Source organism: Rhinoraja longicauda, chromosome 4 (genome assembly GCF_053455715.1).
Source record: "Rhinoraja longicauda isolate Sanriku21f chromosome 4, sRhiLon1.1, whole genome shotgun sequence".
In the NCBI taxonomy this organism is placed as follows: domain Eukaryota; kingdom Metazoa; phylum Chordata; class Chondrichthyes; order Rajiformes; family Arhynchobatidae; genus Rhinoraja; species Rhinoraja longicauda.
Genome location: NC_135956.1, coordinates 57,066,882 through 57,127,829, shown reverse-complemented (window position 1 = coordinate 57,127,829; position 60,948 = coordinate 57,066,882). Strand labels below are relative to the sequence as shown.

The 60,948-nt window shown below is 42.9% G+C and overlaps 1 protein-coding gene across 1 annotated transcript; it reads right to left on the bottom strand.

Moving 5' to 3' along the window:
* Positions 1–7,070: 7,070 nt before the first annotated feature.
* On the bottom strand, positions 7,071–37,888 carry pabpc1b (poly A binding protein, cytoplasmic 1 b). The gene is made up of 15 exons (XM_078397784.1): positions 37,089–37,888; positions 30,616–30,809; positions 26,043–26,158; positions 24,407–24,546; positions 22,953–23,047; positions 22,474–22,611; positions 20,022–20,117; positions 15,722–15,994; positions 15,505–15,595; positions 15,299–15,412; positions 13,435–13,577; positions 11,204–11,288; positions 10,546–10,676; positions 8,506–8,604; positions 7,071–7,489 (listed from the first exon to the last, which is right to left on the bottom strand). Exons 1-14 carry the CDS (start codon positions 37,279–37,281, stop codon positions 8,518–8,520), a joined length of 1,896 nt encoding a protein of 631 aa, XP_078253910.1. The 5' UTR covers positions 37,282–37,888; the 3' UTR covers positions 7,071–7,489; positions 8,506–8,517.
* Positions 37,889–60,948: the final 23,060 nt, after the last annotated feature.

Below are 60,948 nucleotides of genomic sequence, written 5' to 3'. Positions count from 1 at the left end.
GGAGACCAGAGATCCCGGAGGAAACCCGCAGTCACAGGGAAAACATATAAACTCCACTCAGACAGCACCGGAGAACATGATTAAGTTTGCATCGCTGCAGGTATGAGGCAACAGCTCTGGCAACCCAGAGATATATAAGGAAGAGTTCATATGAAACTTGAATAAGCTTTCTCGTCAGAATACATTGAATAAATACAGGAGCGAAGTTAGATGGCAGGTGAGCTGTGAGGAGGATGCCGAGATGCTTCAGAGTATACAGTCAGATCAGGTGAATGGGCAAGGATGTGGCAGATAGAATACAACCTGGAAACATGTGATGTAAGTAAAAACATAATGGGAAAGTATTCATTAAATAGATATCAAAAATCCTTTGAGTTTACCTGGTTGCTCTTGTACAAGAATCACAGAAGGTTAATACACAGTGTAGATCAGTCACTGAATTCACGGTCCATGTCGGGTTTACATATGCTGTTCCTGCAAAAAAGTTATCTTGCACATGCGCGGCCCCCGCGGGAGTCATCTTGTTCGGGAGCTGCAGCTTGGACTGTAACCGTGCATCCTCGTGCTCAATAAACTTAGCTTGAAGTTAATAACTTGTTATTTTTGCAACATCATACATGGTGTCAGCAGTGGGATAGGAACCCACGCCTCCAGTTGGAGACCAGAACGAGTCTGGGAGAGTAGTACTTGTCTGCCTTGACATTAGTCTTTGTGCTGGAGATCCAAGCGTTGTGTCACGTGGCACGTTTCTGAGATTGAGGATGTTTAGAAAGACATCAGCTCGGTCTCTGTAAGACTTCCCCATGAGATTTTTAACGCTGCGGACAGCAGACCCCACTCAAAGGTTCCGCAAACAGTATCTTGCTCCAACTATATAGAATGTCAGTAAGACCGCATCAGTAATATGTGTACTACTGATCTCCCTACCAAAGGATGAAAATGTTTGCAATTGAGGGGGTCTAATGCGGAAGCCAGTCCTGAGACTGCTTCAGCAGAAAATGAACTGACTCACAACCAGAAGTTGGTTTTTTTTCCTTTCTTTCCTTCTTAATTCAAATATTCTCTTGGCCTTTCTCTTTCTGCACCCATTCTCCACTTAATATAAAGCAAAGCAATTGGGCACGGTCTTCATTTACTGTACCAAGCATATCATTACAATATGTCAACAGGTCATGAATATTTCATCCCCAGGCAATCTACCAGTGAAACACCTGAGAGGTGGTTATCTGGGCCCAGTGCTTTAATATTCTGTGGCTAGCAAGGCTATATGCTTTAGCCATTACCCCACAAAGACATGCCAGTGACTGCACCAAACTGAGTGTAAACCTCATCATGCAGTCCTGTACTTTGGTTTGTGCCCATTGGCAGCATTTGGTACCCCAACATTTTGCATCCTAAATAGGAATATCTAAATTATTGTAGAATCCATCAAATTTTGTGCTATTGCAATATTTGGCTTATCCAAAACACAAAGCACTGGAGAAACCGAATGAGTCAGGCAGCTTCTGTGAAAGGAATGGACAGGTGACTTTCTGGGTCCCGATCCCAAAGTCGCCTGACCACTAGTTCCACAGATGCCATCCGACTTGCTGAGTTCCTCCAGCACTTTTATGTTTTGCTCAAGATAAGGGCATCAGCAGTTCCTTGTTTTCAGCATATCCACTTTGTTTAACAGCTATTAAGGTTGGGTAGGCCACTAGAGGGCAGCAAATACACTTGAATTGCAAATGTCCGACTTCCAGTACATGAAATGCAAACAGAAACTAGATGGCAGAAACCTGAACTAAAGATAGAAAATTTTGGGAAAACTCGGCAGGTCAGGCAGCACCTGTGAATGAAATATAGAGAAACAAAAGGTCTTCGACTGAAAAGTTAAATGTATTTTCCTTTTCACAGATGTTGCCTGACCTGCTACTGATTTACACAATTTTCTGTTTTTAACTCAAGCTTTTCTGCCTCTCCATTAGTCAGTCCATGGGTCTCAGTGTTCATTTTCTTCACTGAAGTCTGCTTCAAACCAATTGACTCGCAGTGCTGGCTTGATGTTTATATCTTACAATCACGCCACCCAGTCATTGAGTTGTACACACAATCAAAAGTATAGAAAGGCAAAGTATAGAGTGCAGATTATGAATAGCTCAGTTGAACTGAACAATTAGGGGGCATAACAAAGTGAGTGCAGATAGGATATTTCCCCCATTGGAGATATCTAAAATGACAAATTAATCCTGATTTTCAGAATAAGGGGCTGCACATTTCAGATGTAAATCAGGATTAATTTCTTACAGTAGTTTGCAAAACTTTGGGATTCTCTCCACCAGACTGCTGTGAAGGCAGTCATTGGGTATATTGAAGGTTGTGACACACAGGCATTTAAACTGCAAGGGACATAAAGGGACAGGCAGAGAGTGTAGAAGTGGAGTTGAGGCCAAGATCAGATCAGGCATGATCTTACTGAATGGCTCAAAAGGCTTGAGAAGCTAACTGGTCTTGCTCCTGTTTGTTTTGTTTCTTGTTGATTTCTTCAGGCCTGGAGAACTGCTCTCATTGTTTCCACATCCCTTTCCTGCCCAGTGTGTTACTCTAAACACAAGAACAGATTATCTGGTTAATGGGATTTCGCGATTGCAAGTTTACTTTCACCGTGTTTCCTGCACTACAACAGTGATTCCTGCACTACAACAATGATTACGCTTCAGGGAATACTTCATTGGCTGAAAAGCATTTTGCAATGTCGAGGCTGCAAGAGATGCTATAACAAAATGTAACTTGTTTTCCTGTGCTCCTTCTGCAACCACACGGACCTCCTCTTGATCAGTCTTGCGTTCTAAATATTTCACATCCTAGCTTTTGCCTTCCACTATTGACAGAGGTTTGCTGGGATTTAAAATTAAAGCCAGATCCAAACTCAAATCAACCACAAGGTTTAAAATAATCAAATCATGGAAAAAATATTTTTTCCTAATCTACTTTCTTCTCTCAAGATGTTCTGTAAAAAAACAGGCTATTCTCTCCTATCCTACATGAAAATATGCCAATGTCTGAATGCAATTTTAAAATTCTATTAAATATCTCAATCATGGAGTAATTTATTTTGTAAAACATGACCTTTGTATCAAGATTGATATTTTGGTTTTCAAATCACCTTTTTCCTCGAGGGATTGAAGGCAGAATAGGAGTACTGGAAAAGCCATAGATTTCACCAACAATGTCTAGATTGAAGTTGTACTTGAGATATGAGGAGTGATCATTAGAGTCAGTCATACAGCATGACTACAGGCCTTTTGGCCCAACTTGCCAATGCTGATCAAAAGCTGTCCTTACTAGATCCATCTGCCATCTTTGACCAGGATCTCGTCATCAAGGGTGGAGTTGAAAAGCATGTGGTTTTGGTTGTGCAGCAAGGTAAGTTATTAGAGGATGTGTCTTTCGGGTGCCGAATATAATGCTCATCTTATCTACTTTGATGAAGAAATCGCCAAGGAAGAGAAAAACAATTAGCTCAAGATTTATTCTGCCTTTCAATATTACAAGATTACAACTATTCTGATCTTGACCTCAAAACCACTTCCCCATTCTGTCTGTCCTTTTCAAGCATAGCACTTTATATTTTGTTCAAGATTCCAGCATCTGCAGTTCCACAAGTCATTTATTTTGCTTTTCATCAAGCAATGAGTCAACATTGGAACAGATTCTTCTAATTCTGTCCCTCTATGCTTTAAGATACATTTGGTTGTGCTACTACTCCATGAAACCATTACAAAAATGAGCATAAAAATGTCAGCTGGGTAAGCACTCATGTTGGGTGTCATTCCTAAACCTGACTCTTTGTTTTTGTGCAACAAACTATAGTCCAGTTGCTCCCACGAGATAATGGACAAAATAGAGGACTCGGATTGTTTTTTTCTTTTAATCTGAGGCAATGTGTGATGTTTCCTAGTTGACAGAGACCAAGGACTGAATTTGTAATGTTCTAGATTCCAGAGTTCAGTCACACACAGCAAGTGTTTAGACACTTGTAATAGATTAATTCCATCCCGTCTCATACCCCACAAAATCAGTGGAACTCCAGCAGAGCTATCTCAATATTTGAAATCCTGTCTCAACCAGAAAGTAATATTCACTGGTTAATTTGGGTGTCAGCTTGAACATATTAGACCATGAATGGAGGAATACTGCAGTTTCAGACAATATAACTAATTGCCCAACTCCCTAGCAAATCTAGGATCATTTATACAAGTTTCCTTTGTTATTTATAGTACTGTCAAGAAATCATTATGCACCCAGTGTGCATCATAGTTTCAGTTGTATTTCTGAGAATACTGATCAAGTTATCATAACCTCATGAAAAAGTTGCTGCCCATAACTAGTGCTGAGATACAAGGATGGGGAAAAACTGGTTGTCATAGATTAGAACATACATTAGGTTATGTAGACTCCCTGGTCCACTTGTCCCTTCCCACCCAAACCACCCCCTCCACAGGCACTTTCCCCTGCAACCACACCTGTCACTTTACCTCCCCCTTCGGCTCCATCCAAGGACACAAATAGTCTTTCCAGGTGAGGCAGAGGTTCACCTGCACCTCCTCCAACCTCATCTACTGTTCAAAGTGTCAACTTCTCTACATCGGCGAGACCAAACGCAGGCTCGGTGATTGTTTCGCTGAACACCTCTGCTCGGTCCGTCTTAACCAACCTGATTTCCCGGTGGCTCTGCACTTCAACTCCCCATCCCATTCCCTTTCTGTCCTGGGCCTCCTCCATTGCCAGAGTGAGGCCCAGCACCTCATATTTCGCTTGGGTAGTTTACACCCCAGCAGTATCAACATTGACTTCTCTTAACTTCAGAAGGGTCGTGACCTGAAACGTCACCCATTCCTTCTCTCCAGAGATGCTGCCTGACCCGCTGAGTTACTCCAGCATCTTGTCTACCTTCGATTTAAACCAGCATCTGCAGTTTTCTTTCCTATACATTAGTACAGAACAGGAACAAGCCCTATGGACCACAATGTCTGTGCCGAGCATGATGCCAAGTTGTCTCTCTGCCCGCATGCAATGCATATCCCCCCATTCCCAGCATATCCATGTGCCTATCTAAAAGCCACTTAAACACCAGTCACATCTGCTTCCATCACTCCCCTGGCACCGTGTTCCAGACACGCACTACTCTCAATATACTTGCCCCTGCACGTCTCCTTTATACTTTTCCTCCGACCGTAAAACTATACCCTTGTCTTTGACATTTCCACCCTGGGGAAAAAGGTTCTGACTGTTTACCCTATTTATGGCTCTCAATTTTATTACTTTCATCAGGTCCTTTCTCAACCTACAATACGCCAAAGAAAACAATTCAAGTGTGCCCAGCCTCTCATTATAGCTAATGCAGTCAGCATTCTCCTGTACCTCTACAAAGCCGCCACATCTTTTCTGTAATGGGGTGACAAGAATCACACGTAATAAACCTAATATGGCTATTAAGTCTTATAATCTCCCAATTAGTGAAAGCAAATGTTCCATATACATTCTGTACCACTAATGTTGCCATTTTAAGGGAACTATAGACTTGGACCCTCTGTATAAAGCTTAGGGTCTTGTCAGTAACTATTCTTTCTCCTTGCACTAAGCCCCCAAAGTGCAACACCCCACACTTGGTCAGATTAAACCACATCTGACATTTTCCTGCTCACACCAGTAACTCATCTGTGTCCCACTGTATCTTTGCCAGCCTTCCTCGCTGTCCACACGTCCACCAATTTGTGTAATTTGCAAACTTTTACCAACCAACCCATCTACAATTACATTCAAGTTATGTATAGTGTCCTAACAGCACTGGATCAATTAAGTTGGGGTCAGCCTGTTCAGTGCAATGCTGACAGCTCCTTCAAAATCCACTGGGAGCAGCAGTCGCAGGCTGTGCTCGATCCACTGGCTGCTGCAGGGCGTCCTACAGTCACCTCCGACAGACAGACCTCTGCTTTTGTGCATACCTAGGGAGCATGAGAAATTCCTGCCAGCTCATGCTCTATTGTGAAATGGCAACAGACTTAAGGCGTCAATGGTTCAAAGTTAAAAAGTTGGAGACTTGACCCTGTTTAATAAATTTCAACCACCCTAATTTCACAACACATTGGCAATGTGTCACACAAAGTATATTTGCAATTATTTGTCCTATTTTGTTTCTCTTTCATATCTTACTTTTATTAAAGTAGAACTGGAATGCAAGGGAGTCCACAAGTTAGACCAGGTAGCAATTAGTGACTTTATATTGGTGAAACCTTTAACTATTCGAAACATTCATATGACTTTTAAGGACATGAGACACCGTCTGTAAAATTATTTAAAGACCATCTCCAGGAATGTACATAATTCAGTAAAATCCATTTACAGAACGTACCCATGTATTAATTTTCCTCAAGACCTATTCACTAACCATTGACCATTATGTTAGATAGCTGACATCAGGACCCTTCTTCAGACGATTTAATCGGCTGAGTTACTTCAGCATTTTGTCGTATCCTCTTAAAACTAAGTGCACCAGCAAGCCCTTCTTCACCAGTTGACACGACTGTTGTTGTAGCTCACGTTGTACCCCCTGTCAGCCGTCGCACTGTCCGCTTCCAAGGTGGAGTAGATCGGTGACTCCGGGGAGGAGACGAGAGGCTGAGCGGACAAACCAACGGGCTAACCGCTCAGAAGCGGCAACCAAAGAGAGCCTCAGTGACCAAGCAAGTCCTGTCGGTGGCGGTAACCTGAAGAAAGTACTGTCCCGTAGGGGCTACAATAAATCCACAACCACACCATGCACTTGTGCACAGTGCAAGCGGGGGGTCGATTCTGAAGCCAGAGCTGGGGAGGTGGTACAAACTAGTGGTGGATCGGCAAGTACATCCGCTATGACCAAAATCTGTTATAATGGGGTCTGTTTAAATGAGGGTTTACTGTACTTCCATTCCCTCTCCATCAAACAGACCAGGCATCAAATCTTTTACATACTGTTTCAAGTTTTCATAATAAACACCACTGCAGCTACAAAGTTCAAGCCTGAATATTAAAGAATTTAGAACACCAAATCATTATTCAGCATTTTTATTAAAGCAAGCATTCTATAATCCAAATGTTCAGTTTCAGTTTCTAATGCTCAACCATCAAACACACTGCCAACTAAACACAGTGTGGATCTGCTGAGCATTTCCACAGTAATGGATTACAAAACTTTAAAGAAAGGAATGCATCAAACATTTCTGTGCATAAAACACCTACCCCGGCCTAGAAAACTTTTCATTTTACAATTTTTTTGGGTATTTTCCGATTAAGTCAAGGACTAGCATCACTTATGCCAGACCTGGCAGTGACTTCATTTCATAAGCTTAGAGGTTTCCTTTCTTTTTTTGTATACATTTTTTATTTTACGATGTTTTAAAATTTTTTAACTTTTTCCAATGTTTAGATTTTTTTTCTTCAGTAATGCAAGCTTCATTGTCCTCCTCTCCTAAAAGAGAATAAAAACAAATCTTACTTAATTCCATCCAAATTCCACCCAGAAAGCTTCTAAAACATACATTTATGACAGATTTGACTCAGCAAACCATGGAATTGTAACAAGCACATTTGGGTCAAGCCAGAATCATGGGATAACTACACTATCGAATTAGGAGATAACTACACCAAATGCAGTTATAGTAAATGTTATAGAACCCATGAGGTAACTACATATCTAATATTTCCACCTGGAATCAAACCTCAGCAGCTATGCAACAAATGTTGAACCCTGGCCATAAATGTTCAATTTAATAGCCCTTTGGCCTGCTCTCTCCTTGCTGAGCAAAAGCTAGCTGTCTAGTCCAATTCCATTCCACAGCTAATTTCCCACAGGAGTTACCTACAATAATGTGAACATGCAATGTGCAAGCCCCACAGGGAGACATTGCCAGAGACTACAGGATGTCCAAAAAGCATCAATAGGAGACAATTTACAAAGATTTACAATAATTCAAATAAAATGTGTAAAAATACTCATCATTCTAGTTGCCCAAGTCTTTTGCCTGCTTACAGCACTTTATTTAAAATATCCTCAGCTGACTATTTAAGAAAATAGCCAGGCTAATCAATCTTTATTCATAGCTAAAACTCTAGTCACGTAGGATCCTCTAATCCCCACTCTACACTTTCTAATGCTATTAGTTCCTGTTAATTTACTGAATGCAATATTGCTGCTGCAGCTTAAGTGTTTTATAAAATTCAAGTACAGCCTTGCATTCAGCACAGACCGGAGCAGTTGTGGCACATTAGTAAAAAACAGCTTCATAAACACCACATCGAACCATCTTACTCTCTTCAAGAATCTGGATATTTGTTAATTGATATGCTTCTAGGCTACAGCTTACTTCCTCACAGCCAATCCTGGAACCGTTACTGCAAAAATTCAATATGACAAACTACACTCATAGTAACCAAGCTCTGATCTCAGCAAGTCTTTGAGAAAGGGCACTTTGTTTTATTACTCACCTCTTGAAAAATTTAAACTCCAGCAGCATTTGGCACAACTACTTTCTGAGCAGCTTCTTTTGCTTGATGGGCTTGCAGTACAGCAACAGCTTCATCAACCTGAATTACAATAAAAATGTTAATTCTTCACCAAAACTATTACATAGTACCAAATTAAATATTGAACATCAATCAGAGGAAACTACAGGCTGTCTTCGGCTCGCCTTCGGAGGCTTCGGCCGTGGGCCCTGTGGACGTCCGAAGCTCGCAGGTCCCTGAGCGGGGGCCGACTTTGGGAGCTCCGGCAGCGGCAGCGTCTTCGTTCGCCCTGAATCGCGGGGCTTGGGTCGGCCCGCTGCAGACCATTCACCATCCGGTGCGGCCTGAAATAGGCCGCGGGATTTTCCACCGCCCGGCGGGGGGTTCAATGTCGGGATCCCCGACGTGTCAATTTCGACTGCCTGACCGCAGGAGAAGACAGCAGGGAAGAGAAATACATTCTGACCTTCCATCACAGTGAGGAGGGACTGGAGGAGACTCACTGTGATGGATGTTTTTTTGTTTTATGTTGGTTTTTGTGATTGTGTTTTTATTGCTTTCTTTTTTATTGCCTCATTGTTGACTGTGGGTAATGTAATTTCATCCAAAAACATGTTTTTGGATGACAATAAAGGCTATTCTATTTTAATCCATACAGAAAAACTCTTGATTATAGAACATAGAACAGTACAGCACAAGACCTGTGGCCCTTCAGCCCATGAAGTTTGTGCCGAACATGATGCACAGTTAAACATTCTACTACCATGTGCTTATCTAAAAGCCTCATATGCCACAATTGTATCTGCTCCCACCACCACCACCCCTGGCTGTGCATTCTAGGCGCCCACTCTATATTAAAAAAATTTTTTTTAACCTTGACGTGCACATCTCCATTTCCACCTCTCACTCATACCTATGTCCTCCAGTGAACATTTCCACCTTGGAGAAAAAGATTCTCACCGTCTCCCCGATGTATGCCTCTCATCATTTTATATACTTCTTTCTTCTCTTCAACCTCCGACATTCCAGAGAAAACAAACCAAGTCTATCCAACCTCTCCCTGTAACCGAAACCCTCTAATCCAGGCAGCATTGTGGGAAACCTCCTCTGCACCCTCTCCAAAACCTTCACATATTTCCTATTATGGGCGACCAGAACTGCATGCAATACTCCAAACGATGTCTAACCAAAGTCCTATAGAGCTGTCATGACTTCCTGACTCTTGTATTCAATGCTCTAGCCATGAAGGCAAGCACACCATATGCCTTCTTTGCCATGGTATCTTATGCTGCCATATTCAGTGAGCTATGAACTTGGATTCTCTGCACATCAAACCTGTTAAGGGTCTTGCCATTAACTCCCTGCTTACATACAATCTCCCAAACTGCAACACCTCATACTTGTTTGGGTTAAACTATTTGCCATCTCTCCACATTTATGCAGCCAATCTAAACCCCGCTGTATCAGTGACAGCATTCCTCACTGTAACACTTCCAGTTTTGGTGTTGTCATCAAACTTACTTACCAACCTATCTACCTCCAGCCAGAATATCTACTTTCCACCGAAACACCGTCTTCTATGAATAAGCCAGCTCTGAATCTACACGACCAAGACATTGTGAACCCCGTACATTTTAATCTTCCAGATCGGCCTATCATGAGTGACTTTATCAAAAGCCTTACTAAAATCTATGTGTACAACATCCACCACCCTACATTCATTATTCTCCATCATCTCCTCAAAAACAAATCAATCACGTTAGTGAGACACGAACTGCCGTGTACAAACGTGCTGGTTATCCCTAAATAACCCATTCCCTTCCAAATAAGAGTAAATTCGACCTCGAAGGATTCTCTCGAATAGCTTGAGCCTCACTGGCCTATAGTTCTATGATTCCATAATTGTTATTAGACTGTATGTTTATATTGGACAGCATGTTGAATCCACTTTCTCTATAAACTTGTAGAGATCTGCAAAAATATAAAAGTATCTCAAATTTGAAATGAAGACCAAAGATTTACCTTGGAGCGTAAAGACTCTGGGGATTCCAGCATATGAAGCAGTTCAGAGTTGTCTATCTCAAGAAGCATCCCAGTAATTTTACCCGCCAAACTTGGGTGCATGCTCTGAATCAGTGGGAAAAGGCGTTCACCTGCAAGGGAAGTATTCAATTGTAAGATACAGCAAAGACAACTTTCTTATTACAAGTTAAAACTCAGCAGTAATTACATTGACATTCTCAATGCAGCTGTGAAAGCTGTGCTTTCACTTCTCAAAACTTTTCATCCAACGTAACATGTTTGAAGCATCAATTATTTTGAATACACTACAAAACTAGAGCAGGCACTACTAAAACACCACTAACCAAGTCAAGAATGTTCACTACACCCAGACCAACCACTTTGAAATTACCATTATAGTAAACGTTGCATTTGGTGCCAATACCATTTTGATGAAGGGTCATTGACTTGAAATTAACTATTTTCCTCACCATGGATGCAGCCAGATTTGGTATTTAATTTTTCATTATTTGCAGTTTTGAGTGCGAGAGGTCAACCATCGAAATGATTGATTTTAACAAAAATCATCCAGCACAAATTCCAACATTAAAGCATTATCTCAATAGTTAAATAACTGTATTTCCTGTTCCCAGATCCAGCATTAACCGTAGATTCTTACCCAGCATCTGCTTCTGTTCTTGGGGAGGGGCAGCGGCCAGCATGGAGGCAGTCAGGGGTTCCTGGCCTTGGACGTGAACGGCAGGCTATAATGGAAGAGTACACATTAAATATTGTTTTTTTCCTGCATTTTATCTGGGCCCTGACTATATTTTAGAATCCTATTTATGACCCATGGATTTAATGCCCATTCCACAGCAGAAATGCATTATTTTATGCACCCATGGAATTCGGTCACACTATTCTGCTGGTAACTATTGCTATTCTCTGGTAATGAGATTATGTAAAGAGAATACCACATACTAGAATAGAAAAAATGGCCGAAAAGCAGTTTTATTTAACCAATGGCTACATTGCCAATGTACAGCCTATTGTACACCAATGTTCTCTTATTGAATGGACTCAACTCAAGAGTGCTCATAGCAATTAAAATGTTAGTCCAATGGAAAAGAATGAACTTCAAAATATTAAAAAGTCAGTGAACAAACCAGCTGCTAAATTTGTCAGTAAAGACATTGACTGCACAAGTTCTAGTGTTGCTGTTAAACCATTGAATGTCAGGAAACAATATACCACTGAACATTACCATAATAGGCACTTGATACAGCAAGCCACCAAACCTTGCATTTGCATGGTAAGTTACATCTTGCAGGATCAAAGCTTCTCCTTGACATATATACAGTTTATGGGAAATGCTGGCAAGGTTACCACTTACTGCTCATCAGTCCTTCAGTGGTGAGATGAGTAGTTGATCCACTTAATTTGTGATGGTACTCCCTCAAACATTGTATGAAATGTTAGTGTTTAGATCTAGTGACAATCAAGCAATGGCGATGTACTTCCATGTAACTTTATTGGAATTTGCAGACAATGTCCTTATGCACATCCTGCCCTTATACTTGGTGGTTGAGATCAGAGGTGCTCTGACAGTACTAACCACAACAAGTACAGCAGTGCATTTTGTAGACTATAACAATGCAGCCATCATACAATAGCAGTAGAGAGATTGAATGCTCAGGACAAGGATGCCAATGAATCAAGCTACAGCGTTCTGAATGGCATCACGCTTGTTGAACCTGCATTCATGAATATGAAGAGTATACAATTTGGCACCTGATGTGCAATAAAATAAGATAGTGAAAGGCTTTGGGCTGCAAGGAGTTGAATAATTCACCATAGGATTCCAAACAGCTGCTACTTGTATAATTACAGAATGTGTGCCTGAACCATCTGAGATTCTTGTTAATTGTAATCCCTAGATGTTGGTGTAGGGCTCAATGGTCATCGCTAGCACTAATGCAGCACAAATATTACATATCAAATAGCTAAACATTATCTAGATATTCATCTCTTGAAATAGAAATGGAATGGAAAGTTACACAATCAGCAGCAAATATTCCCACTTCCATTAAGGTATAACATCGGAAAAGTAGCTAAAAAGCAATCTGGCCTGGGGCACTAAATAACGTTGGGAGGCTGGGATATTGAAGCTCCAATAACCACACAACCTTCCTTTGTGCATGGTAAAATGCAGGCCACTTGTTATAATTAATACTAAGCTTCAGGTCTTTGTGTCTTATGGTACTGATTACTATCCCCATTAAGTCATTTAACTCCTCATTATATCACACTTTGCTGGCATGTCTCTCCCCACCTTTTCTCCTACTTGCATTTCTCCCTTTCCCAGTTCTAATAAAGTTGCAGACTTGAAATTAATGTTTTTCTTTCCACAGTTGCCGCCTGACCTGCTGAGTTTTCCCCCAGCATTTTGTTTCCCTCCTCCAACTCAAGCAATTACAGCTGTTTTGATTTTCAATATAAATTAAATTATCTTGTTTTAGTGTAATATTTAAAGATAAACTGTTTTACTATCTAATCCAGAAGACAATTCCTTAGTTCCACAATGCGCCAATCTAGATCGCAATATTCCAAAACTGGATGGTCTGTAGTAGGTGTAAGAAGGAATGGCAGATGCCGGTTTAAATCGAAGATAGACTCAAAAATCTTTAACCTATGGTCTGTTGTGATATTTTTATTGATGCCTCAATCATCTCAGGTCTAACCCTCTAACATCCTGCAAAAATAAGCCCAACATATCCACATAACTAAAGTCCTCCAATCCAAGCAATATCATAGTGAATCGTTTCTCCACCACAATGACATCCTTCCTGCACTGACTAATACCACATACTATTCAACATGTGCAGCCTAAATCAGAAGAGAAAAATGTACCTGTTGCATAGCAACTGGAGGCTGAGTATTTAGATGTTGTTGAGGATTGCGGACTCCTGCAGCATATTTGTATTGTGTAAACGAACGAACACCAGGAGCAGTAGCACCAGGACGAGGTCCCATTGTCTGTGTTGCTGTGTTAGCTTTAAAAAGAAATTCCCAAAGTTCAAAAACCTTCAACGGCCAGAAAAAGCCATCTCACTCTGATATTTTGTTCCTTTAAAATTGATTACTTTACAATCAAGGCAGTAACTTAAAGCTTACTTCATAATTTGAATTCCAAGATGTTCGGCAGATTTACAACTTTTGACTCAAATGTTACAGCTCACCAAAGAAAAGTTGACTGCAAAACCATTATCCCACCCAAATATTCAAGGTGCAACCTGCCTTAGCCACAGCAATCATTAACAGAACATTTTGGCTCTTCAAAAACCTTCACACAACTCAATGCCCCCCAAAAAATCACAGTAATGAAAAATATTGTTGAAGCCTAATAATCAACAAGTAGTAATGAAATAACAGCTAATAATATATTTTTATTAAATATGCCACACTCGGATAGGCCCTGATTTAGCTAGTCTCATTATAACGACAGACAATTCAGCATTCCTAAAGCATTGCACCAAGTTGGCAGAAAGCCAGTGTCCACCACAACCCAGAATGGCATAACACAATCAAATGAAGCTCCTTTTCAATAAAGTTTGGCAGCTAAACCTTGTATACAAAGCCTTTTCTCAAAAATGGAAGAGCTTTAAATATTTAAACAGCAATTCAAGGATTACAATTTTACATTAACAGTCCCAACTAAAATAGGATGAAAATCAAAACACCGTGTCAATCTTTCATTGGTAAGCTTCCAACAAACATGTATTGTTAATGTGCATATCAGTACACACATTTATCCCCCAGATCCAATTGCATCAACTTACTACCCCAAGACAATCAAATCTAAGAAAAGAGGTTACTTGGGTGGGCCACACAAACACCGCCCACAAATCTGCTATAAAATCTGTATATCCCCCAATTTGCCACCTATCAAATTGTCAAGTACATCTGATACTTCCAAATGTCTCTGACCACAGTATTGTATGCATGCTAGTCACGAGTCACAAGGGAAGCTGCCACAATTAACACAGCAGGGCTGCACAAACAGCAACATCAATGACAAGATAATCTAAAGAAAAACTAATGTCTCATCCAGAAAACACAATTGAGACATTGAAAACAATTGAAAAGATAAAATCAAATGTAAATTTTATCCTTCTTGTCCTCATTGAGAAGTGCAATAAGTAAACTGGGCAATTGCAGCACCTCATGAATCCACTTCCCATGTCAGGTAAGGTTTGATTAACAAAGCTCAGGGTTCCCATACATGCAGAAAGCTTGAATTTCACAGCACTCATACCAAGAATTGCCAATAGATTTGAATGGAACTATCAGGGTTTCTCAGCAATGAAAGTGCCAGCCCAATGAAATTGCTCACTATAAACATGAGTGTGGATTTTAAGATGAATGCAGCTTTATTACACTTCTAATGTAACAAAGACCAGTTTTAAGAATTAGTTGGTTGTGAAGTGCGTGGGACCTCTTCTGAAAGGCATGAAATCTTAACAGCAATAGCAAAATTTTAATACCGCAAAAATAATTTCTACTTCATTTAAAGAGCCAATGCTCTACCACTTTTTTTAAACCACCAGTCACCTTGCCCATATGGCCAAACTACCAGAAGTAGTTTACAAAGATAAAAGAAACAGTCGAAGAAAGATCATACAAGACTAAATGTAGTCAAATAGTGGAACATGCCTCGACTAATAACTCTACGAATTTCACCAAGTTTAAAACACATTCTTAACAGTCAACTCACCAACACGTTGAGTGCTCATGACACGTGGCACCTGAGCTGAAGTTGGTCTCATGGAGCTGATGGTTGGTGGTCGGGGACCAGTTGGACGCATGCTTCCGGGCATACCTTGGAATGCTAACAAGAAAAATCCAAGTTAAGGTATGATAAACTATCCAAACAACAACCTACACAATTGCTTACCTTCATTTAAAACCACTTGTACTTACGTTGGGGTCTGACACTTTGGGCAGCCCATCGAGGGCTTGGTCGAAGCTGTGCAAGCTGACTTGCTGGGTAATATGCAGCACGGTTCTGAGCCTGTGAATAATTTAATCATTTATCAAAAACTAAAAAAATCTGCTGAGATTACATTAAAAGCTCATTTACATGCTCTGTAAATACAAAATTCACCCCCACTACCACGTTTTCTTTTAGTATATTTACCTGAGGGATAGCTGCCATGAAATACCCAGAGGGTGGAGCAGGTTGATAAGGATTGATAACAGGATTGGGAACAGCTCTGACACTCGCCATTCTCTGCATGTATTGGTTTGTTAAATGAGCTTGCCGTTCTTCTTTGCGCTGAGCCAGAGCAACGTACAAAGGCTTGGTGCTAACAATCCGGCCATTCATCTCTGTTACAGCCTTGGTAGCCTCCTCTGGTGAAGAGAAACAGACAAATCCAAAGCCTTTACTGCGCCCATGCTCCATCATCACCTGTACAGTAAAAGAGAGATTGTCTGATAAATAACCAATAATTACCTGTAGATTATAAAAGTGTAAAAAGTCGATAATTTTTCCTTTAAAATTTCACTTCTGCAATGTCTGCCATCAGGATTAATTTAAACAATTAGCCAAAAAATACTCGAGGTTCCACAGCTTAAGCAAAATACCAATAGGTGTTCATTGTTTTAAGATGTTTATTTATTACTAATTCAATTGAGTCTTTTCACTGGATAGCAGACAACAAACCTTAAGTACACGTGACAATAAACTAAACTGAAACAAAAGCTTTTCACCGTACCTCGATACATATGACAATAATAAACTACTAAATTAAAGCTCCAGTCTTTGGGCGTCTCCATCTTTCACCATCAGGCAGCTAGGTCACAGGCAATGGAATTTTCCTTCTTGCCCACTTTACTTGTCCTTTGTGGCGGCTCCTTAAGACATGCACACATGTGAGTGAAGAGTTGGCCTCTCATTCCTGGAGTTCTGTCATTTATTCAGACTACAACTAATCTGTTTGTAAACTCTGCATTCCCACCTACCCACTGTAACTCTTCACCATTAACATTGACAATCTATTTTAGGAATATTCCCGAACTCTACATCAACTGCCTGAGATTTTGCCTCATCTCTGTTCCAAGTGGGCTACACATTTTTATACAGTGGTCCCTAGTTCTAGATCCTCCCACAATAGGATACTTCCCCTTCATATTCCCCATGTGAAGATTTTTCAGGATGCTATATATTTAAAGCCCACCTCCAGCTAGGCTTTTTTGATTTTGATTACCCACCCAATAGTTTAGAGATACAGCGTGGAAACAGGCCCTCCGGACCAGCAAGTCCATGCCAACCATCGATCACCCAATCACATTAGTTCCATGCTATCCCACTTTCTTGTCTACCTTTGCTGGACGAATTACAGATGGGGATGAATCAGTATAGAAATGAGATAGACCGATTGACCAAATGGTACTAGCACAACAGCCTGGCTCTCAATATCAGTAAAACCTATGAACTGATAGTTGGCTTTGGAAGAGGAAGGATGAGGACCCACAATCCTATTTATATCAACGGGATGATGGTGGAGGGAGTCAAAAACTTCAAAGTCCTGGGCGCGCATATTTCCAAAGATCTTTCCTGGACCCGGCACACTGATGCAATTATCAAGAAAGCACATCAACGCCTCTACTTTTTTTTTTTACAGAGATTTGGTATGTCAGAGAGGATTCTCTTGAACTTCTACAGGTGTACAGTGGAGAGCATATTGACTGGAGTTTAGAAGAATGAGGGGGGACATTAAAATGTACAGAATAGTGAAAGGCTTGTATAGAGTGGATGTTTTCACTAGTGGGAGAGACTGAGAATAGACATCATGGCCTCAGAATTAAAGGGTGTTCCATTTGGAAGGAGATGAGGAGGAATTTCCTTACAGGGGGCAGTGAGTATGTGGAATTCTTTGCCACAGAAGGCTGCGGAGGTGATATTTTTAAGGCAGAGATAGATAGATTTGTGATGAGTACTGGTGTCAGAGGTAATGGGCAGAAGGAGAATGGGGTTAGGAGGGAGATAGATCAGCCATGATTGAATGGCAGAGTAGACTTGATGGGCCAAATGGCCTAATTCTACTCCTATTCCTTATGACATAAAGTTGGTTTATTAATATCTATTTCCTTCACCCTACTTAATTTAAGTATTCCTATTTACAATTTCAGAAATGCATTGCATTATTGTGAACACATGTTAATGGATGGAACAGAACATTCTCTATTATGTTGTTGTTTGTGGAACAAGATACTGCTTGTGTACGCTCTGAAAAAGGTGGGATGAGCAGAGGTGGTAGATACTTGCCACTGCTCCCAAACACAAAATGAATCAAACATTGGGTTTAGTTCTGGCAAATGGAATTATTTCCTTGACTCTTTGATAGCAGTAACAGGATCATTCCGAGTCAGCATGGATTTACGAAGGGGAAATCATGCTTGACAAATCTACTGGAATTTTTTGAGGATGTAACTAGGAAAATTGACAGGGGAGAGTCAGTGGATGTGGTGTACCTCGACTTTCAGAAAGCCTTCGACAAGGTCCCACATAGGAGATTAGTGGGCAAAATTAGGGCACATGGTATTGGGGGTAGGGTACTGACATGGATAGAAAATTGGTTGAGACAGAAAGCAAAGAGTGGGGATAAATGGGTCCCTTTCGGAATGGGAGGCAGTGACCAGTGGGGTACCGCAAGGTTCGGTGCTGGGACCCCAGCTATTTACGATATACATTAATGACTTAGACGAAGGGATTAAAAGTACCATTAGCAAATTTGCAGATGATACTAAGCTGGGGGGTAGTGTGAATTGTGAGGAAGATGCAATAAGGCTGCAGGGTGACTTGGACAGGTTGTGTGAGTGGGCGGATACATGGCAGATGCATTTTAATGTAGATAAGTGTGAGGTTATTCACTTTGGAAGAAAGAATAGAAAGGCAGATTATTATCTGAATGGTGTCAAGTTAGGAGGAGTTCAACGAGATCTGGGTGTCCTAGTGCATCAGTCAATGAAAGGAAGCATGCAGGTACAGCAGGCAGTGAAGAAAGCCAATGGAATGTTGGCCTTCATAACAAGAGGAGTTGAGTATAGGAGCAAAAAGAGGTCCTTCTACAGTTGTACCGGGCCCTGGTGAGACCGCACCTGGAGTACTGTGTGCAGTTTTGGTCTCCAAATTTGAGGAAGGATATTCTTGCTATGGAGGGCGTGCAGCGTAGGTTCACTAGGTTAATTCCCGGAATGGCGGGACTGTCGTATGTTGAAAGGCTGGAGCGATTGGACTTGTATACACTGGAATTTAGAAGGATGAGGGGGGATCTTATTGAAACATATAAGATAATTAGGGGATTGGACACATTAGAGGCAGGAAACATGTTCCCAATGTTGGGGGAGTCCAGAACAAGGGGCCACAGTTTAAGAATAAGGGGTAGGCCATTTAGAACGGAGATGAGGAAGAACTTTTTCAGTCAGAGAGTGGTGAAGGTGTGGAATTCTCTGCCTCAGAAGGCAGTGGAGGCCAGTTCGTTGGATGCTTTCAAGAGAGAGCTGGATAGAGCTCTTAAGGATAGCGGAGTGAGGGGGTATGGGGAGAAGGCAGGAACGGGGTACTGATTGAGAGTGATCAGCCATGATCACATTGAATGGCGGTGCTGGCTCGAAGGGCTGAATGGCCTACTCCTGCACCTATTGTCTATTGATATACATACAAACATAGAAATTCACTGGAATTTAGAAGGATGAGAAGGGATCTTATAGAGACATAAAATTCTTAAAAGGATTGGACAGGCTTATTCCTTTCACAGAATAAAGCAAGAATAATTATGTTCTTGTTGAAAATAATATATCTTCAAAAACACTGCCCAGAAAATAAGGTCATAATAGGAGTAGAATTTGGCCATTCAGCCCATCAAGTCTACTCCACCATTCAATCATGGCTGATCTCCCTCCTAGCTCAATTCTCCTGCCTTCCCCCCATAATCCCCGACACCTGTACTAATCAAGAATCTATCTATCTCTGCCTTAGAAAATATTCATTGGCTTGGCCTCCACAGCCTTCTGTGGCAAAATGAAGGGTGCCTGTTTATCTACAGGAAGAAGTACCTGAAAACTGTAACGTCCAGGTTCAGGAACAGCTTCTTCCCTACAGCCATCAGACTATTAAACACTACAACCTCAAATAACCTCTGAACGACAATAGACATGTTATTATTGCACTACTGTTGTTTGTTTTGTGTGTACGTATGTGTGCATAGAATTTCATTGTTCTATCTGGGACAGATGACAAAAAAACACTCTTGACTTCCTACAGAGAAAAGTTACAGAGTCCAATTAAGCTATAAATCCACACGTCTTTGGAATGTAGGAGGAAACCAGAGCAGTCGCAGGGAGAACGTACCACTTTTACAATTCTGGCACAAAATCATTCTTCCTATAACAGGCTACATGGTAGCATGATTAGTATAAAAAAGCAGCTGTACCTTAGCACTTGTAATTGTACCAAATGGTGAAAATTCTTTGCGCAGTCGCTCATCATCAATACCATCATCCAGATTTTTGACGTAAAGGTTGACCCCCTACAATTGAAAAAACACCCAGTTTAAATTAAATTTAAACATTAATGTACTTTAAAATGCACTGGCTATAGGTTACAATGACATTGTCTTGCCTTTTGAACAAACAGGCAAGCGACAAATGTCACAGTAGCGGCAAACAAAATGATGCAGTATCTTAAGATTTCCACTTCATTGGAAAAACAGATTCGTTAACACTTCCATCAATGACAGAGGCCAACCCCCCCGATTACAAAAACGAGGAAGGAAAAACTTGTGTTTACCCATCATCATTGATAAGCACAAGATGTTCCATGGCATATTGATTGTAAACTCCTTGGAATGCAGTCACTACTCTAATCTAGGAAACAGCCATTTCAAGACAGCAAATCCCTGTCAACGACATTGTAATAACCAAATCACTTTCAAATATTTTGATTGAAGGACAATTGTTACACCAAGATTACGGTTCTTTTTATTAAAATGATTCTTGATTAGTACAGGTGTCAGAGGTTATGGGGAGAAGGCAGGAGAATGGGGTTAGGAGGGAGAGATAGATCAGCCATGAGTGAATGGCAGAATAGACTTGATGGGCCTAATGGCCGATTTCAACTCCTATTCCTTATGACCTTAATGCAAAACAGAATATTTTACATCCACCTGAAAGTGAACACGGAGTTTCTGAAATATGGTATTTCTTTGTTAAAATTATTCAGTGCTTAACAAAGGCAGCTATTTTTGGCAGTGTGAACTGCGAAGAGGATGTTAGGAGGTTGTAGGGTGACTTAGACAGGTTGAGTGAGTGGGCAGATGCAGTATAATGTAGATAAATGTGAGGTTATCCACTTTGGCAGCAAAAATAAGGAGGCAGATTATTATCTCAATGGTATCAGATTAGGTAAAGGGGAAGTGCAACGAGACCTTGGTATCCTTGTACACCAGTCACTGAAAGTAAGTGTGCAGGTACAGCAGGCAGTGAAAAAAGTTAATGGCATGTTGGCCTTCACAACGAGAGGATTTGAGTACAGGAGCAAAGAAGTCCTTCTGCAGTTGTGTATGGCCCTGGTGAGACCACATCTGAAGTATTGTGTACAGTTTTGGTCTCCTAATTTGAGGAAGGACATCCTTGTTATTGAGGCAGTACAGTGAAGGTTCACGAGGTTAATCCCTGCGATGGAGGGACTGTCATATAAGGAAAGATTGGAAGGACTAGGTTTATATTCACTGGAGTTTAGGAGGATGAGAGGGGATCTTATAGAGATGTATAAAATTATAAAAGGACTAGACAAGCTGGATGTAGGAAAAATGTTCTCAATGTTGGTGCAGTCCAGAACCAGTGGTGTTGAGCTGTGCTTACAGTTCATTATAAATAAATAAACCGTGGCTACATACAGCAAATCTGGTTCATAAGTGGCAAATCTTTGTTTCACACAGCCCAAATCCTCTCCAAATGTAGAATGGAGCTACAAAGCTGCAACTAGGCATCATGTAAGGAACAGCCTACTTGATTAATGGTTCACCAAAACCATCAGTGAACAACCACTGCAGAAGTTCACCTTGGCTCACAACACAGCAAAACCACCTATCTTGAAGGACACAGGTAAATCTTGCACTGGAAACACCACAAAATAGCGAATCCTGACTGGATGTTCATCATATCTTCAAAATCAAAGTCCTTACTGTCAAGCCTGTTGCTGAGTTCCATCTGCATACATATCTATATCATGCAAGGTGTCTTGCTATTTATGAGATGTGGATGATATTGCTAAAATCCATAGGTTATTATTCAACACCACTGACCTTCAAAAGATTGCGAGCTGCCTTGAAACATTGTGAAAGCACTCTCAATGTCTCATGGTAGGTAAGGTCAATTGGGGATACACAATAACACATTCTTAGCCACATCCCATGAACAAAAACCATATAGATATCCATGCACAACATTTAACTAGCGTAGGCCCTAGTGCATCACCAAGTTTGGTAATGAAAAACAGTAACATTTAACACAAAGATGACAACCAATATCTTAAAAGGCTTAATTTAACAAAATGGTTTTCACTGTATCTGGTACACCTAATAAATTAAACTACATTTACCAACCATTTGGCAGCCAAGCATTTGTAATCCATTAATTACATTCTCGCTCATTTTTTTGATTTTGGGTTAATAAAAAAACACAAAATTGGGAGTAGGTGGGCCAAACTTCAAGATCAATAAAGCAGCGGTTTTTTTTAAAAAGGAAATGTTAAACATGTTTATCTCCATAAATGTTGTCTAGCCCACCGAATAATTTTTTTGGTGATACATTCAAAACTAATTTTGATTAAATTCCTCTTTCTTTAGTTCAATAACCTTAAACACCAGCAAATTTGCTATTCACCTGGTATCTTGTGATCCTGTCTTGTTTCATCTGTTCAAATTTGCGCTTCAGCTCTGTCTGTCGTTCAACTTTTTTCTGTGCCCGGCCAACGTAAACTTGTCTCCCATTAATTTCCTTTCCATTCATCTCATCAACAGCCTGCAAAAACCATTTAACAACTTTAAAATCAGGATGAAATGTCTTGATGCAATAAGAGCATATACAGAAGGCAAAACTAATCTGTGGCAGCCATAGGCTTACATTTTAGTAGAACAGAATAAATAATGCAGGTTAAATTTCTGTTTAATATCTCTGTTCAGAGTGGTCCTGTGCAAATATTTTGTTCAAACAAAACTCTCCAAACAAAACATGGTCTCCACTGCAGGGGGTTGAAACATGTTAAGAACTTAGACTGAATTTAAATCGTAGCTAAGCAAGTTATGTAGAAATTCCAGACTTGCCACCATCTCAAACATCAGAACATTACTTCAACTGCTTACCTTTTGTGCATCTTCATGCTTTTCAAAGCTGACAAAGCCAAACCCCTTTGACCTTCCACTATCATCTGTCATAACTTTTACACTAAGGAATGCTCCTAAAAGGAAATTGAACAAAATTCAAGAACTTGAGGCAATTACATTTGACAGGCATTCACTGGTCAAGAAATCTAATGAACTAAAAAAGCAAACAGAAACAGTTACATCATTATGCGCCACGTGGAAGGTATGGGGCGAGTCTAGTTACTAAAGTAAATAATTAACTGGTGTTATCAGGTAATAAAACAACTTATTTGGATTTTTAAAACTGACTTTTCACGTTGAACAGTTGCAGGGCAAAATTATTTTCTTGCAAGCTACTTGCAAGCGCAGCGTGCCAATTATCAAAGACATATTTCTGGACCATCATGCAGACATTGCAGCCCTATGTCCCCTCTTTCATAGAACATAAACAGTACAGTGCAGGAACAGGCTCTTTCACATACAAAGTCCCCACCAAACATGTCAAGGTAAACTATTCTGTTTGCACGTGGTCCATATGCCTCGATTAACTGCATATTCATGTGCCTATCCAAAAGACTCAAATGCCACTATTGTGTCTGCCCCACACCCATCCGACAGTAGTCCACTGAATAAAAAAACTGCCCTGCACATTTCCTTTAAACTTTGCCTCTTATCTTAAAACCACGTCCTCTAGCCTTTGAAGTTTCACCTGAGGAAAAAGGTTCCGATTGCCTGCCGTATCGATACCTCAATGTTATCTACTATCAGAATCATCGCCCCTCAGCCTCTGCATTCAGAGAAAACAATCCAAGTTTGTCCAGTGTCTCCTTATGGTAATATTGTTTAATCCAGGCAGCATTCTGGTAAACCTCTTTTGCATCCTCTCCAGTCTCCACATCTCCAGAAATGCACACAATTCTCCAAATGTCACCTGACCAAAGACCTACAAAGCTGTAACATGACATCCAAACTTGTTCTCAATGATTCAACCTATGAAGGATATATACCATGCCTTCATTACCAATTACAGGGAATTACTTGGACTCAGAGATCCCCGTGTATATCTTACCATTAACGAGATAGTTTCAGTTTAATTGAAGTTTAACACTGTTGACTCACAGGTAGATACATTTTATTCAGGATATGTTTGATTCTGCACCTGATAAGCATGCAGATCAATTGAGTATATAGACATAAATGTTCATATACAGCTGTCACAGCCCATGGCATACACATTGTACGTAGCTAACTACTGATATTTGCAGGTAGATTTTTGGAAATATAATTCATTTCTGATCAATCAATAGGACTGGGTAGGGCTGAGAAGTCTATCAATAGTGTAGCTACATTGCAAGTATTTTGTAATGAAGTCAAGCTAATTTTACTTTTGCATAAAAACTGTTTTGTGATTTCTCTAAATGTTGTTGACAAATTAAAAATAAATGAAAACTCACCAAATTTGTTAAAGATTTCTTTCAGCCTCTCATCATCCATGTCTTCCCCAAAGTTCTTAATGTATACATTGGTGAATTCTTTTGCTTTAGCTCCAAGTTCAGCTTCACGCTCCTTGCGGGATTTAAAGCGACCTACAAAACTAAAGGAAGCAGCAAAGAGTACAGATTTGCACATAGAATATTTGGGCATAAACACTTCGGTAGTCTTCAGTCTTGAAACTGAACAGCAAAATACCTTTTTGCATACAAAGCCCTAAACGGGCTTGCCCCCCCCCCCCCCCCCCCCCCCCCCCCCCAATATCAAAAATCTTCTAACCCACGACTCTATCTCCAGGTCCCTCAGATCGGCCGACTTGGGGCTACTCACTATCCCACGGTCTAGGCTTAAGCTTAGGGGTGACCGCGTTTTTGCAGTTGCAGTTCCTAGACTGTGGAACAGCATCCCTCTACCCATCAGAACTGCCACCTCCATCGACTCCTTTAAGTCCAGGCTCAAAACCTATTTCTACTCCCTAGCGTTTGAGGCCCTCTGAGGGGGCGCTGTGAACTGTTTATGTATGTGCTGTTATGTTTGTGTGCCATTGTACGTTCGTTTCTTAGTACCTGAACTGATATACAGCACTTTGGTCAACGTGGGTTGTTTTAAAATGAGCTATACAAATAAAATTGACTTGGCTTGACTTTTGCTCAGAAATGGTATTTGCTATGTTCAAGCTTCATTTCCTAACCGTGACAAATTTATCCTGTATTAAAAGCCACTAAAAAAAATTTGCAGAATAAACCAAGATTGAAGTTTCCTTCAGAACCCCACTAAACCTAATCATCTGACCCCATTACCATACGAGCGTATTCAACCAACCAAACAAATATAATCCTAGGATACACAACTTCCAAATCTATTTTGCCTAATTCACCAGCTCAATCATGGCACTTTTGAACATCAGAATTATTTTGATAATTAAGATTTAAATATTTTAAAAGAACGCCATGTGGATAAAAAATAAATAAACTAGGTGCTACACAAATATTATTCAAGATAGAGAACACATGACATATTTAAGTTTCCTCACTTTAAATTGATTGTCATCCAAAGTGTTAAAAAAAAGTTAAGCACATTCACCACAAACTTTTTGGAAATAACAAATTTACAATTAAATAACAATTAAGAACCCATTAAGAACAACCCTCCTTGTTTAGCAGGTTAGTTATTTCTAATTATGGTAACATCATCAGAAGCTACTGTCTTCAGTGGCTCTTTCAAAGGATTGCCAGAAATTCTCCCCTCTGGCACTATATGAAGCAAATATGTAATCTCAATTGTCTAAAACAATACCTCCTTGTATTTGACAATGCTCCTATGAAGTACAATGAAATCACTATACAAGATTTTGTTGTATATTTGCAAAATATTAGAGAATGGATTCAATTACCCTGCACCATCATTGCCAAATACCCAAATAAAGCCATAGGCTCTCTGACAAATTCAAACCTACTTTAAGTACATCTTCACCAATATTTTTTATTTATTGTCATTGTTTACATGAATTTTTTTTCTTGGCAATTAATACCACAACAGACCACCAAAAAACTTATTTTTGACCATTACATTTTACGTGTTTAAAATCCTGATACCTACACTTTACGATCGTTAAGAAGCATGCCGTTCATTTTTTCAATGGCTCGTTCTGCCGCTTCATGGGTCTCAAAATGGACAAATCCATAGCCTTTAGAACCATTTTCATCACAGACTACCTAAGTGTGGAAAACAAAATCCTTGGTCAAGAATGCATACTCAGAAGGCAAAGCACAATTTGAATTGTTTACCAGCATATCAAAAAAATCTTTTTTTCATTTTATTTTCTGATACAGTACAGCAACATATACAACACCTTTAAAGTAAAGCTACCAAGGCGCATCAAGAGGCATAATTGATCCGAAACAGACGTAGATTTAGATAGAACTTAAGAGGGTGATCAAACATTTCAGAGGCAGCTTTTTAAAAAGTTCTATAGACAATAGGTGCAGGAGTAGGCCATTCGGCCCTTCGAGCCAGCACCACCATTCAATGTGATCATGGCTGATCATTCTCAATCAGTACCTCGTTCCTGCCTTCTCCCCATACCTCCTGACTCCGCTATCCTCAAGAGCTGTATCTAGCTCTCTCTTGAATGCATTCAGAGAATTGGCCTCCACTGCCTTCTGAGGCAGAGAATTCCACAGATTTACAACTCTCTGACTGAAAAAGTTTTTCTTCATCTCCGTTCTAAATGGCCCACCCCTTATTCTTAAACTGTGGCCCCTGGTTCTGGACTCCCCCATCATTGGGAACATGTTTCCTGCCTCTAACGTGTCCAACCCCTTAATAATCTTATATGTTTCGATAAGATCCCCTCTCATCCTTCTAAATTCCAGTGTATACAAACCTAGTCGCTCCAGTCTTTCAACATATGACAGTCCCGCCATTCCAGGAATTAACCTAGTAAACCTACGCTGCACGCCCTCAATAGCAAGAATATCCTTCCTCAAATCTGGAGACCAAAACTGCACAGTACTCCTGGTGTGGTCTCACTGGGGTCCTGTACAACTGCAGAAGGAACTCTTTGCTCCTATACTCAACTCCTCTTGTTATGAAGGCCAACATTCCATTGGCTTTCTTCACTGCATGCTGTACCTGCATGCTTCCTTTCATTGACTGATGCACTCGGACACCCAGATCTCGTTGTACGTCCCATTTTCCTAACTTGACAACATTCAGATAATAATCTGCCTTCCTATTCTTACCACCAAAGTGGATAACCTCACACTTATCCACATTAAACTGCATCTGCCATGCAACCACCCACTCACACAACCTGTCTAAGTCACCCTGCAACCTCATAGCATCTTCCTCACAGTTCACACTGCCACCCAGCTTTGTATCATCTGCAAATTTGCTAATGGTACTTTTAATCCCTTCATCCAAGTCATTAATGTATATTGTAAATAGCTGCGGTCCCAGCACCGAGCCTTGCGGTACCCCAAAAGTCACTGCCTGCCATTCTGAAAGGGACCCTTTATCCCCACTCTTTGCTTTTTGTCTGCCAACCAATTTTCTATCCATGTCTGTACCCTACCCGCAATACCATGTGCCCTAATTTTGCCCACTAATCTCCTATGTGGGACCTTGTCGAAGGCTTTCTGAAAGTCAAGGTACACCACATCCACCGGCAATTTTCCTAGTTACATCCTCAAAAAATTCCAGAAGATTAGTCAAGCATGACTTCCCCTTCGTAAATCCATGCTGACTCGGAACGATCCTGTTACTGCTATCCAAATGCTCCGCAATTTCGTCTTTTATAATTGACTCCAGCATCTTCCCCACCACTGATGTCAGACTAACTGGTCTATAATTTCCAGTTTTCTCCATTCCTCCTTTCTTAAAAGGTGGGATAACATCAGCTACCCTAGCAGTGAGTTTGATATGCTATTTTAATTTTCACAATTCTTCATCAAAGAGTACAGATTTGCACATAGAATATTTGGGCATAAACATTTCGGTACAGTCTTCAGTCTAACTGAACAGCAAAATACCTTTTGCTCAGAAATGGTATTTGCTGTGTTCAAGCTTCATTTCCTGACTTTGACAAATTTATCCTGTATTAAAAGCCACTAAAACAATTTGCAGAATAAACCAAGATTGAATAGTTTCCTTCAGAACCCCACTAAGCCTAATCATCTGACTCCATTACCATACGAGCGTATTCAACTAACCAAACAAATATAATCCTAGGATACACCACAACTTCCAAATCTATGTTGCCCAGCAATTCACCAGCTCAATCATGGCACTTTTGAACATAAGAATTATTTTGATAATTAAGATTTAAATATTTTAAAAGAATGCCATGTGAATAAAAAATAAATAAACTAGGTGCTACACAAATATTATTCAAGATAGAGAACACATTACATATTTAAGTTTCCTCACTTTAAATTGATTGTCATCCAGTGTTTAAAAAAACAGTTAAGCACATTCACCACAAGCTTTTTGGAAATAACAAATTTACAATTTCAACTAAATAACAATTAAGAACGCATTAAGAACCATCCTCCTTGTTTAACAGGTTAGTTATTTCTAATTTATGGTAACATCATCAGAAGCTACTGACTTCAGTGGTTCTTTCAAAGGATTGCCAGAATTTCTCCCCTCTGGCACTATATAAAACAAATACGTAGGGTATACAGTAAACAGAAGGATGCAGAAGGTAATAAAGCAATCCAGGATATTATCAAAGCAAAGGTAGTCAAACAAAGAAATGCTAAGCAATAGAGTCACACAGTATGGACGCAGGCCATTTGGCCCAACTCACCGATGCCAACCAAGATGCTCCATCTAAGCTAGTGTCATTTGCCAGTGTTTGGCCCATAAGCCATTAAACCACTCATAGCCATAAACAGGGTGACCAAAAACTGAACACTCCTACAAGTTCATTCTCACCAATGTTTTGTACAACTGTAACATTACATGCCAACTTCTACACTGAGGCAGAGAATTCCATAGATTTACAACTCTCTGACTGAAAAAGGTTTTCCTCATCTCCGTTCTAAATGGCCTACCCCATATTCTTAAACTGTGGCCCCTGGTTCTGGACTCCCCAAACATTGGGAACATGGTTCCTGCCTCTAACGTGTCCAATCCCTTAATAATTTTATATGTTTCAATAAGATGCCATTAGACTTCCCAGGCTTCTGTCATCAGCCAGGGCTCCTTATTCCTTTCGGCCTTGCCCATCACGAACAGGAATATGCATACCATGAGCTTTCCCTATCGCTCTTTTGGAAGCATCCTATTTCCGGACATCCCTTTGCCCACAACAACCCAGTCATAGTCTTACAAGTTTTTGGCAACTGCATTGTAGTTGGCCTGGCTCCAATTTAGAAAGTCAACTTATGAACCAGCCCTAACCTTATCCATAACCATTTGGAAGCTGATAAAACAGTGATCACTAGTCCCAAAAGGCACACCCACTGACATTTCAGTGACTTGCCCTACCCAATTCCCCAAGAATATGTCAAGCTTTGCCCTCGCCCCTGTAGGGCCCTCTACAGATTGCCCGAGGAAACTTTCCTGAATACACTTGATAAATTCCACCACATTTTAAATGGCAGTTTCAATCTATAGTGGGAAAGTTTGAACATCTACCATGTCAACGCTCATAAATGAGCAGCTGTTGACAACCTCTCAGCATATTGGTCCTCCAATTCCTGTTAACTAGTGCAATCCCAACAAGGTGATCATCCCCTTTTTATTTCTCAGCTACACCATATTGCCTCACTGGACAATCCTTCAGTAATGTCATCTCAGCCTATCGTTGTGATATTCTCCTTAAGCAACTCGTCTTCCTTTTACTCATTGCTCCATCTCACCTATGGTACCTGTACCATGGAACATTAAGCTTCAAGCCCTCTCCCTCCCATAGTCAGGATCCATGATGGCTATAACATCCCAGTCGCAAGTACCTATCCACGTCCTGACTTTTGTACGATTTGAAGACGAGGATAAAAATATACTTGTAGCTTCCAGAAAAATTATGCTACAATTTTTCAAAAGATGCAAGATAGTATACATAGTTAGCTTTGGATAAGCCAAATTCTGCAAAATGAAGTGTTTTGTAAAACCTGTGGAAGTTGTAGTCCTTGACCTGGAATAAGATGATACTGGTACAGAAAGGAGAACGTATGACGCAGATGTGATATAAAACAAATATTCATATGTGCATGTGTAGGAAGGAAATGGAGATTCCGGTTTAAACCAAAGATAGACACAAAATGCTGGAGTATCTCAGCGGGACAGACAGCATCGCTGGAGTGAAGGAATGGGTGACGTTTCGGGTCGAGACCCTTCTTCAGACTCCTTTGAGAAAAATGGGATTAAAAGTATCTGGGTTGAAAAGAGGGCAAAGAGCCTACATTTGTATATTCTAAACAGGGGATGTAATGCAAAATCTGTAAGGATGCAGATATAGTGGACCATAGGCACCATTGCCTCCAGTTCCGAAGGTTGGCACACTATTTCGACTGAAGCAGAGAACACTTTTCAATCAATTTTAACACATTATGGGTAGCAAACTCATGTGTCGTTATATGAGCACAATTTTTAAATTGAATTCAAAATTGAGAAAGGTACATGCAATTTCAGATATAATCAACATAAGGCTATTAATTCTCACCTTGCAAGAAAGTATGTTCCCAAAAGCTGAAAATGTGTCATACAGTGCTTTGTTATCAATCGATTTATCCAAGTTCTTAATGAAGATGTTGCCAACACCAGATTTCCGCAAAGACGGGTCACGTTGAGACCACATGATACGAACAGGCTTGCCTTTGATCACATCAAAATTCATGGTATCCAAAGCACGCTCAGCTAAAGAAAAAAATGAATGCTTGCTTAGTATTTTGTGGACAACTGTTAGGTATGAAATGCAGTCACTGTCAAACATGGAAAACGTTGCCAATCTGGAACTAGCAAACCTCCAACAAAAACAAAATACTGATAAAATATCAAGGAATTCTACATTTATTTGACAATATAGATGGGATTTCAGTTTTAACCACAGCTAACAAATCACTTCTGAGAATGCAGTTTTCCACTATTGCAATTAAAAATTGGTTCATTGAGAATTTTGTGCTTGTTCCTGGATTAGGTTTTGTAGCCCAAATGTTTTGATTTGAGGGAACAGAGCTTCCCATTGACAATTCCATGCATTCAAAATAAACTTGGAACAGCAATATTGTAGGGTCTTTATTTTTTGTTCAACTAATTAGAGTAAAATGTATTATTTCAAGTGTGTAGCTTTCTCAATTTCCACACACAATAATCTGCACATACCCATCCTTGGAAAGACACAAGATAATCAGATTTAACATGGCTATATTTCCTTCTGTGAAAGACAATGCTTCCCTGGCACAAAGCAATATTAATGCTGCTATTTCATATATGGCCATAATAATTTGTAATGTCAGCAACCAAATCTTCCATGCACAGTATTGAAGATTGTCATTAAATATCAAACTAGGTATATTTATTTTTATTTACAAGAAATAAAACAACTTTTGATCACCAAAATACACTTCACCCATCTCAAACTATCCCCTTAAAATAAATTACCTCCTATATTGAGCTGTATTAATGCCATGAAACTGCTTTCAAATATTTATTGTTTTGGAATTTTAATTCTGCAAATGCCCTGATCAGAATTTGCATACCTTGCCTATATTTTGAAAAGGTACTTTAAGGACATTCAAATATTTGGCAAAGAGATATTTATCAATACCTACCAATATTTTGAAACATTATTCCCATTGACTATTTGGGGCACCTATAATACACTCCATTCAAGGAGACCATCCACTTTTTTTATTTCTTAGGTCCACCCATATAGACTAACTGGACAAACCATCAGTAATGTGATCGTGGATTACTGCCATGACATTCTCCCTTAATAAGGCAACGGCCCCTCCTCTTTTACCCCCACCTCCATCTTCATGCAGCGCCTGTACAATGGAATATTAAACTGCTAGTCCTATCTCCCCCCCCCCCCCAGCCAGATTTCTGTACAGGCTACAAATGCCCAGATATACGTTCATCTATCTTACCCGTCAGCCCCCTCGTATTAAAATGAATGCAACTCAATCTAACAGTCCTTCCTCCCTCTCTGTCATGGCTCCAGCCTATCCTGTCCACTGAACTTTCACCACTTTCAATACAGATTTCCAGCCTCTCACCTTCCTCAATCCTGAATTAGATACCACCCCCCGCCGATCTATTTTAAACCCACCATGTAGCGGGAGCAAACCTGCCTGCTAGGATAATGGTTCCCCTCCAACATATACTGCAGATTGGTGCAGGTCTTCAATATATCAATATCTTGTTTCCAAGGATTTCGACCACGATCTCCAGTTTCCAAACTATCCACTTTAATTCCTCCTCCCCAAAAAAGGTTTATCCTTAACTTCAAAACTGGTTTAAACCAGAGCCACAATTACTTGACCAGCAAATCAAGGTGCCTATCAAAACTAGTAGTGTCACAGATAGGGTAGTGAAGGTGGCTTTTGGCACTGTCCTTCACCAGTCAAGGCATAGAGTACAAAAACAGGAATATTGCACTGCAGTTGTACAAGTCTTTGAGCTTGGGAGTATTGGGTGCAGTTTTGGATACCCTTCCATACAAGATATTATTCAGATGGAAAGAATGAAAGAATTACTAGAATGTCACCAGTACTTGAAGGTTTTAGTTAAAAGGAGGTTAGACTAACTACTCCTTGGATTGTAGGAATTAGAATAGATAAAGTGAATGCTTTTTCCCCAGGGAGGGGGGATCAAGATAGGAAGAAGAGTTCGTGGTGAGAGGGGAAAAAAATTAAAAGGGACCTGAATATATCAGACTCTGGCACAAAAGTAGAATAAGCTGCTCGAGAAATATTAGGCAAGATGGCTTGTCACAACCTTTGGGGAACTATGTATTTGTACTCCTAGAGCGCTTTATTCCACAGCAAACCTCTAGACCCTATTGTTCACCGCAAAAGTCACTTTTAGGCTTGACGTCCCAAGATTCATTTGACATTCCTTGGATTACTTACCCACCTCATTTTTTTTTTAAATGATGCACGAGGCATGATTTTCTATGCAAAAAAAAAGCAATGCTGACTATTCCTAAACAATCCTTGTCTATTCAAATGCCATTAGATTCTGTCCCTCCAAATCCCCTCAGCCTTAGAATATGGAAGCACTCTTCAGTCCAACTAGCCCATACTGACCAAGATGCCCATTTCCACTACTTCCACCTGCCAAGGTTTGGTGTCCGTATCGCTCTAAATTGTTCCTATCTATTTACGTACCCAATTAATGTTTCTGTACTTGCCTCAACCAATTAACCTGGCAACTCACTCAATGTACATACCAACATCTGTTCTTCATTCCACAATCTTAGGAATGCCCCTCGTGACTTTGTTCACCTCTGTAAAATCGCTCTTTAGTCTCCTCTATTCCAAAGAATAATGTACAATATCTCACAATATCCTCAATCGTTTCTGTATTTGTCCCCATGTAGTGGCATCTACCCTTTAGCAGGGCAACCAAAATTTAACACAGTACTCCAAGTACGCCCTCACCATTGTCTTGGACGATAATGCAGCTAACCTGCAGATGACATCAAAACTGGTGGCGCAGAAGACAGTGACGAAGGATATGTAAGTTTACAAGATCGAGATCAGTTCGGAAAGTATGCCAAGGAATGACAAATGGAATTTAACTCTAAGACGTGCAGTTTTGTACTTTGGTATACCAAACCGGGCTGGGTTTGCACGATAAATGGTAGAACCTTGGGGAGAGTAGCAGAACAGAGGGATGTTTCCACTGGTGGGAGAGTCCAGGAATAGAGGTCATACCCTTAGAATTAAAGGAGGTTTCTTTAGTCAGAGGGTGGTGCATCTGTAGAATTCTTTGTCGCAGATGGCCGTGGAGGCCAAGTCAATTGATGTTTTTAAGGCAGAGATAGATATATTCTTGATTCGTGCGAGTGTCTGGGGTTATGAGAAGGCAGGAGAATGGGGTTAGGAGGGAGAGATAGATCAGCCATGATTGAATGGCAGAATTGAATGGGCTGAATGGCCTAATTCTGCTCCTATCACTTATGATCTGGGAGTGGATGTGCATGGTTCCCTAAAATTGGTGACACAGTTAAACGATATGGTGAAGGTGATATCTGGCACATTTCCTTCAAGGACAATGATTTCAAGTACAATAGTTGTGACACAATCCATTTGTGAGACAATGTATTGTATGCAGTTCTGGTCTCAATGTCACTAAGTGGAAAGGATGCAGAAGAGATTCACCAGGATGTTATCTGGGCATGCCCTACATGCAGAGGTTGGATATGCTGGGACTTTTTTCTTTGGAGTGTGTAAGGCTGAGGTTCAAAGGATCATGAGGCATGGACATGAATGCTCAGTCTTTCCCTGGATTCTAAAACTAATAGACAGTCTTAAAGCGAGATGAGAGAGATTAAAAGATTAGTGGGGCTACTTTTTCACCTTGGTAGTTGGTATGACTTCCCATAGTTTAGAAAGCTGTAAGCAAAATGCAGGTGACTTGTGGTTCCAAGGGCCCATTCCTGTGCTGTATAGATCCATGACTCTAGTCATGGGCTCCCAGTCAATGAAACAAACTTCCACCATCACCATCTGCTTCCAGCCAAGATGCCAATTAGCTAGCTCGTCCTGCCTGTCCTCACAGCAGGCTACCCACCAGGCTCACCAGCATGCAGTTCTCTGTTGTGCAGGCATTTCCGAAAGGACATCGCTCACCCCACCCAACAGTATCCAAAGTATATCTGTCATCTCTAATCTCTCAAAATCTGTAATTTCTCCTGCATTGTCTGCCTACTTCTCTTACTTTCATAGTGAACAACCAACAGCCTGCACCTTAGATGTGGCCATCTTGCTAAAACTCAAATCTATGATGCTCTTGGCTTCCCAGATAATCCTGAATATTCCCACCGCCAGTTCATTGATGCAGTCAGTCAGGAGCTGCAGCCAGGCACACTTTGCACACACATCTCACCATGGACAACAGAAGTTTTCCTAAATTCCCACGTCCTGCGGTAAGAGCACACCGCTGACCTAATTGTGATCCCAACTACAAGTCCGAAGAGTAAAGTTACAAGATCTCATCTGTTCTTAACTATAACATTGCTCATCCTCTCAATGAGTCTCACAAGTCAGTCATTGCCAAAAGCTTGAATCAAATTTTAACTTTGGCTTATTTGTTAGGTCACTATCTGCAGACAAATGGTTGAGCTCTTGGAGCATGTTCCCTTGATGGATAGCACTAAAACGTGCAAATATTTATGTATGGAGATACCAATGAAGACTTGTAGGGTCTGAGACAATGATAATCCTGAAATTGTGACAAAGACAGCATTTTTATTCTGGTTATTGAATCTAGAAATAGGAAATTGGTAATAACTGCACTCTGATGTAATAAAATAATATTCAGTAGCATTTTTAAACTATGACAACAATAACAGTGGAGAAATCGTCATTCATATTCACAAATTGGACAACACCAATTTCCTTTTTTGCCCCAGAGGTGCACTCCGGCCAATGTATAAATGTGTATTGAGTTTCAGTATATGGCTCAAGAACGAGGTCATAATCAATTAAACTTGCATTTATAGATCACATCATGAGCACTGCACATGATCAGCCTATACAGATGGATGGCACAGCAAAAACAATGCTGAGGGTTTATGTTGCATAAGCGCGGTCTTTCCTCATTTAATACAACACCATAAGCTAGTATTTGGATCTTTCTCGTGTACTTTTACAGCCTCTATAACGTGTAAATATACTATTTGCTTCATCCATTGCCTCAGACAAGATGTTCCTCATTTTAACTTCTGGAGAATTCAAATCCATTTACCCATCAGATTTTTTGACTACTTCGACATCTCTTTCTCAAGCAAAAGTATTAATTGGAGCTCCTACTACTAACATTTACAAATTCAAAGAGTTCTATTAGGCCACCCCGTAGCTTTCTTTTCTGAGACATTTTTACCAGCTTTGTAAATCGTGTGGACAACCTCTCAACTGCTTTGTCCTTTCTAATATGGCAAACATAACTGGATCTAGTTGTTAAAAAATGCTGCCTAACACCAACTTATCCACTTTTTAACTTAATCCTCCAGAAATATTCCAGTAGTTTTTTTAAATGATTTTGCTGACATGGGCTCAGAGATCATTTCAATCCTTCACGCACCTTCCAAGAAATGTTAACTGCCATTTGTCCATTCTGCAAGTTTCTGATTGTTGACAACCCCCGCAATCCTAGCCCAATTTAGAAATGGTTTGCGTCAATTATCCAATTGTTCATGTCAATTTTGAACAGCAGTTCAATCAGCGCAAATCATTAATAGCCCGACAATCGGTCTTTAGTGTTACTTGATCAACAAATGTTTGCTAATTTAGCGCTTGTTCTTTCAAATACATGATTCCATGCTGGATTTTCCTAAATGTGATTACTCTGAGAATGACACGGAATACGTGTCGTGAAACGGCAGCACATAAACGACCTTTACTTCCAAGCAGCGCATCTTCGCTGACCAGATGTAACAAGCTGGACGCCTGATCCCTGGTCAGATAAGATTATAACTTGGGGTGAGAGACGAGGGCATTGCACAGAAACAGGTCTGTTTCTCTGCGATAATCTGCAACCATGCTGATAGGTACGCACCAAGTTGTCGAAATGCAAGGCCACTCCCACATGACCACCAGGGCGAGTTTTTTCCGCCACACAAAATGGTTCAATCAGACATTAACTGGAGCTGCCCCCCCCCCCCCCCCCCCGTGTCACGAATTGATATTTTACAAAATCCAACACCCATTAAACTTCCCCAACCCAGGAACACCTTTCAAATCACACGTCGCATGTGTAGGTCGCGCCTATCGAGAATCGCCAGCCGCGTGGCGGCCTCAGGGATCCCACTCTGGGCCCACATGGCCTGCCGCAACTCAGTACCCCGAGTGCTGGGAACGGCCGAAAGGGGCTCAGTCCGTGGGCCAGGCTCAGGAGGAGGGAAGCCGGCGACCCACACACACACACCCTCCCCGCCAATCGCCCCACTGACCCCGGGGTTGGTCTCACCGTCGGCCGGCTGTTGGAAGTTGACGTAGGCGTAGCCCAGCGAGCGGCGGGTGATCATGTCGCGGCAGACGCGGATGGAGAGGATGGGCCCGGCCGGCGAGAACTTCTCGTACAGCATCGCCTCGGTCACATCGGGGTGCAGGTCGCCCACGTAGAGCGAGGCCATGGGGTAGCTGGGCGCGCTGGGGTTCATGGCGGCGGACAGCGTGTGTGGTGGTGGCGGGCGAAGACGGACTCACTCGGTGCGGGGCTCCTTTTTTCCAATTTATTGGTTTGCCGTTGAAGGTGGAGAGGGAACGGTTTACCAGATTTAACCAAGAAGAGGTCGGAGAGGGAGATGTCAGCTGTGGGCGGCGCGGTGGCAGGAGCCTGGCACGGCGTCGATGTGCGGCGGGCTGACTGCGAGGGGGTCCCGGGAGGAGATGGCGGCGCCAGCGGTGGTTGGTGACGATTCAGAGCCGTTCCTCGCGGGTTCGTTTGCTTGTCGAGTCGTCGGTTTCTTTTTTTTAAATTTTTTTCCTCTCGAGTTCCGAGACGTTGAGAATCTTCTCGTTGACTTCGGTGCTTTTTTTTTGCCTTTTTTTTTTCCTTAAAACCCCCGACCGCCTTTTTTTTTATGGGATTTTCTTTTTTAATTTTTTTTGGGTTAAGATTTTTCCGCTTTTTTAAATTTTTTTCTATTTTTTTAAACCATTTATATATAGAGAGAACAGAAAAGTGTGCTGACGAGAGAGCTCGGATCGAGCCTGGTGCACACGGACACACACACACAGCCGGGGATCGGAGGGTCAAACGAGTAGACTCGCCGTTATTTATAGGTGCGCTCGCGTCACTTCCGGCGGCGCACGCCCGCCCGCCCGCCTTCCTCCCCCGCGCTCGCCCAGCCAACCGATCGGCGAAGCCTCGTGCCAGCGCGCGCGCAGGCGCGGACGTCACAATCGGGCGTCAGAGCGTTTCCTCCGCGCTGTGAAAATAGTTCCGACCTGACTTGAAAGTAATCCCCCCCTCCCCCCGCTCTCGTTTTTTTAAAAACGATCACGAGACTTTCGAAGTGGTTGGTGTGTGTAATGTTGAGTAGGTGTTTCTGATAACTAAGTGGAAGAATGTCACATTATTATTTGTGTAAGTGCTGTTTTAAAACGAAGAAAGACACAAAAAGCTGGAGTAACGTCTCAGTGGGACAGGCAGCATCTCAGAGAAGGAATGGGTGACGTTTCGGGTCGAGACCCTTCTTACATTATTATTTGGTATTTCCCGGAGCCAAGACTTTATGATGTAACATATGTTAAATGGCCAGATTCTTTTTTATATGTAAAATTTCCAGTTTCCTCGAACAATATGTGGTCAGGTACACATCTGTAAAACAGAAAAAGTGGAAGGAGGAATTACAGAGCAATTACTTGTTCCAACAATTGTTTCAACATAAATATAAGGTTTATGTGTTGTACTAAGTTTTTTGATAAATCCATCAGATACAGCATCAGAGGATCAATGATCTCAGGCAGCAAATCAGAGCCTTCTTGTACTTTGCCACCTTTGGCTCAGACCATTTGATCGGTATCAGCGACCAGGTTGAACTGGACTCGGGGACCAGATTCAATTGCAGCAAAAGCGATTTGTGTTCTTTGGCAACTGCTCCAAATGAACCTCTGTTCGCTTCACCATTCGGGAATCAAGCTTGGAGGAGTTTTAGTTTAGTTTATTATTGTCAGGTGTACTGAGGTACAGTAAAAAAAACCTTTTGTTGCGTACTATCCAGTTGGTGAAAAGACTGTGCATGATTATAATCAAGCTGTCCACAGTGTACAGATACAGTAAAAGAGAATAATGTTTAATGCAAGATAAGGTCCAGTAAGGTCCAATTAAAGATAGTCTGAGGGTCACCAATGAGGTAGATGATAGATCAGGACCACTCTCTAGTTGGTGATAGGATGGTTCTGTAGCCCGATAACAGTTGAGAAGAACTATCCCTGAATGTGGAGGTACACGTTTTCACATTTCTATACCTCTTGCCTGATGGGAAAAGGGAGTAGAAGGAGTAACCAGGATGAAACTGGTCCTTGAATGTGCTGGTGGCCTTGTCGAGGTAGCATGAAGTGCAGATGGAGTCAATGGAAGGGAAGTTGGTTTGTGTGTTGGTCAGGACTATGTCCACAACTCTGCAATTTCTTATGGTCTTGGGTGGAGCTGTTCCTGTACCATGTTATGATGCATCCCAATAAAATATTTTCTATGGCGCATCTGTAGAAGTTGGTGAGAGTTTTTGGGGACATGCCGAATTTCCTAAGCCTTCTAAAGAGGTAGAGGCATAGGTGTGTTTTCTTGGCCATTGCTTTGATATGGCTGGTCCAGGACAAGTTGCGGGTGATATTTACTCCTAAGAATTGAAGCTTTCAACCATCTCAACTTTGGCGCTGTGAATGTATGCCGGGATATGGGTACTGCCAAGAATTAGCTTGAGTGGGTTGTCAAGGCTGAGCAGAGTACAGCATACGGGAGGGAGCATGCTCTCACTTCTTCATAAAATCTTCATGTGTGAAATCCTCTTGGTGTTGCTGTGTGTGGCGCAGATGTGTCCCATACCCAACTCCTATGCCAAGGCAGTTATGCAAGCCATTCTCCATTTCTTCGGGAGATCCAAAAAAAATCACTATACTGTAACAAAACATTATGGTTAGTTGAATATTGTCACACCATCTGTCCCTGGAAATATTTTTTTGTGGAAAAACACCTAGGACCTCGAGTCAATCAGACATGGTTTCTTCGTGGAGGCCCAGCAGGAGAAGGAAAAGAGGAATCTTGTCAGGTGGTGTCCCTAGCAGACTATCAAAGTCATTTGGCAGAATTTCTCCTCACAAGAGTTCTCAAACAAGCATCAACAGCACTCAACCAAACTCACCTGGTTAGTAGTGAGGAGGGGCCACCTTATTCGATTCTTCATGCAGAGCTAGTCTCTTTCTCATTTTGCATTACCCCTGAGGTGATTCAGACAACCCGCAACTTGTCCTGGACCAGCCATATCAAAGCAATGGCCAAGAAAGCACACCAATGCCTCTACTTCCTTAGAAGGCTTAGGTAGATGAGACAACCATCCTTTTCCTTGTGGCCTGTGTATTTGCCAGGAAGGTCTAGAAAGGGATGCAGTATCTGTCAGACTTCATCCCTAGCAATTGTGTAACACAGGGCTTTGTTCTCCACAGTGTGTTCCCAGGGGTGCATACGGAGACAAACATTGACTGCTGCTGGAAGATCATCAACATAGTAAAAGGTGCTCTTTGGTCTGCTATTGCAAGGAGATGTCCAAAAGGGAATGCTGCCTACTTGCATGTACCAAGGAGTAGGAGCAAGTGTTGATACGGAACATTAAAACCATTGCAAAGACTCTGTGCATGAGGAAAAATCATTGTCTAGGATCATGCTACTAATCTCACTCTGTGGCCCTGCGGAACAGCCTCCGCGTTTTTTGCTGACATTATGCTTAATAATGATACATTACTGATGTTGATATGTTATAAGGGAATGAATTGCAGTGTTTGGTGCAATGAATGAAGATAATATACTTAATTGTATTTACTATATATTACGAGTAAGAGATGGGGGGGGGGAGAGAGAAATTGAGCTTATAAGCAATGAGAGTGGAACACCATCCATCAGAATATAGGAATAAATGAAGTAAAAACAGAATGCATAAAACAGCACTTCTTTTAAATTTTCAATTACAGTAATTGAGACTGCAAATTACAACGGCATAGATGAAGAATTCGTTTACATGTGGCTGAGGTATGGCTGAAGCACACAATATTGAGGATATGGAAGAGAACTCAGGGTTGAACAATGTTGTGAAAAGCAAAAGATTACAGATGGTTTGATATCTGAAATAATACAGAAAACACTACAATAGAAAGGTCAAGCAGCCTCTATGGAGAGAAAAAAAAATTGAGCAGAGCTAGAGTATTTGATGCATTTTAGCAAGGTTTCTAAATAAGATCTGTGGGAAAGATCTGTTGAAAATAAATGCCCTGGGATCAAGAGGAAAGTGGCAAGTAGCTCAGTGACCGAAAGCATAGGGTGGTGGTCAATGGAAATTTCAGTGACTGGATACCTAAATGCATTCAGGTTCTACATGCTCAGAAGACCCCCTAGAAAGTAAGAAATAGGAACAGAAGTCGGTCATCTGGCCCTTCAACTTGCTTCGGCCATTCATTAAGGTTATTTCTGTTGTTCTACCATTGTGTTTTATATAATCTATATACTAAAACGCTCTTGTTTGTTTGTTTGTTGGGAGGTTGGGGGGGCAGGGGGGAGGGGAGGGGATGAGGGGGGAGTGGGGGAGGTGAGGGTGCTGCACCAATGCAGGAGAGGTTTGGGCCCAACGGGTCCACTTGGTCTAGTTTTATATTACTAAAACTCTCATCTTGTATATTTGTGGGTTTGCGGATGTGCTTGTGGATATATTTGTTTCCGAAATACAGCCAAAATCAAAATGGATAAATCAAAGAGGGTCAGGCTAGGGTTGCCCACAGGGTAAAGTATAAATGAGGTCTTCCAGTTGATGGGTTAATGTGGGCAATTGGAGAGAGGAAGCATGGTCATTGTTCACAAAAGCTATAGCATAAGGGAAATTAGAAAGCGAGAACACAGACCCCGGAATATAAGTGTCGCAAAATGTGTCAGTTTGGGATATTCCCCACAGGTTTGGCTGCACGACTGAAGAGAGAAATTCTAAGTCAATATTACAGATGGATGACCTGGCCTGACCAAGTAAGTTCTCTGAAGTTGTAGAATTCAATAATTCTGGAAAGCTGCAACATTCCCTGGAAGAAGATGAAGTGCTGCGTCTGAAGCTTACATTGGGCTTTGTTTCGACTGTGTCTCTGTTCTAATTTACCACCAGGGGGCACCGCACGATGGCTGCCTACCCTCCAGTCTGTCCTTTTCAAACTTTTTTTGTTATTTTTGGTAAGTTTTTAAAGTTTGTGTAAATGTTCTCTGGTTTGTTTTATGTGGGGTGGGGGTCGGGGGAAACTTTTTTTCAATCTCTTACCTTGCAGGAGATGTGATTGTTTTCCGGATCGTATCTCCGGTCGCTCTGCAGCCTAACCGTGGAGCTGGAGGCCTTGCCTGGGACTGACTTTGAGCCCCACTGCGGGGCCGTGAACTTAACATCTGAGCCTGCGATTCCTTGCCTGGATCAATGCTCCAACCGCAGCCTGCGGACTTTAACATCAAGGAGATTGCAGTTTTTTGGGGGTTTTTTTTAAATCAAAAATATTTATTCAAATATTTAAAAAATATACAATAAACGGAGATCGCAGTCTTGGGTTGAGACCGAGGTCGGGAGCTCCAAGCCGCACGACGTTCGACAAGCCCCGACCCGCAGTAGATCGCCCGGCGCGGGGGAGCTGAAATCCCCCCCCCCATGCAGGAGCTTGATCGCCCCGACGAGGAAGGCCTGCCGCTGGCTACAGGAGTCAAGATCGTCCTGTCAATGGAAGGTTCGAGGCCCCCAACCGCTGGAGGACAAAGAAGGTTGAACTTTTTTTCGCCTTCCATCACAGTGAGGAATGTGAAGGAGTCACTGTGGTGGATGTTCATGTTAAAATGTATTTTGTGTGTCCTGGTGCTTTTTATTGTTATGACATGACATTCCTCATATATTGCAAAACATACTTGGCTAATAAAGTATGATTGTGATTGAAAGTATGATCGTGATTGAACTAAATTTTGATGTTGATCAAAAACCAAAATGATGTTGTATCACTGTATCTGCCGTTGGAATTTACTCAGATTCCCAAAATGTAAGTCTTACAAATCCAAAGCTGGTTATGCTTAAAATGATATCTGATGTTATGTTAACACTATTATTTACGGTAGTATACATGAAGCAAAGTTAGCTTTTTTGCTGTCTTTTGTGAATAGCTATTTCAATTTATCTATTCAGTAAGACAGAAATAGAAATAAAACAAGTGCCACTGAAATTAAGATGCAAATACATTGAATGGGTGTGAGATATGCCTCCCATAAATCTGGTGCTGTAATGAAAGGAGTTCTGAAATATCTATCTTTGTGCTTCCCACGAGCCGTGATTTTCATGCTGAACTCAAAGCTACTAGGATTATTTTAAGAGCCTACATCCATACTTCTGCCAAAAGTCCTAGGAATGAAATGCATTACAGAGCTTGGATTCTAAATAGTTGAAGTCATGACTGCCATTGAGAAGAATCAAAACTCGGGATCAGCAAAAGGCTGGAATTGGAGGAATGCAGATTTTTCACAGAGTTATACGGTAGTATGAAATGACAGAGAGAAAAAAATTGGAAGGGCAAAGTCAAAAAGATATTTGAAAACAAGAATGAGAATTTTAAACATGGGATGTTTCTGGACCAGAAGCCAATGTAGAATGGAAGGTACAGGGTGATTGATGAATTGATCCTGAATGGAAACAATCTTTAAATACTTCTGAAGTTAATTTTGAAGCATGGCGCATCATCTGATATGGGAAGCAGGGTTAGTCATTTGTCACTGGTCTTTAAGAGTGGGGATAAATGGGTCCCTTTCGGAATGGCAGGCAGTGGGGTACCGCAAGGTTCGGTGCTGGGACCCCAGCTATTTACGATATACATTAATGACTTAGATGAAGGGATTAAAAGTACCATTAGCAAATTTGCAGATGATACTAAGCTGGGGGGTAGTGTGAATTGTGAGGAAGATTCAATAAGGCTGCAGGGTGACTTGGACAGGTTGTGTGAGTGGGCGGATACATGGCAGATGCAGTTTAATGTAGATAAGTGTGAGGTTATTCACTTTGGAAGTAAGAATAGAAAGGCAGATTATTATCTGAATGGTGTCAAGTTAGGAAGAGGGGATGTTCAACGAGATCTGGGTGTCCTAGTGCATCAGTCACTGAAAGGAAGCATGCAGGTACAGCAGGCAGTGAAGAAAGCCAATGGAATGTTGGCCTTCATACCAAGAGGAGTTGAGTATAGGAGCAAAGAGGCCCTTCTACAGTTGTACCGGGCACTGGTGAGACCGCACCTGGAGTACTGTGTGCAGTTTTGGTCTCCAAATTTGAGGAAGGATATTCTTGCTATTGAGGGCGTGCAGCGTAGGTTCACTAAGTTAATTCCCGGAATGGCGGGACTGTCGTATGTTGAAAGGCTGGAGCAATTAGGCTTGTATACACTGGAATATAGAAGGATGAGGGGGGATCTTATTGAAACATATAAGATAATTAGGGGATTGGACACATTAGAGGCAGGAAACATGTTCCCAATGTTGGGGGCCACAGTTTAAGAATAAGGGGTAGGCCATTTAGAACGGAGATGAGGAAGAACTTTTTCAGTCAGAGTGGTGAAGGTGTGGAATTCTCTGCCTCAGAAGGCAGTGGAGGCCAGTTCGTTGGATGCTGTCAAGAGAGAGCTGGATAGAGCTCTTAAGGATAGCGGAGTGAGGGGGTATGGGGAGAAGGCAGGAACGGGGTACTGATTGAGAGTGATCAGCCATGATCGCATTGAATGGCGGTGCTGGCTCGAAGGGCTGAATGGCCTACTCCTGCACCTATTGTCTATTGTCTATAACAATTTATATATTTTATAAAAAAGTAATTTCCAATTGGAACACTGAATAATGAAAATAAATTCCTGGAAATACTTAACAGGTCAGGGAGCATCGTTATTTCTTGGAGCAGCCATTGATTAATTAAGAGGGAATGAATTGTTGTTAATTGCATTTTCTGTGTTCAATGAGTTCAACAAGTAAAAGTGAAAGCAAGAAATTTTGCCTCTTGAGCTTTTTCAACGGTGTCATTCTAACATAAAAGCAACATGATCCAGTTATCATTAGTAGAAAAGAGAAACTTCAAAAGTATGGCATAGGTTTCCGTAAGCGTTGCCAACATTATACTTCAAATATAGAATAAATTGTGAATGGGGCGTGTCAGAGGCAGAGCTTGTTCTGCCAATGGGGAATTCCAGGAAGGTTTTTGGCCTTTCCTGGAATTCCCCTCTGGGAGGAATGCTCCAGGGTGAATTTTGATTAATTCAGAAAACAGTGGAAAATTGGAAATGTTCACTGCTGATGAAAATATTCTGAGATTGTGTGTCTGTCAAGTGTGGTGGGTCCCTATTTATTCTCCAGTCATTTAGCTTAGGACTAATCAAGGACATATAGTTTAGGTGCTCAGGTCAGAGATAAGAAACAAGAAAATGGGCATCCTGTTGTGATTTGTAGTGGAATTACTAAAACATTACTTGACGAGACTCCTCAGATATTCCCAGGTCTCTGGAAACTGTAAAGCCCTGGTCGTTTGGAGTTTTCCTAGCCTAGAGTTAGACTTTTATTGGTTGGAAAATTCTGAAGAAAATCAGACAACAATAATAAATACAGAACAGTCAATTTCCCTTTGAAATAATGTTCCTTACAAAATGGAGATATTGTGACTCTGGTTTCTGTACCTTGGGAAAATGGCAGAGAAAATTAATTAGATGCAAACCATTCCATTGGCCATGAACTGATAGAGAACTCTTAACCACACGCATTGTAATCATGTATTGTCTTTCTGTTGACTAGCACGCAACTAAAAGCTTTTCACTGTACCTCGGTACACGTGACAATAAACTAAACTGAAACTGAACCTCTTTTGCACCATCACCAAAGCTTCCACATCTTTCCAGTAGAACAACGACCAGAACTGCACACAATGCTCCGAATGTGTAAATTTTTACACAGTTGAAACAGTACTTCCGACTTTTATACTTAATGTTCTAACCAGTAGATTCTATCCAAGTAGATTCTATCCAGTGGATTCTATCCAAGAAACATTTAAATTTCTTAACTTTTCTAGAACTGGAAGACTGTAGAATACCTAATAGATGAGCTGCTGTTCTTAAAGCTTATGTTTAACATCATTGTACTGTATACGTAGTGACAATAAGTTGTTGTTTAACCTATTTTGGCCTTTGGAAAATGTGAAGGAAGGAGAATTTTATAAACATCTCCATCTCAAAACTCACAAGCTCAAAAGTATTGAGATGTGCAATGGCAGGCTCTCTGAAACAAAGAAGCAGGAGGATGCTTCATGCTTCACAGTCAGCTCCATATCTCAATCGCATCTTGTAAAGAATCATTTTCACCAGCTGTACCTCTTACCAATGCCTAATCCACAGCCTCCTCAAAGTTAATGTACTACCATTTCCCTCATCCCCTTTCATTCTCTCTTGTTCTAAATGCTCCCACTTATGAGGTACTCCAAATCCACAGGCCATAAATGTAGATATGTTTGTGGAGTAATTCAGCGGGACAGGCAGCATCTCTGGAAAGAAGAAATGGGTGACGTTTTGGGTCGAGACCCTTCTTCAGACCATAAATGTAGAGTAGCCAGCAATAAATCCAAAGAGGATTAAGGAGAAACTTCTTTGTAGAGGGTCTGGAAAGATTGTGGAATGTGCTTTTATATAGAACAGATAACGGAGATGAGGAAGAACTTTTTCAAGAACGGAGATGAGGAAGAACTTTTTCAGTCAGAGAGTGGTGAAGGTGTGGAATTCTCTGCCTCAGAAGGCAGTGGAGGCCAGTTTGTTGGATGCTTTCAAGAGAGAGCTGGATAGAGCTCTTAAGGATAGCGGAGTGAGGGGGTATGGGGAGAAGGCAGGAACGGGGTACTGATTGAGAGTGATCAGCCATGATCGCATTGAATGGCGGTGCTGGCTCGAAGGGCTGAATGGCCTCCTGCACCTATTGTCTATTGTCTATTGTCTATAAGGAAATTAGAAAATAGAACAGTGCAGCACAGGATCAGGCCCTTTGGCCCACAATGTTTGTGCCGAACATGATGCCTAGTTGAACTGATCTCATCTCCCTGCACATGATCCATATCCCTCTATTCCCTGCACTTCCAATATGCTTATACTAAAGCCTCTTAAATGCCACTGTCTTATCTGCCTCCAGCAGTGTGTTTGAGGCCCCCACCACCCTCTGTGTAAAAAAACTTGCCCTGCACATCTCTATTAAACATTTCTCCTCTTACATTTTTCCCTATGCCCTAATGTTGGGCATTTTCATCCTTTGCCTCTTCCATCGAGTTTCCCTTCAACCTCTGACGTTCCAGAAAATGCACTCCAAGTCTGTCCAATCTCTCCCTGTGGCTGAAACCTTCTAATCCAGGCAGCATTCTAGTAAACCTCCTTTGCACCCTCTCCAAAGCTTCCACATCTTTACTGTAATTGGGTGTTAAGAATTACATGCAATACTCCAAATGCAGCCTTACCAAATCCTAGGCTTTGGATGAAGTATGGGTGGAGACGCAAGTTAGGAGTTTGATAAATGCGCACCGCCACCATAGAAAATATATTTAATTATAGTTTTAAAATAATAAATTATTTGGTCTGCCTTTCCAATTTTCCTGAATTTATTTTACTGTAATGATGATTTCCATATCAGAATATACATTTTCAGATAAGTAATACCAAATCATAATCATAATCATACTTATTAGCCAAGTATGTTTTGCAACATATGAGGAATTTGATTTGCCGTACAGTCATACCAATAAAAAGCAACAAGACACAAAATACATTTTAACATAAACATCCACCACAGTGACTCCACATTCCTCACTGTGATGGAAGGCAAAAAAAAGTTCAATCTTCTTCCCTTCTTTGTTCTCCCGTGGTCGGAGGCCTCAAGCCTTCCGTTGACGTGGAGATCTTTGCTCCCGCAGCTGGCGGGTGAGCCCTCCGCATCGGGGTGATTTAGCTCCCACATCGGGGGGATCTCAGCTCTCCCGTGCCGGGCGATCGGACCCCGGGTCGGGGCTGGTCAAACCTCCTGCAAGTTTAGTGCTTCCTGACGTCAGTCTCTACCCGAGACTGCAAGCTCCTCGATGATGAAGTCCGCTGGCCATGGTTGGAGCATCGATCCCAGACAATGCATCGCAGGATCTGATGGTAAGTCCACGGCCCCACGGTGGGGCTCAAAGTCAATCTCGAGCAAGACCGCCAGCTCCATGATGTTAGGCCGCAGAGCGACCGGAGATACGATCCAGAAAACAATCGCATCTCCGGCAAGGTAAGAGATTGAAAAAAAGTTTCCCCAATCCCCTCCCCCACCCCTCACATAAAACAAACCAGAGAACAGTAACACATACTTTTAAAACACACTAAAAATAACAAAAAAGACGAAAAGACACTCAGACCGTTGGCGAGGCTGCCATCGCTGACGGCGCCACCCGGTGGAATAGAGCTGGATGATGGATAAGGAGGGTTGTACTTAATTAAAAACATGTTTTCAACGTTGTGCTGCAGTGACTTTGACACTCAGATGAAGCTGTTGTAACTAAAAATGTTGCATGCCTTCTTGGTTGTAGTTCTATTACAATAGACCACTGTCCAACCTTATCTTCCTCAGCAATTATTTGGCCTTCCTCAGCCACGTTGCATAGTGTGTCTTGATGATAACATTCCTAAGCCCATGTTAGTAACATTACTGGTTGTTGTTTATGCCTCAGGCAGGTTTTCTACTACACGATTTCAGGTACAGTCCGTCCTTGCAGACTATTCTATCTCTGATCTCCCAAGATCCAGGCATGAATGTAGCTACTGTGATAAATAATTAAGTTAATGTAGACCTAGCATCATATAAATTAATTGAGCCAGCCAGTATCTACCTTTGAAATGTGATGAAAGCAAGCACATTCAACCGGCACACTGATTTAACTACATCAGAGCCCCTTAAATATCAGCAGGTGCAATAATAGACCATGTAGATCAAGGGGTCCACAGTCAGTATACAGTTGAATCTGGCTGGTTCAGGCCTTTGACGTGCCCAGTGCTAGGGAGAATGAGATAATGAGACCATTTTGCTGCTGCTTGTGCATTGAGGCCTTTTAACTAAGGTTGCCAACAATGATACACAACGTATAGAAAAGACAGACAGGTGGGCAGAGGGGGTGGGGTTGCTCTGATGGTAAGGAATGATATTCATTCCCTTGCAAGGGGTGACATAGAATCAGGAGATGTTGAATCAGTATGGATAGAAATGAGAAATTGTAAGGGTAAAAAGACCCTAATGGGAGTTATCTATAGGCCCCCAAACAGTAGCCTCGACTTAGGGTGCAAGTTAAATCAGGAGATAAAATTGGCGTGTCAAAAATGTAATGCTACGGTGGTTATGGGAGATTTCAACATGCAGGTAGACTGGGAAAATCAGGTAGGAAATGGACCCCAGGAAAGAGAGTTTGTAGAGTGCCTTCGAGATGGATTCTTAGAACAGCTTGTACTGGAGCCTACCAGGGAGAAGGCAATTCTGGATTTAGTGTTGTGTAATGATCCTGATCTGATAAGGGGACTAGAGGTAAAAGAGCCATTAGGAGGCAGTGATCACAACATGATAAGTTTTACTCTGCAAATGGAAAGGCAGAAGGGAAAATCGGAAGTGTCGGTATTGCAGTATAGCAAAGGGGATTACAGAGGCATGAGGCGGGAGCTGGCCAAAATTGATTGGAAGGAGGCCCTAGCAGGGAAGACGGTAGAACAGCAATGGCAGGTATTCCTGGGAATAATGCAGAGGTTGCAGGATCAATTTATTCCAAAGAGGTGGAAAGACTCTAAGGGGAGTAAGAGACACCTGTGGCTGACAAGGGAAGTCAGGGACAGCATAAAAATTAAGGAGAGGAAGTATAACATAGCAAAGAAGAGTGGGAAGACAGAGGATTGGGACTCTTTTAAAGAGCAACAAAAGTTAACTAAAAAGGCAATACGAGGAGAAAAGATGAGGTACGAGGGTAAACTAGCCAATAATATAAAGGAGGATAGCAAAAGTTTTTTTAGGTACGTGAAGAGGAAAAAAATAGTCAAGGCAAATGTGGGTCCCTTGAAGACAGAAGCAGGGGAATTTATTATGGGGAACAAAGAAATGGCAGACGAGTTAAACCGTTACTTTGGATCTGTCTTCACTGAGGAAGATACACACAATCTCCCAAATGTTCTAGGGGCTGGAGAACCTAGGGTGATGGAGGAACTGAAGGAAATCCACATTAGGCAGGAAATGGTTTTGGGTAGACTGATGGGACTGAAGGCTGATAAATCCCCAGGGCCTGATGGTCTGCATCCCAGAGTACTTAAGGAGGTGGCTCTAGAAATAGTGGAAGCATTGGAGATCATTTTTCAATGTTCTATAGATTCAGGATCAGTTCCTGTGGATTGGAGAATAGCAAATGTTATCCCACTTTTTAAGAAAGGAGGGAGAGAGAAAACGGGTAATTATAGACCAGTTAGTCTGACATCAGTGGTGGGGAAAATGCTGGAGTCAATTATAAAAGACGAAATTGCTGAGCATTTGGATAGCAGTAACGGGATCGTTCCGAGTCAGCATGGATTTACGAAGGGGAAATCATGCTTGACAAATCTACTGGAATTTTTTGAGGATGTAACTAGGAAAATTGACAAGGGAGAGTCAGTGGATGTGGTGTACCTCGACTTTCAGAAAGCCTTCGACAAGGTCCCACATAGGAGATTAGTGGGCAAAATTAGGGCACATGGTATTGGGGGTAGGGTACTGACATGGATAGAAAATTGGTTAACAGACAGAAAGCAAAGAGTGGGGATAAATGGGTCCCTTTCGGAATGGCAGGCAGTGACCAGTGGGGTACCGCAAGGTTCGGTGCTGGGACCCCAGCTATTTACGATATACATTAATGACTTAGACGAAGGGATTAAAAGTACCATTAGCAAATTTGCAGATGATACTAAGTTGGGGGGTAGTGTGAATTGTGAGGAAGATGCAATAAGGCTGCAGGGTGACCTGGACAGGTTGTGTGAGTGGGCGGATACATGGCAGATGCAGTTTAATGTAGATAAGTGTGAGGTTATTCACTTTGGAAGTAAGAATAGAAAGGCAGATTATTATCTGAATGGTGTCAAGTTAGGAGGAGGGGGGGTTCAACGAGATCTGGGTGTCCTAGTGCATCAGTCAATGAAAGGAAGCATGCAGGTTCAGCAGGCAGTGAAGAAAGCCAATGGAATGTTGGCCTTCGTAACAAGAGGAGTTGAGTATAGGAGCAAAGAGGTCCTTCTACAGTTGTACCGGGCCCTGGTGAGACCGCACCTGGAGTACTGTGTGCAGTTTTGGTCTCCAAATTTGAGGAAGGATATTCTTGCTATGGAGGGCGTGCAGCGTAGGTTCACTAGATTAATTCCCGGAATGGCGGGACTGTCGTATGTTGAAAGGCTGGAGCGATTGGGCTTGTATACACTGGAATTTAGAAGGATGAGGGGGGATCTTATTGAAACATATAAGATAATTAGGGGATTGGACACATTAGAGGCAGATAACATGTTCCCAATGTTGGGGGAGTCCAGAACAAGGGGCCACAGTTTGAGAATAAGGGGTAGGCCATTTAGAACGGAGTTGAGGAAGAACTTTTTCAGTCAGAGGGTGGTGAAGGTGTGGAATTCTCTGCCTCAGAAGGCAGTGGAGGCCAGTTCGTTGGATGCTTTCAAGAGAGAGCTGGATAGAGCTCTTAAGGATAGCGGAGTGAGGGGGTATGGGGAGAAGGCAGGAACGGGGTACTGATTGATAGTGATCAGCCATGATCGCATTGAATGGCGGTGCTGGCTCGAAGGGCTGAATGGCCTACTCCTGCACCTATTGTCTATTGTCTATTGTCTATGATGAAATTATTCACAGCAAGAAACATAGCCAGGGGTGCAAGACATTTTAGAGAAAAGAGACAAAACTGAAGACTGAACATGTGCTCGGACCGCTGTATCTCCCGGATGCTCACCGTTTTAACTTTCTTTATCAATTCCCATGCTGTCCTTTGCCAGAGTTAGGCTGCACCCAAACAGGAGGAACAGCATATTGTATTTCGATTGGGTATTTTGCAACTCAACAGTATGAACATTGAATTTTCCTACTTCAAGTAACATTCCCCCTATCCCCTCTCATTCTTTCCCTTGTTCCCCCACCCCACTCTTCTGCGCATCCATTCTCCCACCATCTCCACCCCCGTCATGCTGCTCCTTTCCCCTCCTTCGTACATTCATCTCCCAGGCCCCTATTTCCCTTTTACTCCCCTCATCCCCCCCCCCCATCCCTGTCTGCTTCCACCCACATTTTTCATCCTGGCTTTCCATTTCACACCTCTTCTTTGCTGAAAACCTTTTGTCTCCATTTCACCTCTAATCTTTTTAATTTACTCCACCCATCTGCCAACCAAACTCCCCTCTACGCATCAACATCACTTGTTAGGCTTTGTCTCACTTCCAATCTTTCTTTTTCAGCTTTCTGCCCTCCTATCAGTCTCAAGAAGAGTCCCAACCTGAAATGTCGTCCGTCCGTTCCTTCCACAAATACTGCCTGACCCACTGAGTTACTCCAACACCTTATGTTTTGTTTAAGTGTCTGCTATCCTCTGATGTCACCAGTTGTTGTTCATCTGTTAGCAATTATCTAATTGGATACTACTTGGATAACCCCATTTTTTGTTTTGCATTTGGAAAGCAGTGACAGGTTCGGTCAAAGTCAGCTTGGAGGGGAAATCTTGCTTGACTAATCTTCTGGAATTTTTTGAGGATGTAACAAGTAGATTGGATAAGGGAGAGCCAGTGGATGTGGTGTATCTGGGCTTTCAAAGAGCCTTTGACGAGGTCCCACACAAGAGATTAGTGTGCAAAATTGGAGCACATGGTATTAGGGGTAGGGTATTGACATGCATAGAGAACTGGTTGGCAGACAGGAAACACAGAACAGGGATTAACGGGTCCTTTTCAGAATGGCAGGCAGTGATTAATGGGGTGTCGCAAGGCTCAGTGCTGGGACCCCAGTTCTTTATAACTATTTAGACAAAGGAATTAAATGTAACGTTTCCAAGTTTGTAGATGACACAAAGCTGGGTGGCAGTGTGAGCAGTGAGGAGGAAGCTATGAGGCTGCAGGGTGACTTAGATAGGTTGGGCGAGTGGGCAGATGCATGGCAGATGCAGTATAATGTGGATAAATGTGAGGTTATCCACTTTGGTGGCAGGAACAAGAAGGCAGATTATTATCTGAATAGTATCAGATTAGGAAAAGGGGAAGTGCAACGAGACGTGGATGTCCTTGTACATCAGTCACTGAAAGTCAGCATGCAGGTACAGCAGGCAGTGAAGAAAGCTCATGACATGTTAGCCTTCATTGCGAGAGGATTTGAGTATAGGAGCAAGGAGGCCCTACTGCAGTTGTACAGGGCCCTAGTGAGACCGCATCTGGAGTATTGTGTGCAGTTTTGGCCTCCTAATTTGAGGAAGGACATTCTTGCTATTGAGGGAGTGCAGTGTAGGTTCACCAGCTTAATTCCTAGGATGGCTGGACTGACATATGATGAAAGAATGGATCGACTGGGCTCAAATTCACTGGAGTTTAGAAGGATGAGGGGATCTTATAGAAACATTTATGGCGGGTGAGAGTGTAGGGAGGGCACTGAGAGCCCACTATGCCCACTGAGAGCATAGTGGGACTGCTGAGTGCGAGGAGGGCCGGCGAATGCGAGGAGGGTCGCCGAGTGCAACCCCTGGGGGTGGAGGGCCTGAGAATGCAGGGGGACCCGGTAGGGGGCCGCCTGTGGTCATATGCGGCAGCCTGCGGTCACATGCGGCAGCAGGCCTGGTTCGCCACTTGTGAGAAGACTATTCGATTAACTTTTGTAACTTTGTCAGCGCCAGAAATGTGGCGACTCTTCATCTACTGCCTAGGTGAGGTATGCTGTATGATTTTACCGGATTGTATGCGAAAACAAAGAATTTGTGACAGTTAAATAACATTGAAGTATCATTGAATCATTGAAAACCACAAAAGAGTGTTTGATCTGACACATTAACTCTTGTTCTTTTTCCAAGGATGGTGATATTACTCGTGATTCCAGCAATGTCTGCTTTTAGTTCGGATTTCCAGCTTCTGCGGTTTTTTGATTGTCAGCAAGGGTTTGTAGTTCTTCAAGATTATGCACATGATTATATTACATAAAGTAGATCAGCTAGATTGACGAGATTCTTGCAATCTTCAGACAACCAAATATTATTTCTTCCCATCCCTTTATTAACTTTCTTATTTTTACTTGCTGGTGAACAAACAGCCTTTTGTGATTAACGATAAGTCACTGAATGCAAAGGCTTTCCCTTTTCTGTATCTTTTTGAAATTAATGTCTCAATAACAGTGCATTCCCAACAGCAATGTGTTCCCCATAGGTGCACTGCCTGCATCATGTTCTGCCCCCTGCTACAATTGTCTGATGTAGCTCTGCACCCCGTGGCCTGTTCCTTGAGCCGGTCCAACCCTTGTTGCAACACAATCTCATTCATAGTCATACTAGAAATTACCTTCAGTCCTTTCAAGGTGCCTGAGGCATACCTTGCATGAATATATAGATGCAGAAGCCAGAGAGAAGGGAAGGCAAAACATTGTAGATCTGAAATAATCTGAAATAAAGACAGAGATAACTGGGAATACTTGATAGGTCTAGTAGCGATTTTTTGAGTGTGAAACAGATAGGATGTTTCAGGTTAAAGACGATCGTGACTGAGTATTTCCAGCATTTTTCATAATTTTCCATTTTTTTGCTGGCAGTTCCCTACAAAACAATTGGCTCGTGGGCTATTTTAATCACTATTAACCTATGGAATCTGCTGAGGGCTAGACCTGGCAATCTGGCTAAAGCTGGCGAGCCAGAGTCATACAAAAGGTTGAGGTATGAAATCATGAAGGCCAGCACGAGAACAGAGGGACAATTCCAGATTATGTTTAGTTTAGTTCATTGTCACATGTACTGAGGTACACTGTAAAGCTTTTGTCGGGTGCTAACCAGTCAGCGAAAAGACAATACATGATTACAATCGAGCCATTTGCAGTATACAGATACATGCTATAGGGAATAAAGCCAGTAAGGTCCAATCAAATTTGATCTAAGGGTCTCCAATGAGGTAGGTAATAGTTCAGGATTGTTCTCTAGTTATGGTAGGATGGTTCAGTTGCCTGATACAGCTGGGAAAAACTGTCCCTGAATCTCGAGGAGTGCGTTTTCACACTTCTATACCTTTTGCCCGATAGAAGAGTGGAGAAGAGGGATTGGCCAGGGTGCGACTCATCCTTGATTATGCTGGTGGCCTTGCCGAGGCAGCATGAGATATAAATGGAGTCAATGGAAGGCAGGTTGGTTTGTGCGATGGTGTGGGCTACATCCGCAATTCTCTGCAGTTTCTTGCGGACTTCGATGGATCTGTTCCCGAATCATGCTGTGATACATCTCAATAAAATGCTCAGGAGTAGGAAGTAACTGCAGATGCTGGTTTAAATCAGCAAGAGGTTCACTCACACCTCCTCCAACCTTGTGTTTCCGCTGTTCCAGGTGTGGACTTCTGTATATCGGCGAGACCAAGCGCAGGCTCAGCGATCATTTCGCTGAACACCTCCGCTCAGTACGCCTTCACCTACCTGATCTCCTGGTTGCTGAACACTTTAACTGATCCTCCCATTCCCACAATGACCTTTCTGTCCTGGGCCTCCTCCATTGTCAGAGTGAGATCCAGTGCAAATTGGAGGAACAGCACCTCATAATTCACTTGGGCAGCTTACATTGACTTCTCTAACTTCAAGTAGCCCTTGCTTTCCCTCTCTCTCCATCTCCTCCCCCTTCCCAGTTCTCCCACCAGTATTACTGTCTCCTACATTTTATCGCTGTTTGCTTTGTTGTTACCTTCTCCCAACTAACAATGATCTATTCTACATATTCCTTGATCCTCATTCCCTTTGTCCTATTTTCACACCTTACATTTCCTTATCTATACACTTCCTTATTTACTTTACCTCCCACTCCCCTGACATCAGTCTGGTCTCGATCCAAAACGTCACCCATTCCTTCTCTCCAGAGATGCTGCCTGTTCCGCTGAGTTACTCCAGCACCATGTCTATTTCCTATAAAATGCTTTCTATGGCACATTGAAACATAGAAAAATAGGTGCAGGAGCAGGCCATTCGGCCCTTCAAGCCAGCACCGCCGTTCAATATGACAATGGCTGATCATCTAAAATCAGTACCCCGTTCCTGCTTTTTCCCCATATCCCTTGATTCCTTTAGCAAGAAGAGCTAAATCTAACTCTCTCTTGAAAATAACCAATTGGCCAATTCTCTGCCTTCTGTGGCAGAGAATTCCACAGATTCATAACTCTTTGGGTTAAATGTTTTTCCTCATCTAAGTCCTAAATGGCCTACCCCTTATTCTTAAACTGTGACCCTTGGTTCTGGACTCCCCCAACATCGGGAACATTTTTCCTACATCTAGCCTGTCTAATCCTTTAAGAATTTTATGTTTCTATAAGAACCCCTCTCATCATTTCTAAATTCCAGTGAATACAAGCCCAGTCGACCCATTCTTTCATCATTCGTCAGTCCCGCCATCCCGGGAATTAATCTGGTGAACCTGCGCTGCACTCCCTCAATAGCAATAATGTCCTTCCTCAAATTAGGAGACCAAAATTGCACACAATACTCCAGCCGCTGTACAACTGCAGTAGGACCTCCTTGCTCCTAAACTCAAATCCTCTCTGAATTAAGGCCAACATGCCATTAGCTTTCTTCACTGACTGCTGTTACCTGCATGCTTACTTTACATCTGTAGAAGTTGTTGGGGACATGCCAAACTTCCTAAGCTTTCGAAGGATGTAGAGGCATTGGTGTGCTTTCTTGGCCATTGCTTCAATATGGATGGTCTAAAAGAAGTTTTTGGTGACATGTACTCCTAGGAATTTAAAGTTTTCAGCCATCTCTATTGTCAATGCAGACTGGGGTATGTGTACTGCTTTGTTTCCTGAAGTCGATCACTATCTCCTTTGTCTTACTGACATTGACAGAAAGGTTGTTGTCCTGACACAAGGACACGAGGCTCTCAATCTCCTCCTTTCCTTCATCTCATCATTATTTGATATCCTACCCACAATGGTGGTGTCGTCTGCAAATTTGTAAATTGAATTAGATTTGTACATGGCTGCACAGTCATGGGTTTGTAAGGTATAAAGAAGGGCGCTGAGAATGCATCTTTGCAGAGCACCAGTGTTGAGGATTAGAGTAGAGAAAGATTTATCCCCTATCCTCACTGATTGGGGTCAGCTCGTCAGGTGGTCGAGGATCCATTTGTAGAGATGACTGCTGACTCCAAGTCCCACGAGTTTGGTGATGAGCTTGGATGGTGTAATGGTGTTAAAAGCAGAGCTGTTGTCTATGAATAGGAGTCTGAGTCTGATGATCCCAAGTGTTCCAGGGATAAGTGTAGGGCCAGGGAGAAGGCATCGTCTGTAGACCTGTTGTGGCAGTAGGCAAACTGCAGTGGCTCAAGGCTGCTTGCTTGACTGGATTTAATGTGTTCCATAACTAGCCTCTCAAAGCATTTTAATAATACATTCCTTTATTCGTCCCACACCGGGGAAATTTACAATGGTGGATGTCAAGGTCATTGGATGGTAGTCATTTAGGCATCCGGCCCCGGGATGACGGTGGTCTTATTGAAGCAGGTGGGTACCTCATAAGTAGGGTGTAGGGAGAGATTAAAGATGTCTGTGAATACTCACACTAGCTGGTCCATGCAGCTACAAAGGACATGGCCAGGAAATGTATCTGGGCCAGATATTTTCCGTAGTTCACCATCAGGAAGAGTCATAGGCAGATGTTCGACAGCCGTGCACACCAACTGTAAAGCAAAATTATGTGCCATTAGTGGTAACGACACATCACTTCCAGATGAGCTCAATGCCTTTTGTACACTTTAAAAGGTTGAACAATGAAACACATACCCAAGCCCTCACACCCCCTGAAAACTCTGTCGTCTTGGTCTTTTAGGCTAATGTCAGAGCATCCCTCTAGAGCACACGTGTCAAACTCAAGGCCCGCGGGCCGAATCCGGCCCGCCACGTCATTTTATGTGGCCCGCGAGAGCTTAATTGTCATTGGTCGTATATCTTTTAAGTTACAGACATTTTTAACTTTAAACTCTCATTTCTAAACACACTTTTCCAAGTGCTGTGCGTCTGACGTCACCACGCACGGCACGGCCTCTCCTCACTCGCACAAACAAGGTGGCCGCCGTTAGCGGAGCCGCCCGCCCGCATCACGGGCTCCCCTCCACTCCCCATACCCGGGGGACACTCCCGAACAGGAGGGAGATGGTCGGACAGATGGTCCGCTCATCCGTCCCTTCAACCCACGCCACGGCGTCCTCGAATCCCCCCTCCCGCCCGGGCCCAGCACCCCGCACCGTCATCGCACACAGGCCGCAGCGCAGCGGGCAGCTTCTTCTCCTCCTTCAGCGGCCGCTTCCACCGATGGCGGCATCGACCAGGGCCGCTGCCACCGACGGCCCGTCGCCACTTCAGACAGATGGCGGCCTCCTCACGCTTCGCCATCTTGTGCGGGCCTCCCGCCGCGCCTCTCTCCCCTCGCTTCTCTTCCCTCCCCTCCCCACACTCCCAGACCCGCCGGCCCGCCTCGAGTAGTCCCACCTCCGCTGCCCGACTCGAGTAGTCCGGAGCTCCCTCCTCCTCCCTACACGTTCGGTAAGTGCCTTTCGCCGCCAACGGCTCCACGGAGGGGAGTGGACGTGGGGACCGAGTGAAGGGGGGGGGGTGAGGAGAGAATGGGGGGTGGGGGAGGAGAGATTGGGGGAATGGGGTGGTGGGGACAGGGGGGAGAGTGAGACTGGGTGAGGAGAGAGTAGGGGGAGAGTGGGACTGGGGAGGGGGACAGCAGGTGTGAGGGTGGTTGGGGAAGAGAGAGTGGGGGTGGGGGGAAGGGGAACAGTGGGGTCAGGGAAGAGGGGAGAGAGGGGGGAGGGGGAGAATGGGAGGAGCAGAGAGCGGGGGTGGGAGGGATTGGGGAGGGGGGTGGTGGTGGGGGAAGAGAGTGGGGGTGGGGGGGGAAGGGGACTGGGGGTGGGGAGGCAGTGAGAATGGGGGTGGGGCGAGTGTGTGGAGGGAAAGGTGGGGTTAGGAGGGGGGTGAGGGTGGGGTAGGAGGGGGGTGAGGGCGGGGGGAGGAGAGGGGTGCGGACAGAGAGTGGGGCTGGGGGAGGAGAGAGTGGTGGAAAGGGGGGTGGTGGGGAAAGGGGGGGTGGGGAGAGTGGGGGTGGGGAGGAGAGAATGAGGGGTGGGGGGAGGAGAGAGTGGGGGAAAGGGGGTGGAGGGGAAAGGGGTGGGGGAGAGTGTAAGTGCGGGTGGGAGGGAGAGTGGGACTGGGGAGGAGGGCAGAGTGCGGGTGGGGAGGAGGGGGGGTGGGGGGAAGGGGACAGCAGGGGAGGGGGTGGTGGTGGGGGGATGAGAGAGGTGGTGGGGGGAAGGGGACAGTGGGGGTCAGGGAAGAAGGGAGAGTGGGGGGGAGGTTGGGAGGAGCAGAGAGTGGGGGTGGGAGGGAGAGTGGGACTGGGGAGGGGGACAGCAGGGGAGGGGGTGGTGGTGGGGGGAAGAGAGTGTGGGGGTGGGAGGGAAGGGGGGCCGTGAGGGTCAGGGAAGAGGGGAGAGTGGGGGGAGGGAGTGGGGGAGGGAGAAAAAGGTGGGTGAGGGGGAAGGGGACAGTGAGAGTGAAAGGAGGGGGAGGGTGGGGGAGGAGAGAGGGAGTGTGGGGGAAGGGGGGTGGTGGTGGGGGGAAGAGAGTAGGGTGGGAAGGGGGTCAGTGGGGGTGGGGGAGAGTGGGGGGCGGTGAGAATGCAGGTGGGGCGAATGGGTGGAGGGGAGGGTAGGAGTTGGAGGGGAGGGTAGGGGTGGGAGGGGGGTGAGGGGAGGAGAGAATGGGGGTGGAGGAGAGAGTGGGGCTGGGGGAGAGTGAGAGTGGGGCTGGGGGAGGAGAGAATGTGGGGGGGAGGAGAGAGTGGGGGAAAGGGGGGGTGGGGGGAGGAGAGAGTGGGGGAAAGGGGGGGTGGGGGAGAGAGAGTGGGGCTGGGGAGAAGAGAATGGGGGTGGGGGGAGGTTAGAGTGGTGGAAAGGGGGTGGAGGAGAGTGCGAGTGGGAGGGAGAGTGCTACTGGGGAGGAGGGTGGGGTGGGGAGGAGGGAATAGTGGGGGTGGGGAGGAGGGGTGGGGGGAAGGGGACAGCAGGGGTGGGGGGGAGGAGGGTGTGGTGGTGGGGGGATGATAGAGTGGGGGTGGGGGAGAAGGGGGACTGGGGGTCAGGGAAGATGGGAGAGTGGGGGGTAGGGAGGGGGGGATAAGGGGGATTGAGTAGGGGGTTGAGGGTGCTACACCAATACAGGAGAGGCTTTGGGTCCAAGCCACCCTCTCCCCTTCCCTGTACCGCCTTTAATTGCGCTCCCCTCCCCTGGAGGAGCACGGCACCACAGTGAAGGAGAAAGAAGATGGCCGCTGGCCATCAGAGGCTACCTTTCCCCTCCTTACCCACCCCTCCCTTCTCCACCCCACCTCTCCACCCCCATTGAGATTCATTTTATTTATTTTTAAGAGACAATTTAGTTTAAAGAAAAAACGCGATTTCCCCAAGTCGCAATGGAAACCCTATGAGGAACCCAATTTGTCAACGTGCTTACATATATTTTTATATTTATGTTAATGCATGTACAATATTTGTACATTTCAATAAATAATAATCAAATGCAGAGACAGTTATTAACAATATGTTAAGGATTAGTTACATTTATAGAATCTTACAGTTACAATCGGCCCTTTGAGGGCAACCATAATGCTGATGTGGCCCAGGGTGAAAATTAGTTTGACACCCCTGCTCTAGAGGGTGAATCCATGCAAAGCGTCTGGTCCATACAGCATTCCAGACCAAGTGTTAAAGGCCTATGTGAAGCAACTGGCTGAAATATGGTGGACTCAGCCCAGTCCATCGCAG

Bases quoted from the DNA above. Each gene is read 5' to 3' on its own strand.
- pabpc1b (XM_078397784.1), bottom strand. From the start codon at position 37,281: ATGAACCCCAGCGCGCCCAGCTACCCCATGGCCTCGCTCTACGTGGGC. The intron at 20,118-22,473 runs GTGAATAGCAAA...TTTCAATTGTAG, and splicing joins ACAGGATCACAAGATACCAG to GGGGTCAACCTTTACGTCAA. The intron at 15,995-20,021 runs GTACAGCTGCTT...TTTACTGTACAG, and splicing joins GTACAATTACAAGTGCTAAG to GTGATGATGGAGCATGGGCG.